The sequence below is a fragment of the Panicum virgatum genome, chromosome 8N (assembly GCF_016808335.1).
Source record: "Panicum virgatum strain AP13 chromosome 8N, P.virgatum_v5, whole genome shotgun sequence".
NCBI lineage: Eukaryota > Viridiplantae > Streptophyta > Magnoliopsida > Poales > Poaceae > Panicum > Panicum virgatum.
The window spans coordinates 39,174,146-39,245,677 of record NC_053152.1 but is presented as its reverse complement, the minus strand read 5'-3'; the positions used below and the strand labels follow the sequence as shown (position 1 = coordinate 39,245,677).

At 46.4% G+C, this 71,532-nt stretch overlaps 3 protein-coding genes, 5 long non-coding RNA genes and 1 pseudogene across 10 annotated transcripts in view; 6 read left to right on the top strand and 3 right to left on the bottom strand.

The window, feature by feature from the left end:
• The window catches only part of LOC120685547 (serine/threonine-protein kinase-like protein At1g28390), a 4,357-nt gene extending 3,702 nt beyond the window's left edge, over positions 1-655 (top strand). The window contains exon 2 of the mRNA XM_039967540.1: positions 1-655. This exon is cut by the window's left edge and continues 1,697 nt beyond it. Coding sequence (XP_039823474.1) covers positions 1-453 — 453 coding nt within the window. The 3' untranslated portion in view covers positions 454-655.
• Positions 656-14,296: 13,641 nt separating this feature from the next.
• On the bottom strand, positions 14,297-14,785 carry LOC120685030 (glycine-rich cell wall structural protein 1.0-like). Its single transcript, XM_039966877.1, has one exon. The coding sequence runs from the start codon at positions 14,783-14,785 to the stop codon at positions 14,297-14,299; it is 489 nt and encodes a 162-aa protein (XP_039822811.1).
• A 9,156-nt stretch (positions 14,786-23,941) lies between these two features.
• LOC120684315 lies at positions 23,942-25,099 on the top strand. Its single transcript, XR_005679237.1, has 2 exons — positions 23,942-24,428; positions 24,583-25,099. It is a non-coding gene; the product is annotated as an uncharacterized LOC120684315 (long non-coding RNA).
• A 5,141-nt stretch (positions 25,100-30,240) lies between these two features.
• LOC120686820 lies at positions 30,241-32,303 on the top strand. The gene is made up of 2 exons (XR_005680390.1): positions 30,241-30,447; positions 31,993-32,303. It is a non-coding gene; the product is annotated as an uncharacterized LOC120686820 (long non-coding RNA).
• A 2,126-nt stretch (positions 32,304-34,429) lies between these two features.
• LOC120685997 lies at positions 34,430-36,110 on the bottom strand. Its single transcript, XR_005679916.1, has 2 exons — positions 35,639-36,110; positions 34,430-34,908 (listed from the first exon to the last, which is right to left on the bottom strand). It is a non-coding gene; the product is annotated as an uncharacterized LOC120685997 (long non-coding RNA).
• A 565-nt stretch (positions 36,111-36,675) lies between these two features.
• Positions 36,676-43,576, top strand: LOC120686045 (annotated as a pseudogene).
• A 4,099-nt stretch (positions 43,577-47,675) lies between these two features.
• Positions 47,676-49,359, top strand: LOC120685925. The gene is made up of 2 exons (XR_005679874.1): positions 47,676-47,936; positions 48,846-49,359. It is a non-coding gene; the product is annotated as an uncharacterized LOC120685925 (long non-coding RNA).
• On the bottom strand, positions 48,195-52,121 carry LOC120685924 (wall-associated receptor kinase 4-like). 3 transcript variants are annotated; one of them, XM_039968061.1, is made up of 3 exons: positions 51,487-52,121; positions 51,207-51,395; positions 48,195-50,587 (listed from the first exon to the last, which is right to left on the bottom strand). In XM_039968061.1, exon 3 carries the CDS (start codon positions 50,521-50,523, stop codon positions 48,589-48,591), a length of 1,935 nt encoding a protein of 644 aa, XP_039823995.1. In that variant the 5' UTR covers positions 50,524-50,587; positions 51,207-51,395; positions 51,487-52,121; the 3' UTR covers positions 48,195-48,588. The 3 variants fall into 3 exon arrangements, with proteins under 3 accessions (XP_039823995.1, XP_039823996.1, XP_039823994.1); XM_039968062.1 differs by lacking the exon at positions 51,207-51,395 and having other exon boundaries at positions 51,487-51,636; positions 51,743-52,121; XM_039968060.1 differs by lacking the exon at positions 51,207-51,395.
• A 13,744-nt stretch (positions 52,122-65,865) lies between these two features.
• Positions 65,866-67,781, top strand: LOC120685926. The gene is made up of 2 exons (XR_005679875.1): positions 65,866-67,402; positions 67,500-67,781. It is a non-coding gene; the product is annotated as an uncharacterized LOC120685926 (long non-coding RNA).
• Positions 67,782-71,532: the final 3,751 nt, after the last annotated feature.

The window sequence follows — 71,532 nt, the reverse complement described above, 5'->3', positions numbered from 1 at the left end:
AGTCGATTTCCCTCAAGTGTGCTAAAAAAGGATCCAATTCATGATCAGTATGTGTTACTCAAATTGAAAACCGATGTGTATCAGTTTGGTGTTTTTCTCTTGACACTCATCAGTAGGAAGAACTTCATATTTTACGCGGATCATGATCACCTCATCTTGCAATTCCTCGCAGCTTACAAGGCAGATAACATAGGAAGGGCATTTTTTGATGATGATATCGTAGTTCATGCTGAAGATGTTACTCTCCTTGAAGAGATCGGGAGACTGTCACTGAAATGTGTTTGTTCGGAAATAGATCAGAGACCAACAATGAAGGAAGTGGCAGAACACCTTCGGGTAATTAGGAGAACTTGGTGCTCAGCACAGGGAGCAACACTAGCACTGGTGTCCGAAACAGCCGATGCTGAAGGCACTAGACCTGACCGGCCACTTGGTTCAGATATCAGAGATTGATCCAAAGTGATCGTGTACATTTTGTGTGTGATCTGTTGTATTGTTATCGGAACATCTTGCCCGCACTGGGACTTGGGTTGCTATTGTGCTGTCAGTCAGATGCAATTATCTGAACTTTCATGCAATCTGCATCTCATACTGTCGATTACATAATGTTATATGAACCTATTCTGCTAATAGATGTAGAATATTTATTTATTTATGTTCTGTGTTGGTAGTGCTGTTTCCCTAAGCATATGAAATGTGCAGAAATATGATGTGATCGAGAAGCAACAGAGGTGATCTTTTTTTCAGATGTAGGCTACTCCATTGTTGCCTTGTTGGTCAGGTCGTGCAGCTCAGCTAGCGAAAAAACGGTAGGTTTATGTGGACTAAGGATACTGGTTTGATGAATGCACTGTAATTTGGTTTCCATGGCTCTCAGGAGAACTTCTGTTACTTTTGTTCGGCTAGCAAATGAATATACATGCAAATACCCATGGAAGCAGGGATGTTTCGAAATTGCTGAGCAATAGTCCTATTTTATTTATAAACGCGAAAATTTTATAGAGGCAACAAACTCCTCACATCACACCTTGGTACTGAATGCATATGAACCATTTCCTTTTTATATACTCGTAGTAAAACAGGATAAAATAGTAGGAAAATAAATCAGTCACATTTAGAACCCAAGAGTTTCGCAACCGTGGCCCGCTGCTGGCCTGGCCCATTATCCTTGCAAGAGACCCATAAACCCAGCGTCTTTTTCTTTTTTATATTTAAAAAAAATCAAAAATATAAGTCCGTTTTGAAAAATTTCGAAAATAGCCCCCGGTCGCCCAGCCCAGGGGCGACAGGGGTCCTGTCGCCCAAGCAACGGCCGACAGGAGCTCAATGTAATTTTTTTTTTGAATTTGCAAAGAGGTCCCTAGTCGGGGGTGGGGGGGCCTGTCGCCCCCCCTCCCCCCCACGGGCAACAGGGGGTCTCCCACCCTATATAAGCCCTGGCCTCCATTCCCTTCTCATTTGAGCCCAAAAATTCAGAAAAAAGAGAGGGGTGAGGAGAAGAAAAGCGGCGAAGCTCTGCCGAATTCCGCACTTGTGATCTACCGGTAACTTCTGTATGAATCCGTTGATATTGTATAATAATTTAATTTAATTAGCGGATTGGCTGAATTAGATTTGGTGCTTTAGAACACTCGTTTAGTATTACAATTTCAGTACTATTACAGACTTGTTTTTAAATTAATTATGAATTAGAATAGAATTATGACAGTACCTTATTAATATTGCAGCATAAGACAATGACTGCCTCCAATTGTGGAGAATATTCATGGACCGAAGAAAAATCTAGTATAATACTTGATATCATGACCCAACTTTTTATCAGTAAGAAGTTGGATCCGTTAGCAGATAGTACGATAGAGATGGTGTTGTCCAAAGTAGTAGAGTTTAAAGATTTCACATTATTTCGAGGTATTACAACGCAAGATGTAAAGGGACACCTGCTAGAACGTCGGAAGATATACATGAGAGTATGTGAACTAGCGAATCATCCTAATATCATTAGATTCTTACAAAGTTCTTGAAAGATATGGATGCGGCCAGAGGTGTATGAGATGCATATTAAGGTAACTCTCATTCAGTTCTAATCACGTCCGTCATTTGGAATCCATATGTTTGAAACAGTAACATTGTTGTTTAATTATATGCTAGGATTACCCCGAGGACACGGAGTTGATTAACAAATCGATACCAAATTTCCGTAAATTAGTATGTATCTTCGGTGGAATTATGCCGCAAACTAGGCAAAAGAGGTGGAGAAGATCTTCGGGTGATAGTACTTGGCCTCCACAAGAACAGATGACCGAAGGTTCGTCAAGTTATGCTGCAGTACCTCAAGCACCAAGTTGTGTTAACTTGGATGACGACATGGATGACTTCATGCCCCCCCAAACCATGGCCTCCAACACATGATGTTCCTTCCCCTGTACATGAACCTAGATCCAGAAAAGAGAGAAAGGAAAAGGGAAGAGGTTCGTCAAGTCATGCTGCAACACCTCAAGCACCAACTTGTGTTAACTGGGATGACGACATGGATGACTTTATGCCCCCCAAACCATGGCCTCCAAGACATGATGTTTCTCCCCCTGTACATGAACGTAGATCCAGAAAAGAGAGAAAGGGAAAGGCAAGAGGTTCGTCGAGCCATACTACACCACCTGCAACATCACCATCTGTCAACTGGGATGACGACCTAGATGATTTTATGCCATGATATATAACATATGATGTTCATCGGTTCAAGATGTATTCACATTTAGTATTGGTAATGTTGTATTATGCTTCTATGTATGTCTCATACCTAACTTGCATTCACTGGACATGTACATAATGTCGAGTTTGAATCGTAGTTAGTCCTAATGGAGCAGCGAAGCATAAACATACCATCTATCGTATGTGATGGAAAATACGAGAGTGATCAGAGGCGAACGTTGAAGTGTACAAATAAGCGGTCCACAGCTATCTCATTACAAATAAACATCAGAGATACAAACATCGGATATATCTAACCACCCCTAGGGCGTCGGACCCTCTTAGCCCTCTGCTGGGCACGGACATGGCCCTCGGAGTAGGTGTGACGATCCGGAGACCTCACCTGTCGCTCAGGACGCAAAAGGGGCTGCGGTGTCTGCTACTGAGAAATCCCAAGTGGTGCTCCTCCTAGCTGTGAATACCCCAAGACATCGGGGTCACCGTGCGCGCCAGGTGAGTCTGGAGTCAAGCTGTCGAGTTCCTCTAAAGTGACGCCCTCGTTATTTGGAACGAACGTACTCGAAACAAACCCTGCATAACATATAAACGTAAACCAACATATGTTGCGTGGTAAATTAGTGAGTGTATTGAGAGAGTGTTTTGTACCAGGTTGAAAGGAGGAAGAAAGTCCGGCACCCGCATCGGGGTAGAATCATACGCATAAAATGCGGATGTTAGCGCACGCTCGTGTCTTTCGTCATGACATGTAGAAACCGAAATACGAAACATAAACTAACCTGTGTAGGCCGGTATCTGTGGCCCCGGTACCATCCCTGGATACGGTCCGCCAACTGGTGGTGCCCCTCTAAACATTCCAGTATGGTCGAACGCAGTAGCTGGATCGTATCCTGTTTGTGATATTAGTAAATATGTAGCAACACTTGATCTAATTTTAAAGAGATATCTACGTTACCTGCAGTTGTGTAGTACAGCGACGTCGGCCCGCGCACGGTCGCCAGACACGGGAACGACGACGAGGCCTGGGACGACCCTTGGCTGTCTTCGTACTGCACACGGCTTCCAAAGTTGTGCAGTACTGAACGCAACTAGTCATGCTGCCTCGACCATGCCTCTGTCTGCTCAAACTGGGTCATTGGGGATCTGGCACGTACCCTCGTCAGGTAAGTCGAGCAGTCTGTCTCCATCATGTTGCAAAGGCGAAACTGCATCCATTCAGTAAAGGAACAGTTAGAAACACATGAATTATCTTATGAATATATATATATATATATATATATATATATATATATATATATATATATATATATATATATGATCAAGAGACTCACCGCGCCAGCTAGTGCCTCCACGTGGTGCCGGGCATAGCCATCCTGAGGCCTCGCCTGGTGTGACTGCGGGTGAGTGTCAACATAAACCAGACGAGCCCGAGTCCGGGGTAAGTACCAGGTGAGATAAGTCCTAAAGGAGCTGTCTGTGTGTGGTCCTGTTGGATGGACCAAGTGCTCGTCTGCATGTTCCCATCTTGGTGAGCCAATCATCAGAGCACGGCAAGCCACTCCTTGACAACCTACAAAAGTGGACCACAAAGAATCATTAGATTCGACACGAATGTATGAGCCAAGTTCATTCATAATTACCTGTGGTCCTAGCGACTGACACGCTCCAACGCGGTGGGCACCAGAAACTCCTGGCGCTGCCCAAACTGTCTCCTAACTCTCCAGGGGCAATATGCCTCAACCGCGATGTTGTAAACCAGGACGGCTGTAGTAAACCACAGGCTCGCATTCGCGGAGCAGTGCAAAGATAGGCCTGCTGGTGCATGGGTAGCCACAGCCTCAGGGCTGTAAGGCTCCCAGACAACGTCCTCGGGCGTCAGCATGTCGAGCTCTGAAACAAACTCAGGATATGCGCGTCTAACCTGCGCATGCGCCCAGGACCTCTGCAGTCCGAATAAGTAAAATTAAAAGTGCGCTAATGCATCATGTAACAATGAATAACAAAATTAGATTTGTTGCGAACGTACCAGACACCAGATCCAGAGAGTTCCCATAGTGGGCCTGTCGTCCTCCTTGTCGCCGTACATGGCCTCATGGTAAGGCTCGTGGCTGACGATGGGCCGACCAACGGCTAGCCTCTCGTACGGCCAAAGTTGTAGCAGTAGTGGGCACCCCGCCAGGATAGCGTTCCCATGTGTCTTCATGCAGCCGTCGCAGAGTCCAGCATAAGTGGCTGCAAGTACCGCCTCACCCCAGCTGTAGTGCGGTACGTCCTAGTCCCCATCCGCAATCTCCTATGCATACGGAAGGAGAATCCTATCCACCGAGTTGCCATGAGTGTTGTTGAACATGATGTAACCAAACAACCAAAGTAGGTACGCCTCCAGCGATATGGTCACACTGTACTCGTCGGCATCTGCAGCCAACAGGGTAGGCTGCATAAACAATGGTTTGAACTGACAATGCAACATGTGAATTGTAACAATTAAACTTAAATATGTAATGAATACATACTGTAAACTGTAGGAACCAGGTCTTCGAAGGACCTGCTGCTCGCGGGTGCAGGTTGATCGGACCTGCTTCTTCCACGCGGTTAACCAGGGAAAAACAGGCCTCCAGGTCATCATTCCACGAGGCTGCCACCACACGCGGACCTACAGCCTCCCCGACAATAGGGAGGCCGAGGAGGTAGGCCACGTCCTGCAGCGTAGGAGTCATCTCCCCACACGGGAGGTGGAACGTGTGTGTCTTCGGCCTCCATCTGTCAACGAGCGCCGTCAGGAGGGATCGGTCGAGCTGAATAGGCCCACCCTCGACAAGACGGCCCAGAGTCAGTAGACCGGACTCACGTAACCTGCAATAAACAAAATTGTCGAAACAAAGAAATACCGACGAATACATAAGTGATAAACAATAATATTTCATTACATACCTGTCAACCCAATCATGGTGTATAAAGATCGCCTCCCCAGGTGGACGAGGACGTAGCACCTCTAGGGCTCGGTGCTCAACTGCTGCAAAGAAAGACCTGTGGCTCGAGTCGATAACTGGATCTAGCAAGGAGTCCATCTCCATACCTGCATTCAAAAATATATGAGAACACATAGGTACATATATATTCCATACAAACTGGACGCACGATATTTATACATTACAAATAGGTTCGATACAAATTCCACGCACGATTACTACATATTACAGATATGTTCGATACAAACTACACGCACGATATTTATACATTACAGATATGTTCCATACAAACTGGACGCACGATTACTACATATTACAGATATGTTCGATACAAACTCCACTCACGGTTAGTATATAGGTACAAACTGCACACTGGTGGATCATGACACCGAGTGACTTCCATGAGCAATTCTCGCCGATGGTCGTTTGAACGTAGGAGGTGCTCCATCTTTGGGATTTCCGGAAGGACCGACGTCAGCAGCATCGTGAAGTGCATTCTGAGGACACTTCTTGTAGTTGTGACCCAATGCTCCACATTGGCTGCAACGCTTTTGTGCCTTTCTTGCTTCGGACTCATCCATACCATTTCGAATACGACGTGTCTGACGGCGGCCTTTGCCTTTCTTAGTGGCTGGATCAGGAATAAACATCTTATCCTCATTATTCTGAATGAAAGGTCCCACTATTCTAATGCCGTATACCTCATGTCCCCAGGTGGATACAGCTGCTTCCTTGCTGAAGTAAGGTGAAACAAATACTCATGGCTGCAACCCAGACTCTACACATGCCGCAATGAGATGCGAGCATGGCAAATGCAATAACTTACACTTCATGCAGGAGCAGAAGCCTTTGCCATCTACTATAATCAAACTCTCATGTACCACCCTATCTCTACGGATACCACGACCAGTTCTATCCTTGTATAGAACCTCAAATCTATGCTCCATTGTACCTGTCGATATGACGCGGTGCAGTTTGGCCTTTTCAATCTTCTGTTGCATATATTGTGTAACTCTTGTGCAAAACTGAATTTGGGGGTTGCTGATGTTTATGCTTGCAGCCATATAACGCTCTCTGAAATACTTCATGCACCCATACATGATGAACTCAACAATTCCCACAAGAGGAAAGGCACGACAAGAACGCATAACCATATTGAAACACTATGCATGGTTCGTTGTCTGAATACCATACCGTATTCCGTTAGTATCATAAAGGAATGACCATTTCTCCTTAGGTGCACCTCGAATCCAGTGTGAAAATGGCTTCTCAATTGAATCCCTAGCCTCTGCAGCCTAACTCGTGCTTTTTCATGATGCCCTTAACTTCACTAGCTCTGCAGTCAACTGATCAAGCATTTGCCATAATGCATTGAATTTTCTCTGTTGATTTTGGGTGCACAACCTCTTAAACATGTTCTTAAGATCCTTGTTCTTGAAGTGGTCATAGAAGTTTGCACCCATATGCCTAATGCACCACCTGTTTTGGACATCGGGCCACAATGGAGGCGTTGTCGCAGTTCCACGTTGCAATTTCAGTATTGATTGTAGCAGACCTGCATGCCTATCACTAATAAGGCACATATCTGGACGTGCAGCAACAACGTGAACCTTCACTCGTTCAAGGAACCAATACCAACTGTTTAAGTTCTCATTCTCAACAAATGCAAATGCGAGCGGAACTATTTGGTTGTTGCAATCTACCCCGATTGCGGTGAGTATCTGACCTTAATACCTTCCAGTCAGAAATGTGCCATCAATGCAGATCACCAGAAGACAACATTGAAATGCCCTAACACAGGCACCTAGGCAAAAGAAGGCTCGTTGTAGAATGCTTTGCCCCCTAGTCATGGCTGGTACAAGGTATGTGTCATAAAAGCTTTCAGGATTTCTAGCAGCAACCTGAGATAACATACGAGGTAGGTTATCATATGTGCCTCGTATGTGCCGAACCGCATCTCGAACACCTTTTGTTTAGCCCGCCATGCCTTCAAATAATTAATGGTGTACTGGTAAGTCTGCTCAATGTGTCGAAAAATCATTTTTGGCTCATAATTTAGGTTATCCATAATCAACCCATATATTTGCTTTGCAACAAAGTCGCATGATATATTGCGATGCGAGGGCTGAACTTCTGACAGCAAACAAGTGTGCTCTGTCACAATGGAACATTTCCAGTTGTAGCGAAAATGGCCTCTCGTGCCATATTTCAATATAATATTTTGGCGATTGATGACACACACAACACTTGGACTAATGTGATTGTTAAGATGACTATTCTCAGGCTTTTAGGTTCAAGTGATGACAAAGAGAAGATAGGCGTAGCTAGGCCCTGAAAGCTCTTCGGTCCAAGGGACAAGAATTGAGGCATTTTGCTATCATCGGTTAAACCGACGTAGGGCAAAATGAACTCACCGGTGCAATCACAGAGAAGGTCTGCGGGCTAGGGTTTAACACCGGATTAACCGACGTTGAAGAAAATGTATACGTCGGTGCATTGGCAGATGAAGACCGAGGAAATTACATACACCGGTTGAACCGACGATGCATCGGTCAATTGCATCGGTTCAGTTGTCCAGAGAGGTGGTTTTTGGAGGAACGTGAAGAAGTTACAATCACCAGTTAAACCGACGTTAATTTTACATACACCGGTTGATTGCATCGGTTAAACCGGCGAAACACTGGTTAATTGCTAACGGCTAGTTTTTCAAGTAGCAGTTTACATACACCGGTTAAACCGATGATGGCTTTTGGAGTACGTCGGTTTAACCGGCGTTACGCAGTTTTCTGGCAGCTTTTCTCCAACGGCTACATTTGCTTGGGCTGCCTATATATACCCCCAAGGCCGGATCATTTGAAGGTGCTGGAGTTCAAGGAAGTATACAAGAGCTAAAGATCATCTCCAACCACCATAGAGCTTCATTGTACATCATATAAGCTTAAGCACACTTGTGAGAGTGCTTAGTGCTTGTAATAGGGATTAGTTCTTGCGAGAGCTCCCTTGAGAGAAGTCTTGCTGCGGCAAGCAATCCTTGTGATTCGTCGTGTGACCCTCCGACTTGGTGTGGAGTGGCAACGACACTTTGTGCGGGGGAAGAGGAGGCCCCCTCCTTGGTGGAGAAGCTCCGTAGTGGATTTCGGCCAGGTGACCGAGAGAGACGGTGGCGGTGCACGAGACTCGGTGTCTTGTGGGCACTTGCCTTTGCTTGCCGGCATCGCCATTGGTGGCGTAGTGCAAGACGGTGATCGGAAGAGCCTCGGTGTCCCGTGGACGTAGGCGTTTATGCCGAACCACGTTACATGACCGTGTCTACTCGGGAGTTTGCATCCCTCTTGCACTTACCTCTTTACTTACCGCATTACGTTTCCGCACTTACTCTACCTTGCATACCTTTACTTTCCTAGTTAGTTTGATTAGGATTAGCTAGGTTGCAAGTCTTTTTAGGGGTAAGTAGAGAGTAGCATAGATAAACCTTAGTCATAACTAGCATGCGTAGGACGTGTTAGGTTTATCTTATGCAAGTAGTTTGAGCCCTAGGTTAAAAAGCGATTAGCGACCCTATTCACCCCCTCCCCCTCTAGGGTCGGACACCCCGGTGATCCTTACACCAGTTCAACTTCTATTTTCCCTTGAATGTATGTACTCGCCATGGACATCCATCATTCACACACTTCACCTCATATTCTTTACTGCCAGACTTTACGACTCTAAATTCTCGTTTCAATGATATTGCCCATAGTCTCACAGCATCTTTTACGGCTTCAATGTTTCGATATGTTGCACCTTGCACTACCTCATTCCCTCTGTACTCCCACTCCTGATTTCGTACGTCTTCTGCGACATGATTGTCAAAACCATGATCATTCCACTCTTTTGGCAATGAGTGCTGCTCGTCATCAGATGAGTCCTCATATTCTTCCATCTCCATTGCGGTTTAGTCTTCTGCCTCCATCTCGTCCACAATGCTATGTATCCTCTCTCTCCCTCATCAGCAAGGCCCTGTGGTCCGATGTTTTGGTTCTCTATCTCTTCTGACTCATCTTGCTCAACATAGTTGGTCTCTCTTCGAATACTCGGAGTTGCTTGATCTGCACCATATTGGATTTCATTTTGTGTCTTCTCCTGGATTTGAACAAGAATGGCCAGAGGCCACCCACGCTCTAGAACTGCTTGTATATACTTCTGCCAGTCATCAGTGCTGTGTATCATCATCAATTCTCATAAATCACTTTTTACCTCCCAATTAACAAGAGACTAGACGGTCATCACATGTGTCTCCGGATCAACACGGAACCCACGCTGCAGCCACTTACATATGAAACCAAAACTCCTCTCCAGAGGTTTATCTATGGCGCTAGATGTGCACTTAAAGGCAGAAAGGTCTATACCATTTGGCCCATACAAAACATTGTAGTCACAAAAAAATATTTGAAACTGCATCTTGCTCGACATATCTATATATCACAGAATACTTATCGAGTTATACTCTTTACTTCACTACCTTATTCAATAATCCATAAAAACTAAGTATGAATTTCAACTACAACATATAAGTATTCATAACTATGTGATGACACTCAAATTCTATACTGCATATGCGAAATTCTATTCTAAATCGTAATTAATTTATAAACACGTCTCTAATAGTACTGCAATTGTAATAATGAACGCGTAGTACTAATTTTCTAAACTAATTTACTACTATGTAACTAAAGTATCATTAAACTCCTATGTAACTAAAGTATCATTAAACTCCTACTTAAATGGTTCTACTATAGCACTAATTAAATTAAATTACTCTACAATACCAATGGAAAAATACATAAGCTAAATGTACTAATCTGGAGATCATAAGTGCGCAATCCGGCAGGGCTTCGCCGCTTCCCTTCTCCTCACCCCTCTCTTTATTTCTGAATTTTTGGTGGAATTTTTTTGCTCAAATGAGGAGAGAATGAGGGTAAAATGCTTATATAGGGGGGGCAAGACCCGGTCGCCCCGAGGGGGCCTGTCGCCCGGGGGGGCGACAGACCCTCCTATCCCCACGCGCCCCCGGCCAGGGAACTCGTTGCAAATTTAAAGAAAAATAAATTACATTTAGGACCTGTCGCCCCCAGGGGGCGACCGGGGTATATTTTCAAAATTTTTCGAAATGAATATATATTTTTGAAATTTTGATTTTTTTAAATATAAAAAAGAAAAAATCGCCATAAACCCAAGCAACTTGCAAACCCGGCCCACGTACTGTTGCTTCCCTTGTCGCACCTCGCCGTCGGCTTCAGGTCGAGCCGTTGAGCTCTCAGCTTCAGAATCCGTAGCAGCTGGTAAGCTTTCTGCGAAGCACACAGCCTGCGCTGCCATCGTCAGTGCCGTAACACTGACTGCTGACAGGAGGAGTCATCGCAATACCTGGGGCCAACACATAAGAATCCTCGGAGACCATAGGAGGAGTTCAGAGTTCTCTACCACCACTTCCGGACTTTCAGGTAGATATGAAGTGGCGCGATCGAGATTTGGGACAGAAACTCAAGAAACCACGCCAAATCCACGTGTATTCTAACTGAGGAGTTCTATGAGAAAGAAGTTAGGGAGGCCATTTTTCAAATGAAGCACAATAAAGCCTCAAGATCTGATGGCTTTTCAGCGGAGTTTTATTAGGTGTTTTGGAGTCTCATAAAAGATGACCTGATTGTCATGTTCAGAGACTTTTACAGCGGCAACCTCTCTCTTTTTAGTCTCAATTTTGGAATTTTAACACTAATCCCAAAATTGAAGGAGGTAAAGATGATTCAGCAATACAGATCGATCTGTATGTTAAATGTTAGTTTTAAAATCTTTACTAAGATTTTGACTAATAGGCTTAACATTGTGATAAATAAACTAAGTCAACAAGACTGCTTTCATGACCGGTAGATACATTATGGAAGGGGTGCAATTAAGTCAACAAGACTGCTTTCATGACCGGTTGATACATTATGGAAGGGGTGGCAATATTGCAGGAGACGATACATGAGTTAAAAAAGAAGAAACAAAGTGAAATAATTCTGAAGCTAGACTTTGAGAAAGCATATGATAAGGTAAACTAGAATTTTCTACAGCAAGCTTTAAGGATGAAGGTTTTTTCACAAAGATGGTGCAAGTGGATCAAAAACATAGTTACTGGGGGAGTGTGGGGGTAAAGATAAATGATTAAGTAGGGCATTATTTTCAAACAAAGAAGGGTTTGAGACAAGGGGACCTCTTGTCCCCTTTGCTTTTCAATATAGTAGGGGATATGCTCTCAACTCTAATATTAAGAGCAGGGGCGAAGCTAAGTTGAGTTACCGTGGTGCACGTGCACCATGGTGAAGTAGAAAAATGCAAGGGGAAGGACACAAATTTATAACAAACTAGATTGAATATTGTATATGTTTCTTTGATATGCACCACCCTTTTTTGGACCCTGCCTTCGCCCCTGATTAAGAGCTACTAAAAAAGAGCAGTTCGGGGGACTAGCACCCCACTTGGTAGATGGAGGTCTCTCCATCCTACAATACTCATACGATACAATTCTGTATATGGAAAATGAATTAGAACAAGCCATAAACTTAAAGCTAGTGCTATGCGCTTTTGAAAATATATCAGGTCACAAAACCAATTTCCACAAGAGTGAATTGTTTTGCTTTGGAGATGCGAAAGAGGTGGCTGAGGAGTTTGTACAAATACTTGGCTGTAGAGAGGGATCTTTTACTTTCACATACCTCGGTATCCAATCCACAAAATTTCTAATAAGGATTGAGCATGGTTGAGGAGAGATTTCAAAAGAAGCGGAGCAGTTGTAAGGGTAAACTTCTTTCAACAGGTGGCAGGCTAGTGCTGATTGACTCAGTCCTATCTAGTGTACCAATGTTTATGATGTCCTTCTCAAGAAATTGGACTACTATAGATATCGCTTCTTTTGGCAATGCGATGAACAAAAAGGAAATATAGACTCATTAGATGGAGCATTTTGAGTACACCAAAGTGTGAATGAGGAATGGGAATTTTGAATTTGGAAGCACAAAACATATGTCTCCTTAGTAAATGGTTATTTAAACTTCTAAACGAAGATGTGACCTGGCAAAAGCTACCCAAGAGAAAATATCTGGGGGACAAAACGTGGACACAAGGTTCAAAGAAGTCGGGGGATTCTCAATTTTGGTCTGGACTAATGGAGATCAAAGACCTTCTATCGAAAAGAAAGTTCAAAATTCAAAGTGGAAATCAAACTAGATTTTAGGAGGATCTTTGGATAGGAGATAGGCCGATGAAGAAAGTTTATCCTTCTCTTTACAATATTACTAGAAGAAGTGAGATAGTAGCAAATGTGCTAAGCACAATTGCTATTAATGTATCTTTTAGAAGAGCATTAACAGGAAATAGATTAGCTGTTTGGCTTGATTTAGTAAGGAAGGTTGCGAATTTTGTGCTAAACAATGAAAATGGTACTTTTGTTTGGTGTTTAAATAAACAGAGTTCTTATACTGTAAAGTCTATGTGCATGAGCTTAATGCGTACTAAAGCAACACCTTCTAAATGGAGATCTTGGAGAATAAAAGTTCCCCTCAAAATCAAAATATTTTTGTGGTTCTTAAAGAAGGGAGTAACGGTAACATATAATCTTATGAAACAAAAGTGGAAGAGCTCCCCAAAGTGCTGCTTTTGTAATTCAAATGAGACAATTCAGCACTTATTCTTTGAATGTCACTTGGTGAAGTTTGTTTGGAGGGTTATGCACATTGCTTTTAACATTCAACCACCAACAAGTATTTCTAATATGCTAGGTCCTTGGCTGAAAAGTTTTCCTTTCAGACTTAGAAACCGTTTGTTGGTTAGTACAACCGCACTTTGTTGGGCAATTTGGTTGAATAGAAATGAGGTGGTTTTCGAAAGGAAGTTACCTAACTCTTATTTGCAGGTCATCTTTAGAGGAACGTACTGGACAAGAAATTGGCAATACTGTCTAAGGAGTAAGAGAAGATTGATCTAAATAGGTGCTGTCAAAAGCCGGAAGCTTGTGTCATAGAGATATTCAGTAAAGCGGGATGGAATTTCAGAAGTAGACTCCAGGCGTAGCAAGGTGCTGGTGGTCTGAAGTCATCTCGTTTACTATTTTAGATATTTGTTTCCTTGGAAAGATCTAAACTTTGTACTGGTTGTTTTGTGTTAAATCCTTTTGTGTGGATGTTAAGTCTGAACTTCATTCCCACCTTCGGTGGAGGTCGCAACGTATGTTGCTGCAGTTTCATGAGTAATTTGGGCTGTAACCATTTGCTTGCGAATGTGTGAGGCCGGATTATTCCCATTTCTAAAAAAAATCCACGTATATTCTTTCACACAGGCCATGTCATCCTCCGAATCCGTCATCGTCCGGCTGCAGGAAGCCGAGGATGAGGCTGCCTGCAGCGGGGACATGTAAAGCTCCCCATCAGGAGCTTTTACAGCACCGACGAGCTGCAGCGGCACACTGTCAGTCCGCAACCGTTGCGGAAGCACGCCGTCCTTACAAATCCAGCGTACATCCCGTTCCTTCTCTACAGAACCACGTGGCGCGGGGCCCACCACTGCGACTTGCTCCTCCGCGGCCGCGGACGCCGCGAGGAGCCTCACCGCTCGCCGTCCGACACGCCGCCGCCGCCGCCGCCGCCACCCGACCGCGCGCCGGCCTCTGCCCCGCCGCGCACCGCTGTCCGCGCCGGCCGCCGAGTCCCGTGCGCTCCACCACCGGGAGCCGCACCGCGCCGCCCGGAGGAGGAAGGCACCTCCGCAGCCGACGCCGCAGTTCCCTGCTCCCGGCCCGCCTCGCCGCGATCGCTCGAGCTCCGCAGCCGCACCGGTGCCGGCCCGCCTCGCTGCGCTCGCTCGAGCTCCGCAGCTGCAACCGACGCACCTCCACCTCCACCTCCCCGCCCGCCTCCGGCCACCTCGGCCTCGCCCGTGCGCGCCCGGCGGCCGTGCGCGCGGAGCTCGAGGCCCGGCCGCTGTGCGCCGCGCCTTCGCCTCGCTCGGCGGAGCCGCGACCCGCCTCGCACGCCCAGGCCACCGTCCGCGGCCGCCGCGTCCTGCTCGCTGCGACGCCGCGCGCGCCCGGCCATGCTCGCCACGCCGCCACGGCCGGCGCGAGCGGAGGGAGCTGGGGCCGCGCCGGAGGCGGCCTCGCGCCGTCCCGCCGGCCGCCGCGCGGCGTCCTCCGCCCTGCGCCGCGCCGCTCCTCGGCTCCGCGCGGGCCGGCCCGCCTCGGCCGCTCGCCCGCGCTGCAACGCGCGCTCCGCCTCGCCGCGCCGTGACAGCTCCGCCGCAGCGGCCGCGGGCGCTTCGCCTCGCCGCCCGCCCAAGCCCATGGCCGCCAGGAGGGAGGGAGGGAGGAGGGGGCGGCTCCGCACGGCGAGGGAGGAGGGATGAGGGGGTGGCGTGTGTCCGCCGCGACGTGCTGCTGCGCGCCGGCCATGTGCGCCGGTTCGCCACCCGGCTGCGGCGGACCTCGAGCGGCAGCAGCTCGCCGCCGCCGCCGCCGCCGCCGCCAGGGAGAGAGGGAGGGGGGTGGGTCGTGGGTGTGGGAGCAGAGCAAGGGAGGGCTCGCAGGGGAGAGAGAAAGAGAGGAGGGGAGAGGTGAGAGAGATGAAGTGTGGGACCCGCTCTTCATTGATTATAAAAAGGAGTGGATTTGAGTATGAAATGGAGGTGTCTACTAACTAGGATACAGATGATGAAATATAAAGTATGACGAGTGCAAGAAAAATTTGAATAGAGGAGATAATTTTGATGACCATACAAAAATATTCCTTATAGGGGAGTATTTTAGAAGACGACCGCTGTAAACACCCTGACCTACAGTGCTTCGTCCGGGATGGGCCGGCGCCTGCTATGCCCCTGGCGCCGTGTCATTCCGCCGAAAAGGCTGCTCTATATATATTGTTTTCTTTTTACAAAAGACGCTTAAAGCATATCTCATTTATGATTTATAATTTACTAGACAAATATGTTCTTGTGTTGTGGATAAAGTTGGTATAAATATCGGATACGTATAGTTACATGTGCGTTAATTTGTAGTCTACATGATCAAGTTGTGGACGGGGGGCTGTTCCGACTCGCATATGGAATATACTAAGATTCACCTGTCAACGACACAATACAAATCAAACTAAAAATTTAGATCAAAATCTTAGGTGCTTTAAAAATATGTATTGATATCTATACTATAGAGATCGAAGATAATTTAAAACGTTTTTCACCCATATTAGATCCGCCGTACCCTTTATGTTGAACCCATCTGTCAGGATCGAGAGAGGTAGGAAGGGGTGCATACTGCAGATCTGTTAAAATTGTATATTAGAAGGATGTTTCTGCAAAAAAATAAACCCTTTAATTTTCTAGCCGATGTTCGGCACCTAGGGGTGGTAAAGGGTCCAACATTTTGAACTAGAAAATCTAAGGATCGGGCCCTAAAAGGGCCGGGCTCTAAACATATGTATTTTTGAACTAAAAATTTTAAGGGCTTTATTGGGCTGTGAAGAGGCCATTAGGGCCATGGCCCATTACCACCCCTATTGGCACCCACCTGCGCGTACCCGCTGGTCCGCCCATCCGGGCACCTCCGCCCGCGGAACCTCGTCCTCCCATCTCCCTCAGCTTGCCACGACTGGGGCACGCGAGGATCCCGCCATCCATGTCCTCGCCGTGCTCGCCATTCGTGACCAGGACCAGACCGGTCGCACTGTGCTCACAAGTTACTCACTGCTGGAGAAAGACACATCAGTGCCGGTCACAAGATGGCTTAGTGCCGGTCCCTGTGACCGGCACTAAATGGCCGGCACTAACGTGACAGTCGTTAGTGCCGGCTACTCTAACAGGCACTAACGTGTGCATGTTAGTGCCGGTCCGACATACCAGCCGGCACTAACGTGCCCGACCCCGCCTGCCCCCTGGCAGCAAGGTTAGTACCGGCTGGTATAACTGGCCGGCACTAAATGTTTTTTCTTCTTTATGTTTCTTTTCTTTTTCGTTTTTATACGTATAGCTATGCATATACATAGTCGTACTCTTTGCATTACACAGTAATATTAGGACAACATATTACAATAATTATATATATATATATATATATATATATATATATATATATATATATATATATATATATATATATATATTTGTCATGTATGGAACACTTAGGAGTTCAAAAGTACTTGAGATATTATAAATTATTAAGCACATCAACTATAGTAATTTATCAGGTTCCCCGTCGTCGGATCTTCTTTGGCGACGCTTGTACGAAGATCGCCATGAAATTCGCCCTTAGAATTTATGACTTCATCGAGCAGGAATCCGCATATAGCTTCTTGAATTGTCCTGATCCGAGCCATTTCAATGAGTTCTTCTTTCATCCACCAACGTTGTCACATTTTTCGATAAAAACATGAGAATAAAAAATAATGAATTAAAATAATGAGCAGATATGATTGTGCTCACGTACATTGAATGCCTCCACTGTCATTTGCCCTTTTTCACTTGCAAAAGAGTTGATCCACTCGCATACGTAGTATCCACATAAGTTGTTTTCTTGTTCCTATCTCCAACACTATGGACAAATGTGGGTTACGATATAGAATTTTTCTGATGTTTATTGCAAATGACATTAGTAGCGAGAGTATATTCATACCGGAAAATCAGTCACCCAACAAAGAGGCTCGATTTGACCTATGGGCAAGCCTATGTGTTTGCGGAGGTAGCGACTCCATGCAGTATTTACCACCTCAATGAGATCTTGGTACTTTGATTTATCTTGCCTTAACGAGTTGTACACCAAGACCTTGTGTTCCTCAATCCGAATACAAAGCAATATCCAATGAAAGCTGTGCATATACATACGCATAACCAATTAATGTTGATTATAATAGTTATTAAATAGTATTATTAATGCGAAGGGATTGAAAAAAAAGAGGCTAACAAAGAACGACTCACTGATGGTTGTATGGCAAGAGAATGAAGGGACACATGCTATTCTTACGCAACCCCCTGTATATAACATCGATTATTTCTTCAGACTTTTGCGCTACCGATTTCTCATGTATAATATCGGGGTCGAAGAACCCGACGTTATGGAAGTTCTTCTTTCGGCAAATTTGAATTTTTGACCTACGGGACACAAGAAAAACGGGGATCATTCAACACACAAGGCTAAAAATAATGAAATGAGAGACAATACTTACATGCACCATACACTCACGAGGGACTTGTGAAGGGCATCTTGATGGTATAAATCGTAAAGTGCTGCAAACTCGATATATACATCATCTGCCCCCCGCCAGAAATGCTCATCTTTAATCCGAGCTGGGAACATCTCTAATTCATTAGCTTTAGGTTGCACGGCATACCATTTGTGTAACTTGGCCATTCTCGTTGGTAGGAATGGTAGCAATTCTGGCCATATCAAAGGTTCACCAAGTACAAACTTTTTCTTGCCGCGTGCATTCTGTAGGGCCTCCCCAAGCAATTGAGCCCTTGTTAGATCAGTTTGCAGTATCATCCCAGCCATGGTCAACGGATCTCTTGATTCATCAGGATATTCTTCACGCGGCACTATCAACGGAGGGATCGATTGTTTGGATTGCTCTCCGAGCTGGGGAACGGTCTTTGCATTAATCCGCCGATTCTTGGGGTTGCTGTAGCACTTTCTGATCTGCCGATCATAATCCGACTCCCTTTCTTTCTCCTTGGTGGGATCTTTAATGAAGTGTTTAATGAAGTGTGACTTTGCAACCGGATCTATTTCTAGCTTCTTGTTCGCAGCCTCCCTTAGTAGCTTGCGCTTCAGCAAAAAGGTTTGAAACGATTCTTCTGCCTCTTCCTCTTCTGGAGCCTTCGCTTTCTTCTTTCTTTGGTGCTTATGAGATGGCTGGACCGAAGGTACCGTGTATGCCTTCTGTCGCTGACTCTGATTGTGTTGTGCGGCTGGTGATGATGCCGGAATTGGCTCACTTTGTGCGGCTGGTGATGGCGGATCCATGCTGGGATCACGTGCAGGCGGTGGAGAAGGTGGGCCAACACTAGGATTCCTGTCAGCTGGCGTTGGTGATCTTTGCCTTGAGCACCGAGCGGAGTCTGTGGCTGCTTGCACCAATCTTATGTCGCGCTTTGGCCACACGATCCATGTGTGTACGGCATGTTGTAGTTCTATTTCTTCAGGACTTATAGGGATCGGGAGGTCCATGTCTTCCCAGCGTTCTTCAGTAATTCGGTCAACAAAGACTCTGGCGAATTGTAACACCCCGGTGTTAATTTTTGCTGCTAATCAAGTGTTTAGTCGCTAATCAGGGATAATCAAGGTCATTAGTGCTAATCAAGTTTAGTAAGTTCTAGTTGAATCAAATTCCGTCAAATTTTGGGCTCGACTCGCCTTGGACCGGTCTCTCGGCATGGAGCAGAGCATGCCGCGTGACACGCCGTGATCGACGCCGTGCCCACGTGCCGGCCATCCTAGGCGTCCGTGCCGCCGCCGTCTCGTCGTGCACAACAATCTTATCCTTGCCCCGGCGTCCAAGTCCATCTTCGCTTCCTCACTTGGCCCTTTCTTCCTCCTCGAGCAGAACTCGACCGAGCTCGCGCCACTCGCTCTCGCCGGCCGAAATCCGCCGCCCCTGCTCGATCCTCTCTCGATTCCTCGCGCCCCGAGCTCCCTCACTACCTCCTCCACCATCCCCGCCCCTCACCCGAGCTCCTCCCCGGCTGAGTAGGTTGCAATCCCTAACCCTATCGCCGGCCGCTATTAGGGCCAAACTGAGCTCCGCCTCCCTCGCGTCGATCCGCTTCTCCGACCACCCTCCGCTCGAATCGACCCCAAGAATGGGTTCGTGGTGAGTCACTCGTGCTCCCCGGCCTTTTTCCCCTTTGTTTTGTGCATCGCCGGTGCCGAAACACGGCCGCCGCCGCCGCCCGCCGCGGGCCCCATCCGCGCGGCCCTGCGCCGTGCTGCTGCGCACCCCGGCCCTGCCCGGCTGCGCTGGGCGTCGCGTCGCCCCACCCCGCGGCCGCCGCCCTCTGCCGTCGCCGGAACGCCGCGCCACGCCGCCGCTCCCCTGCTTCGCCGCTGCCGCCGTCGCCGGCTGCCCTCTAGCCCCTGCGCAAGCCTCTGCGGGCCGCAGCCGCCCCCAGCGCCGCTGCGCGTCGCGGCCGGAGCCGCCGAGCCGCCCCTGGCCGGGCGCCGCCGCCATCCAGGCCGTCCCCGCCGCCCTGCCCTCCGCGCTGCCGGCATGCGCGCGCGGGGTGGGTGGCCTGGGGGCCTTTGAGCCCCTGACCAATGGGGCCCACGGCCCTATTAGGAATAGATTTTCTTTTATTTGTTTATTTCATGCTGAAATTTCATAAATGCATAATAAATCACGCAAAAATGCGAAAAATACAAACTAAATTTTGTTAGGTTTCAAAAATCATTATCTTCAGAAGAAAAATATTTGTGATTGGTAAATGTCACTTTTGCTCCTGCTAAAAATTCAGCTTGTGTTTAACCTAGTTTATTTATTACCGGTTGGTCTAGTGCTCTAAAAAAATTATGAAATTTATTCAGTAAATTATTTTTTATATGTGTAGTTCACTGAAAATTTTTTAGGTGCATAGCTTATGTGCATGTTTGTGGATCTATTGTTGCTCAGTTTATTTTGCTAGGGCAAAAGTAAATGTTTTCTTTTTGCAATAAAAGTTAATAAATTTTTCTTGCATGTGTTGTCAATGCCTTTTCCTGCTAGTAAAATGTTACTACTTTATTCATGCCGGCAAGTTGAGTTCCTGCACGTGTTTCGCTCCTAGCCGCAGTTTTCCTTTTTGCGCTGCCAAATAATCTTTCTTTCGGTGTTATCGTTGCATCATGATCTCTTGTGTCATTTCTTTGCACCATTTTAATTAGTGCATGGCATCTTTCCTTACGTGTAGACGTCGCGAGTGAAGCCGTCTATGAGTTGATCACTGAGCCGATCCAGGAGCCGCAAGCAGGGGAACCGCAAGCCGAAGCAGCCGTCGAGCCAGATCCAGAAGTCGCTAACCCCGCTAACTGGCAAGGCAAGCCCCGGTGCATAACCCTTAATTTCAGTATTCAATATTTGTTATTTTTTTTATTGTGCATTTAGGTTTCTAGGAGTTGATTGGAACCTTAGATGCATGATCCCTAGGTTTCCTCAGTTACTCTACTAGTATACAGGTCGTTAGTACGGCAATGCTTAATTAGGATTCGGTAGAAGACGAGTGATTCCTGTCACTCGCGAGATATAGGTCTTGTTACTTATGAAAAAGTTACTGGAGAACGAATCTTTGAGAAAAAGAAAGGAAAAATGGAGACCGGGCGGAGAAGTATTTGGTTATGGATATGGAAGTTATGGAAAGTGAGCCTCCGCCTGTGTCGATTGAGGACCGTACCGTTGTTGGCACTACAGATCGAGGATTAAACAGTACTAACCACATGCCGAAAGTAGGAGGTAGTCGAAACCGGTAAGCTCAGTACCATATGTGCACCGGTAGCCGGACTTGATACTGTCTTCACCAGTGGAGCTAGTAAACAAACTCATGGCTGACCCTTCGATGGTATCGGTGGGGCTAGCAGTCACGGGTCGCAGGACAGTTCAGTTATTCGGTGTGCATATGTGAAGGGTTGCCACGTAGGGTCCGACGGGGCCTATATGTGACTTGTGTGTTAGGTCCACCTTGCAAGGTTAAATCGAATCGATTCGCCGTGACTCGCGGATATGAGAACCTTGATCTCTCTGTCACATCGTAGTAAAGAAGTGGAATGAGTTTGAACTGAGAATGTTGGCTGTGGTAATCTGAAAAGATAATGTGATCAACCATGCGTGCTATAGATGTTTAGGCAAATCTAGTTGGTACCTGATAAACTTAAATTGAGCTAAAATATTGCAAGTAAGGATCCAGTATTAGTAGCTTTTTAGCAAAACAAACTCCAGAGCCAAAAAGCTTTTCATGTCTAGTTAGTGGGCTAAGTATACCCATGGACGGGTAAGTCTTGCTAAGTATTAGAATACTCAGTCTTGTTGTTGCCATATATTTTAGCAGGATGCTTTCCGGAGGACTCCGAGGAGATCTGCGCCTCGTCGATCGGTCAACCACTTCCTCCGGGTTGGTCGGTCGAGTGGGTCCCGTCTTCTCCGTGAAGTTCGGGCAGGTGAGCCTCACATCAGTGGGCAAGATGTGAAGTTCGTCTTCTGTCGTCGACGTTATCTATTGTTTTGTTTTGAAGCTTGTTTTTAACTCTGAATTGCTTTCTGCTGCGTTTGAACTCTAAGGTTTGACTTGTAAAACTAGCTTGTAAACACTTTTTGTAGTTTAAGTTGGTGCTTCTGTTAAACTCGGGTTGTAAATGACTTTAAACGCTTTTGTTGCCGGTAATCATCTGTGCTCGTCTTTTGGGCGAGAGTTCCTGTGTAATCGATCCTGGTTACAGCAGGCGGTCTGAGTGTACTGGTTGAGTGCAGTAATTCTGGTTTGAGTTTAAGTGTTAATTATTGCACTTGATTGGTATTATTTGGACTGTTCTGTGACACGAATGCTTCAGGAATCGGCTGGCAATGTATTGTCCCGCCTTCTTCTTGGACTTCCGCATAACCCTCAGCACAAACTTTGAGCTTTTTCCCATAAAGAACCAGAAGCTCACATTGAGTCCTAACGGTGATGTCATCAATGGGGTCCCTCGGCCTGTCGGCACCCAAATTAGGGTCCACATTGAAAGAAGGGGGGCTGATCTCCACATTGGCAGCTGGCTGGTCCGAGCGTTGCCCAACTGTTGCCTCAAGTGACATTATCCGGTTTTCTAGGCTACGGATCTTCTCTGTCACTACTGTCTTGCTTCTGCATCGGCTTCGGTAGGTTTCGAGATCTCCGGAAAAGCCATATTTCCATGGAACTACGCCCACGCCTCGGGTCCGTCCAGTGTGTTCTGCATTCCCAAAAGCGTAAGTCAGCTCGTCATTCTCTCTGTTGGGCTGGAAGGTTCCTTCTTCCGTACGCCTCATTGCGTCCTCGAGTCTTTGGGCAGCCTCTCTTAGTACGTCGCTAGTCACAAACATTACAGTGTCGGGGTCTAGTGTGCCTCCATGAGCATAGAAGTAATACCTTGCTCGTTTGGGGCAACTCAAGGTCTGCGGTACGATTCCTTTTACAATTAAATTATTTTCCATCTTTTCCCATTTCGGAACAGCAACCTTATAACCTCCAGGCCCAAGTCTATGGAAGTTTTTCTTTTTGCTAGCATTCATTTTGCCTTGAATCGAGGCTGCGATGCTGTCAGCACTGTGCTTGTAATTCACGAATTCATTCCACCACTCTCGTTGCTTCTTCCAGATTTTATCAAAATCTGGTGTGAGGCCCTTGTTGACAAAGTTTGCCACCAATTTTTTCTTGAACGAGCCGAACTGAGTTGCCATCTTCTTAAATGCTCATCCCTTTACTTTGTCAGCTTTGCCTGGGGGAAAGTTGAAGTGCAACGACACCTCTTTCCATAACAAATCTTTCTCTGAATCTGGCACGATATCTTCAGGTCGATCAGAGACTTTATTTCTCTTCCAAAGCTTGTACTTTATGGGGACAGTTTCCCTAACAAGATATCCCAATTGATTTACAAATGTCGTCTTAATTTGACCAGGGGCTAGTGGCTCGCCGGTTGCTTCGTTGATCTCCGTGATGGTCATACATCCTACCATCTTCCTCTTGGAGCCACATTTCCGTTTAGGCTTCGTCGATCCTGATGCCTGAAAGAATCGCAAATTTATCAAGCGGGTTGCTAGCAACTAGTGGACGTCGCGGCAGGTATGCGTAACCTGCATAACCCGCAAGCAAGGGTTCCGGATCGAAAATTATCATGATATTAGGTAACTTATTGACTGAAACATTCATAAGAATTTTTAGCTGGAGCACGACTGCTTACACAAGGACTGAAATCATCAACAAAGTTAGCAACATAACACAAATAGTTCGCAGCTGGGCCGCATGTGTCACAAACAATATCTTGCTCCTAACATATATATTGAGAACTTTTATACCTCGGCTTCCTCGACATTTTCTTCTTCCTCCCCACTAATATCTTGGTCCTCGTCGCTATGATAATGCAAGTTTAAAAATTGGCTGCCATCATTCTCGTCCTCATCAAACTCTGGAGCTACGTACCGAGTACTATCATGAATGAGGTCGTGCATTAACTTGTCTTGGTTGTCCGTAGGATCCATTTCCACTACCTGAAACAATAAAAAAACAGCAAGCCACATACTTTGTTTGAATCATGGCTGAATTAAGGAGAAATTTGTACCAAGAATTGAGCATAAACAGTACTATAATGCCTTTAAGCAAGTATATTTGTTTAAGTATATTTGATCACAGGAAACACTAGCAGCCATATATAGAGTTACAGCAGCCATAGTATATGATGATTTATTGACCTAAAAATGCTTGTTTGATCTGATTAAAAAAATGCTCAACATGTCTGCTTCATTCTGTTCTGCCTCTTTACAGGGACTGTTGCAAACAGAAGTCCAGCACAGTGTGGTAGAGGTAGATGAAAGTCAATTCAAGACATCAACATCTGGGGTTACAAAGGAAGAGGTTGAGGCAACCAATGCCAGCCATGAACAAGGAACGAGCACCACTACCTCGATCAGCAGGCATGCACTTTGCCTTCTAACTTTGCGTTGCATGCTTACTGTTTATAATTTCCTTCATATGTCGCAAAAGGCGACAGTATATTAGGTAAGTAAATGTTTCCCCATGGTTCTTCCTAGCGCTCATTATTAGAGTTGGATATATATATCAATTACAACCTCTATAAGTATTGGTCTGACCATTGCACTATCATGATACTTGCCTAATGATTGAATATTCTGTTCCTTGTTATGGCCTGCAGGAGAACTTCAAAAGTGCAGCAGAAGAAAGATGACAACCTATTCTGGCTTGTCCTTAGGGCATTTGTTGTTGCTATATCAAAAATCTGGGCAAAGTGAACAATGCAGAGAAGGCAGATGTGGAACTAAAGATCAAGATGCATCCTTCCTATTGGAAAACAAGAGCTGCTCCATGGATTTCCATTTCTACCATGCGAATATATATATATATATATATATATATATATATATATATATATACATATACTTATTTTCGATGCAGTTAGGCTATTTAGTAGAGACATATATTTGGTCTAGTTTGTAGTCGCTTCCCACTGTAGGTGTAATGTTTTGTGGTCTTGGTCAGCTTTGTGAAACATATACTACAACTAAAATGGATGGCATGCGCTTCTTTCTTGGGTAAAAGGTGCAAGACCTCAGTTATATTATCTGAAATATGCAGAGCTATTCTCGCCAACTGAACTGAAGTTGGCTTGTTTCTATTCTGGTGAAATTTAGCTCGGATTTACCTCTGATCAATCTTGGTGCAGCATTTTATAACATCTCAGTCATATCCTTCTGCCAACAGTTATATTTTGAGTCATGGGGTTATGACGATACAAATTGAATATCGTTACACTTTTGGAGACAGAATCATTTTGGCAATAACTTGGGCATTAGTTGCGCTTTTTCCCCTGCCTAAAGTTATATTAAGAAAAGATGAAAAGTAATGTAACGCCTACTCGGTTAAACATAGAGCAAACTGTTACAAGCTTCAGATCATTTGGTTGGTAGCATAACACTAGGTTTAGATAATCTAGAGGCTGAATGATGCACATCGTTGATCAACATGGAAAAACAAAAGCCATTATATTGTGCGTCAACTCTAAATGCTATGCTATTTGCACTGTACTTGAAAGTTGAAACTGAAGTGAGCAGATACACATTGCTTCCTGAAACATCCCTTCAACTAGGAGCACATCTAAGACATCAACGTTGTGACCTCACCAATTGGGTATTTCTGAGTCTAAAAAAACAAAAAGCCTAAACCTTTTTGTTTCAGCTTGAAAGAGAGATTTCTGAGTCTTCTAAAAGGTTATTTTTCATGCAGATGATTGAAGTATTACTTTTGGTATCTAATTTTTTCTCTTTATCTTTGGTGCTTGGAGTTGTAACCAACAAAGAAGTTGCCGCTGCTATGGAAAACATCTTAGTGCTGGGCATTCAACTAAAAGGTTATATTGTTCTTACCTTCGGTGATACACGGGCCTGGACGACGAGGCGCAGGGGCAGCCGGGCAGCCGGGCTGCGCGGAACGGGCCGCGCGCGTGGACGACGAGGTGCGCGGCGGCGGGGGCAGCCGGGCTGCGCGAAACGGGCCGCGCGCGTGCGAGGACGAGGAGGCGCGGCGGCAGAGGCAGGGACGGCGTGGTCGGGGGGCGGTGGGGGCAGCCGGGCAGCCGCGATGGCGCGGGATGACCTCGACGGGCGGCTGCACGGACCGGACGGCGAGGACGCCGAGGTGCGCGGCGGCGCGGGCCGGGCGAGGACGACGAGGCGTGGGGGCGGCCGGCCTGGGGACGACCTCGAGGGACGGCAGGCTGGGGACGACCTCGAGGGGCGGCCACGGTCGAGCGCCGGCCGGGGACCCACGCGCGGCCGGGGAAGAAGGCGGCGGCGCACGCGGGCGGGTTGGGCGACGTCAGGGCGGCGGGGCGACATCGATCTGAATTTGGCGAAGGGGCCGGGGTAATTTGTTTGGGGGGATGGCTCGGTTAGTGCCGGCTGGTATTACCAGCCGGCACTAACGTGCCCCCGTGACGTCAGATGGACACGTTAGTGCCGGCTGGTAATCCTAACCGGCACTAACGTTAATATAGGGAGCCACCTTGGATGAATTCTGAAGAATCGTGAAGTTTGCTTGGCTGAATTCACTACAAGGGATGTTCACATTACATTTCTTTTCTAGTGTGCCTTTTCCCTTTAGTCGCCCCTCATGGTGTGACACGGGGAGCCCAATCGGATCGAGATCAGGAAGATAGTCAACGCAAAACTCAATGACCTCCTCTGTTCCATAGCCCTTAGCAATGCATCCTTCTGGGCGAGAACGTTTGCGCACGTACTTCTTCAATACGGCCATGAACCTCTCGAAAGGGAACATATTGTGTAGAAAAACAGGACCTAGGATAGTTATTTCTGTCACAATATGAACTAGAAGGTGTGTCATAATATTGAAGAAGGAAGGTGGGAAGACCATCTCGAAGCTGACAAGACATTCGACAATGTCTTTCTGCAGCTTTATTAGATTATTTGGATTAATTGCTTTTTGCGAAATTTCATTCATGAACGTACAAAGTTTTACAACTGTCAATCTCACATTTTCCGGTAGAACACCCCTCAGTATAACCGGAAGTAATTGTGTCATCAAAACATGGCAGTCATGTGACTTCAAGTTTTGGATTTTCTTCTCTTTCACATTTATTATGCCCTGTATATTTGAGGAGTAACCAGACGGGACCTTGATACTATTCAAGCAATCGAACATACTTTCCTTCTCCTCTTTGCTCAGATTATAGCTGGCAGGTTTTAAATAGTGGCATCCTTTGTCTCTCTTCTCGGTTGCAAGCCTTGTCGTCCAGCTAGCTGTTGCATGTCGCGCCTTGCTTCCAATGTGTCTTTTGACTTACCATACACTCCCAGGAAGCCTAGTAGTTTCACACAAAGATTCTTCGACAGATGCATCACATCAATTGCGTTGCGAACCTGTAAGACTTGCCAATAAGGTAGGTTCCACAATATAGACTTCTTCTTCCACATTGGAACATGTCCCTGGTCATCCTTGGGAACAGGTTGGCTACCGGGACCCTTTCCAAATACTACCTTCACATCCTTGATCATCGAGAACACACGCTTTCCATTACGGAATAGAGGCTTAGGACGAGTTTCGGGCTCTCCTTTGAAATGCTTCCCTTCGGTTCTTAGGGGGTGATCGGTAGGAAGAAATCGACGATGGCCTATGTATACGCACTTCTTACAATGTTTCAAATAAATGCTATCGGTCTCATCATAACAGTGGGTGCAGGCCATGTATCCCTTGTTCGACTGTCCCGAAAGTTTTCCAAGTGCAGGCCAATCATTGATGCATACAAAAAGCAAAGCTCGGAGGTTGAAGGACTCCTGTTTATACTCATCCCACACACGTACACCTTCTTCTTTCCAGAGTAGTAAGAGATCATCCATCAAGGGTTGCAGGAACACATCAATGTCGTTGCCAGGTTCTTTTGGCCCTTCTATAAGCACCGGCATCTTGATGAACTTATGCTTCAAGCACAACCAAGGAGGAAGGTTGAACATACATAGAGTCACGGGCCATGTACTATGAGCGCTGCCAAACTCACCGTACGGATTCATTCCATCCGCACTTAGAGCAAATATTACATTCCTTGGGTCGTTGTCAAATTGAGGATACTCTCGGTTAAGATTTCTCCACTGGGACCCATCTGCTGGGTGTCTGATCATGTGATCCTCCTTACGGTCTTCTTTGTGCCACCGCATCAACTTAGTGTTATCCTTGTTTTTGAAAAAGCGCTTCAGACGTGGTATTATAGGGAAGTACCACACCAACTTTGCGGGAACTCTCTTCTTTACCAGCTGCCCATCAACATCACCTGGATCATCTCGCCTGATCTTATACCACAATGCGCTGCAAACAGGACAAGCTTACAAGTTCACGTATTCGCCGCGATACAGGATGCAGTCGTTAGGACATGCGTGAATCTTCTGCACGTCCAATCCAAGAGGGCAAACCATCTTTTTAGCTTCGTATGTTGTTGACGGCAGTTCATTACCCTCAGGAAGCATGTTCTTTACAATCTTTAATAGCTCACCAAATCCCTTATCGGTGACACCATTAGTTGCCTTCCATTTCAGCATCTCCAGCGTGGTACCCAACTTCTTTTGCTCCGGTTTGCAACTAGGGAACAACGGCCTTTTGTGATCCTCCAACATCTTCTCGAACTTTAATGCCTCCTTCACTGTCTCACTGTCTTTCTGTGCATCAAGTAACGCCTGACCTAGCTCGTCAGGTGGCTCCTCTTGTGCAACATTTGCTTCACCCTCGTCCATTGGTTCATCTTGAAAGCCACCTGCTTCATGAACCCATGCCCAATCTGGAAGGTTGTTATCATCATCGGCATTTTCTTCATTATCTTCCATCATAACTCCAACTTCGCCATGCTTGGTCCAAAGGGTATAGTTACTCATGAATCCATTCAAGGCCAGGTGATTCCATAGAGTATCTCTTTTCCGGAATTCCTTTTTATTTTCGCAAATACTGCATGGACAACACATTAAACACTTTGGCGACCTATTTGCCATTGCCGCCTTGAGAAAAGAATCTAAACCCTGAATCCACGCCGAGGTGCTCCGGCTGCCGTGCATCCATTGCCGGTCCATCTGTAATTAATTACCGTATAAAAACAAAAATCAATTCTACATATATCAAAACAAGTTACTATGAAGTAATTCGAAAAAAATTGTAAATGTGTCATAGGCCACCTATCTAGTAAACCTAAAGTAAATAGCAAAATAAATTAACACAATAACATATACACATGTCACCATGAAATAATTCGAAAAAATCATTCTAAATGTGTGATAGTCAAACTATATAGTAAACTTTCTCTAAAAAACAACAAATAATTCTACCTTACTCAAATTAATGAACAAATTGATAAATCATGTTCATTTTCCCTCATCCTTAAAATTTTGCATAATAACATATAAACATGTCCCCGTGAAATAATTAAAAAATAATAATCTAAATGTGTCATACTCAAACTATCTAGTAATCCTTCTCTAAAACACAACAAATCAATTCTATTTTGTTCAAATTAATGAACAAATTGAAAAATTATGCTCATTGTTCCTCAACCTTAAAATCACTATTTTCTTTACCTAGAAAGCATGAAACAAAAGAATAAACACCGTGAAAGAAGAGTGGAAGAAGCTGCTAACCTTTGGTGCACTTGGATGGGTGAAATCATCACAAATTTTGGAGAAAATGGGCAGCACCTCTCCTCTAACACGCCATGGCAGAGAGGAGAAGCTCGACCAAATGGATGGGTCGGGCTGGGGAAGAAGGGAGGAGGCAGTATATACGGGGCAACTTAGTGCCGGCCAGTAATTTCAGCTAGTACAAACTGTAGACTGTTAGTGCCGGCTGGAACCTTAAGCCGGCACTAACCTGCACCGTGCCAAGTTAGTGCCGGCTGGTAGTTCCAGCCGGCACTAAATTGGCTGCTGACCATTAGGGGCTTGTCTGCTGACCGTTGGGGGTGACACTTTAGTGCCGGCTGGAGAATCTAGCCGGCACAAACGTGACCGTCGTGTACTGTACAAGCACGTTAGTGCCGGCTCCTATGTGACCGGCACTAAACGGCTGGTACCGATAAGCGTTTCTCCAACAGTGACTGTAGCATGCATGGGTACTGTAGCTATAGATCTCATCCATCCATCTGTGAATAGACGGTTAGGAACATACCAAAAGTCACCACTACATTTATTCACTAAGGCCTAGTTTGGAAGCACAATTCCCCGCCGGGATCCCGGCAATTTCCCCGCGCCCGCAGCCCCGCAGGATTCTCCCACGCGGAGTCCACAAGGTGCATTTGGAAGCCTGTTGCTTGGGGTTTTCCGGCCCGGGTTAGCCCAATTCCCCCGGGGAATAGTTCCTGGCCTGTGGACATCGGGGAGCCCTCCCCGTCTCTCACGACTCGCGGAGTCGAGCGGGAGAGCGCCGCCGCTGGCTGCCGATCTCCTCCGGCGACCTCGTGACGGCAGCGCCTCCTTCACCGGAGTCTCTACGGCAACCACATCCTTCGCATCAGGTAGTTCCCCCTCCCCTTCCCCTCACCACGCATCTCCCTGTGCCCCCGCTAGGGTTTCTTTCACCCGATAGGGTGAGTCGGCGCCGCTTGCAATAGCACGAAGCACCACACGCTGATCGGCCCCCGTGTACTCGGAGATGACGCCGGAGAGGGCGACCCGGCCGTACGTGTTCATGTTGGCCAGTGCCGCCTCCAGCATCTCGCCGCTGACATTCTCGAAGTAGATGTCGATGCCGTCGGAGAAGTACCTGCCAAGATGTCCCGTCGGGCTGAGCTCATCGTTCAGGTTCAGGTGGAGAGCGAGCATGATGAGCAGCAGTGGCACTGACCTCTTGAGAGCTGACTTCAGGTCGGGCTCCTCTTTGTAGTTGAACGCATCGTCGAATCCCAGCTTGTCTTTGAGCAGGTCAACCTGGGAAATTGAATCAGAGTTTCATCAGTACCCTGGAGCATGGTATTGATTTAGTACCCTGGAGCATGGTATTGATTCAGATCATGATTTTTATAGGGCCACTTCTCTCTTTAGCAAACTTTACTAGCTTTTTGCAGGCTGTGTAGTTAAAAACTTTATCAAGTAATTAATTAAAATATATACAAACAAGTGATCAGTCAAGGTTTATATATATAAATATAGATATTATAGGTCCTCGCAAAAAATATAGATATTATAGGAGAAGGCTCAGGTTGGTGGAGACCAGGTCTCTCCTGGTTTCAGATTGTGTAATATATAGATATTATAGGAGAAGGCAGCAATGCATCATCTTGGGAAAGAAATACAATCCAAAATAAGCTCCATGGAATGTGTTTCTGCTAGGCTAGTTAATCACTGTCGATTGTGAAGTTCAATTACAGCCTAAATATCTATAAAAACCATGGTTCAACTCTCTCCCTTTTTATTTTGCACACATTGCTGCATCGGTTAGTTTTGAACATGTTCATGACCGGCGACAGTGATGTTCAGAGAAAAAAAATCTAGGCACCGTTGAACTTGCTGGTATTGCTTTAAGTCTTCTCTTTCATAGGATCCTGAGTTATTGATCTTGGATAGTCATTGGCAAATTCAGTTATGTTTGTGCTATTTTTTATGTTGTCTCTGTGTTAGCAAGGTAAGAGTATGACAAGCAGCCATGCCTTTTGCTCTAAGAGATTAAGGATTTTTAGTTTGTTAAGTTGCTTTTGGAACATGGGAGCGAGGGGTACTATTCTATATTGGCCCATACAGTATATAAGGAGTAAGGCAGCTTTAATTTTGATGAGCTTGAGGTCCATGCATGTTACTTGGTTGTTGACTTGTTGAGCAGATAAACTGACCACATGAGCTGTAGCATGTTGATTGGCTTAGGAAGGAAAAGACGACCATGTTGAGGTTTAGCTTTTCTGCTGTCCCTGTTCTTTGGAGCAGATTGTACCTGTTCTTGTCTTCATTGTTTAGAAAAGTAATATTGAAATGCATGCTGGTGGTTTGAAGCATTGTGTCATTACTTCTTTCAGCGGTGCTTTGGTAATTATTTAACTAATGTGAACTTTCTTTGTGTTACTTTGTAGAGCACTTGCTGCAAATAGTGCATAGAAGGTAGAAGTTATTTCGTGACAGGAGTGGCACAAATGCAGATTGGCGAAAGTAGATTATGGTGTTGCTGGTGACTTTGGGATCACAGATATTGGTGCTAGAGTTCTTCCTAGTGTCTTTTTTTTTTGTTCCAGATTGAAAATGGGCAAATAAATTTCTGGTCTCATTTTATTTTATATTATCTATCTGGATATTTGCATGGACATGACCATATGTAAGCCATTCATTTCAGTTGGCAGTATATCTTGCTATTGTGAAGGCCACATGATCATATTGTTGCTCTGTTTATCCCCTGATTTTTTTTAATTTTCTGAATCTTTCTTATGTTCCTACACATGAAATTGTTTAGAAAATGGTGAGCTGCAAGCAAATGGTTTTTGTTCTGGAATTATATAGCAAAAAATGTGCTAATTAAGAGCAAATATATATTATATTATATAGCAAATGGTGTTTGAATGATGCAAAACAATGGGGGAGATGGCACGTCCGAACGAGAGGTGGGGAGCGGCACCCAGGAAGCACACTGCCAAACAGTGACAGGGGAGGTGGGGAGCAGCACCTAGGGAACCACAGGGAATTAAAAATCCACAAAAATCCCCCTCGGGGGTTAAATTCCCTGGATTAATAGCCCTTTACTTCCAAACTAAGCCTAACTTGCCTTCAGCAAGTCAAGTCGGTGAATCCACGGCGCCTTCCATTGTGATGCGTTTAAAAAAAGAAAAGGTAATGGGTATGGATTAATCTATACCTCTATTAATTGCAAAGTTTTAAATAGTCGGCTATAACTTCCGCTATAGATGACTATAACTGTTATAAGGACAGTCGCTATGGCATTTAGTCCACTATAAAGCCGGTCATAACCCGCTAAACGCCTTAATGGCACCCCTGCCACTAAACATCTTAGCCAGCGATTTAAAATATTGATTAATTAATATTTTTATTTGATGTAAATCACATTGTTGATCGATGTGAAATTACATTATAAGTTATGAAAAAAATATAGAACTAGTGTATATAAGAGCATCTTCAGCAGGAAGAGCAAATAGGCTACCAAACTAAAAAATCAAACTCCAGGGAAGCAAATGGACTGATATTTTGGTAGGGCTTCCAAATTTCTCCCCCCACCTCCCAATTTGATGGCCTCTATTTAGGCTGAAACTGTGGGTCCCACTTTTTTTTTCTTCCCTTCGTTCCGATCCAATCGGGCGCCCGATCTCGACCCGCCGCCGGCGGCTGCGCTCGCGCCCGCCGCCCTGCCCGCCTCCGCCACCCATCGCGCCGTCGCCGGCTGCGCTCGCGCCCGCCGCCACCTGCCGGCTTCCCTCTGCTCCTCGCTGCCAGACCTCTGGACGACGCGTTCACCAGCGGCGACAGCCTCTTCTTGGGCAAAGAGCTGGAGGCCGGCGACGCCAGGGCGAGCCCGATCCGCGCCAGGGCGACGCACGCGGCACGCCGCCCCGCACACCGCCGCCGCCCCCGCCCCGTACGCCGCTGCCGCCGCACGCCGCTGCCGCCGCACGCTGCGCGCCCCCACTCGTCGGTCTCTTCCCCGCCGCGCGCGTGTGCTGCTCTTCTTGCGCCGAGCGCTGCTTGCTTGACGCCGCGCCGGTTGTCGATGAGCATGGGCCCCTCCTCCACCTCCCTCCACCTCCGCTGAATACTCCGGTTTATCTAGATTTGACTTGTCTCGGCTTATTTCCTCTCACAAAATACTATTCATTCTACCAGCTCAATGCTATTCATGCGGTCGCTCTAGCTCTCTCCTCCGGTTCTCCCCCACAGCTTGGCGTAGACAGGCAGACAGCAGAGGCCGAGGCTCTGCCGGCCGGCCGAGCTGCCACCGGCCCCGGGTCCCGCCCTAGCGGCCGCGCGGCCCTGCTGGCCGAGGTGCCGCCACCGTCCGTCCGAGCAGCTGCGCCGGGCTGGACGTTTGTGTTTTTTTCAGACCTCCATCAAGAGCTCGTTCAAGAAGTCTGGAGAAGTAGTGATGAAGTAGTGCAAGAAGTCTGGAGAATGGTTACTTCGTACTGCTTAGTGTGGTCAATACTGGAGAATGTTGTTGTTGATCTCTTGTTGGTCTGAGCTCCTAAAAGTTCAGGATTCATAATTCTAACTTATTTTGTTTTCTGAATATTGGATCTCTTGGTCTGAGGTTGATGGTACCAATATTTTCTGAATATTTTATTTTCTGAGAATTCTGGAGAATGTTGTTGTTGTTGATCTCTTGTTGGTCTGAGAATATTTTAGTGTGGTCTGAGAATGTTATTTTATTTTATTGCCTCCTCCTTGGAGGTTAATCTCAAAGTTTTTTAGAGCTTGTGGTTACCTGACGCCCTTGGAGGCTTGGACACTCTAAGTAACATTCAGATATTCACATAATCACATATCATTCAGACATGTACACACACAATCTGTTCAAAGGTAAAGGCCAATATGATTTAAGCTGAGACCTACCACACATGCTGATCCTATATCAACTGACAATGGAGCAGGGTAACAACTACAATCACACTGCCAATGTACAAGATCTACTGCCTACATTGGTATCTGATGGAACAATTCTCAGAATGCCAGAAATGATCTCATGCTCTCTAGATGATTCTGATGTATGCGTGCAAACATCATTGCTCTAATCAGATAGATAGAAGAGCTTAGCTGACTGAAGCAACACTAAAAATAATTGAAGGTACAAGAGATGGGTATTTTACATTCAAGACAAAGAACACATGTGTTTCCCTCATTGTTTTACAGTAAAAGCTACATCTAATATTCCATCTGAGGCTTGCTCTTCAGCTTCTGTTCTCTGCCAATCTCCTGAATCAACCTTGCCCAAGATGCCAGCTTTTTCTTCACTTGTTCCCAAGCACAATGGTGATGTGTTGACTGACAGCCTGCAGAATCAACAAGAATACTTCAGTTAAATTTACACATGGAACCAAAGCATATGAGAAGGATTGCTATCTCTGAAAATTCAGTGAATAGTAAGTTAACAAAGCTGAACCTGAAATTCAGTGAATAATAAGTTAACACTTCTGGATATCCTGAATGCGTCAACTCTGGATTAAACTAAATATTCTTTACATCAGAAACTATGAGACAAAACATAAAATGTCTGATTTAGGACCACGAGCTTACAGGCACCACACATTTTTATAGATTGACTTCATAAAGGTATAAAACATTATGGAACAGAAGTTGGAATGAGCAAGGAGTAACAAAAATAAAAGAACCATTTTATTCCTTCTAGGAAGATCTGAACTCAATCAGGGGTACCCTGATATCCTATAGTAAACTGTCAACTAAAAATGATTGTTAAGAAGGAAAAAAAATCAACACAGTCTAAGTTAACACTTCTGTACAACTAATAAGCTGTCTGAGATAATTCTTTATGCAAGACAAAATTCTTTATGCCATAATATTTGTTCCTTCTACCAATCCCAGATAAAATTCTTTATGCCATCTGAACAAGAACATATATAAAACAATTGTTTCTTATTAAAATACTCAAAAGGCTGACCAAAGCATGCAAGAGCTAACAAGTAATTGATTTAACAATGCATATAAGCAAGTCGACAAGCAACAGTTCAGCTCAACATTTAAGAAACAAGCTAAGCTGCTCACCTTGCTGGAAATTTTCTCGAGCACCTTGTGTGCATGGTGGTAATGCTGCCACTACGGGTGCGCGGCGAGGAGCATGAGGCACCACGTCGCGGTGACCGCGCTCGTCTCGTGCCCCGCGAAGTAGATGTTCTTGCAGTTGTCCACCACGAAGTCGTCGGCGCGCCGGGAGGAAGCAGGGCGCACAGGCACCCCACTCACCTTCACCCCCTCTCTCCAGTTGTCGCTCCAGTCCTCCCCCGCGACGCGCCCGGACAGCGACTCGTGCTGCCGCGAAAGCGACGCCGCTGCCGCCTGCTCTGCTGTCTGCGGTCTGCGTGCCGCGGCCCCGCCTGCTCCACCTCCGCGCGCTCTCCTCTGCGCTCCCGCTCCACCGCGGATTTGACACCGCGCGTCGAGAGGAAGCGGCCCAGGGTCAGCGGCGCTAGTAGGCGGCCTGGCGGCGGCCGGCGGTCGGAGCGGGGGCGGCGCCGGCGCGCGCGGTCGGGAGCACGGGCGCGGAGGGGCGAGCGGTCGGGGTTCTTTGATGTTTCTATGACAGGGTGGACCCACATGTCATGATGAATAATAGGGAGTGAGTTGATCGGTGCTGGAGTTGGGAAAAAAATATTAGGGTGACTAAATGTTAGAGTGGGTGATTAAAATGGGATTTAGTCACCCAAATTTAGTCATCCTACCGGAGATGCTCTAACCAAGTAAATAGGAAACGGCATATTAGTTATTTGACCTGTTTTATCCATTTATGAGAAATAAGAGAAACTGTTTTCTCAAACAATTTTCAACGGCTCAACTCTACGAAAGAAGCCACGGCTGGAGCCGAATCCCTACCAAATTCGCTCTGAATTGGTTCCTCGGAGCCCATGCGTGCATCTATCTCCATTAGTGGCTGCCCATAATGCGGTGGGCCAATTATTCCAGTTGGCCGGAAAAACGACTGTTCGTCTGTTTCCGATCCGGCCGCGTGCCAACGACCAGCAATGGCGGAGTGTTCAAAGTCAACAGGTCAACTCTTGCATCAGCTATTAGCAACGGACTGGTCGTCTCACTGGAGGGGTGGAGAGAGATGGAAGAAGAGAGCCGGCCATTAGCTAGAACACGAGAAAAACAGGGCTAGCTGGCGGTGGAGTTGGCCGGAGGGTCATTCAGTTCGGACGCCGAAGCTCCGTCGGCCGGCCGGCCGGCGGTTCTTCAGTTCGATCGGAGGCCAACGAACCCCGTTGGCTTTGGCAATACGGTATGTCTGTCACGCCATTACGTGGTTCTCTCAGTCACACGCATCTTGCTCGGATGAAAACGTTAGAATTTCTTGTCAAAACGTATTTTATCTTGCATGAAAACGTTCGTAGTTGTGGTTAGGGGTGAAACGCAACTCGAACCCAGAGCTAGCAGGTTCTCCCAGAAGCACATACTCCTCCGGGAGGTCGGTTAGGATGTGGGAATAAAGTGGTATCCTAAATATAAGATTAATACTTCAAGTTGCTGAGTTGAGCAAGAGATGCTTGAATCAAAAGAATTCCTTTTTTGAAGTTCAATTTTTATTCACTGGCTTCCAGTACCCTTTCCCCCTCCATTCTCCTTGATTTGAGAAACTGCTCCTCGCTACCATCAAAGACGAAGCCAGAACAAGTGGAAACTCTGCCAAATGGATAAACGGAACCTAACTCACCAGCACAAGTTCATTACATCCATTTATCAACATAACTGTTTAAAATCAGTTTCATATGAAAACATAGATAAAACACGAGATTTAACATAAAGAAGACAAACATGAGTTTTGTTCATACCAAACCAGCTGGTTCGGCTCGACTCAACTCACCTCGTTGCATTCTTTTAACGCCCTGAGCAAGAAATTTAGCTCATCAATTATAACGAGCTAGCTTGAATACGATCGCTAGCCGCTCGTGAGCTAAACGAGCTGAGGAAACACAACGGGCCAGCAGCCCACGAATCGAGCGGCAGTGGCGAATCTAGCGAACATGTAGAGAGGTTTCATGTCCATTCTTTTCTTCTCCATCCTCTTCTCTTCTTCTTCCTCCTCTCTTCCTCTTCATTGTTTTATCCCAAAAATAGAGGGAGGGGGAAGGGGGCTTAGGGGGATATCCATGAATCTTGGGAGGTACACTACTACACAATCATACATTTGTCCCGGTTTCTAACAGGCTTTAGTCCCGATTTTTCAACCAGGACTGCCTGGCCGAGACAAATGTGCCAAACTTTTAGTCCCGATGGGTATGGAACCGGGATCAATGTAATTTTCGTAATAAAAAAAATCTCAGCTTCCGCCCACCCCCTCCCACGTAGGTTCTTGTCGAGTAGTTCTTGAGCTTCAACTCCACCACCGCCATAGAGATGCAATCAAATCAAGAGCAATATACAATCAAAGGATTCACATCACATGAATTCAATTTGTTTCATTATACAACAATTGAGTCAACACACATCAATTGATTCAACACACATGAATTCGATTTGATTCACAGTACATCTAATTCACGACAGACTCACAAACGAATTATTCACAAACACAAATCATTCACAAACACAAACTCATCTAATCTGTACTTCTCCCTGAAAAATTGATCCGCTGTGGCCGGGCCTGTCCTCGCGCCCACCGAAACCAAGCCGAGCTGCTGCCGCCGCCGACTGGCCAAGACACGCTGCCCTCACCCACGATTGTCCACTGCTGCTGCTGTTGTGACCTCCGCGCCCCGCGCCAGGCTCGCGGCGGCGGGGTTGGCTGGCTGGGCCACTACGGCCTGCGCCTGGCGGCGCGCCCGGCGGAGGGCGGCAGCGGCTGGCCAGGCCACGGCGGGCTGCGTCCCGGGCGGAGGGCGGCGGTGGCTCGCCAGGCCACGGCGGCCTGCGTGCCGGGCGGAGGGCGGTGCCACCTGGCCAGCTACGACAGCCTGCGCGCCAGGCGGAGGGCTGTGGCGCCTGGCCAGGCCACGGCGGCCTGCGCCTAGCTGCGCGCGGCGGCTGTTGTGGCTCGTCGGGCCGCCCCCGGGTGCACCTGCTCTGGCCTTGGAGGGGAGGGATGGGAGGCCTCAAGGGAGGGAGGAAGCTTGAGGATGGAGTGATGGGAGGCCTCAAGGTGAGGGAGACGAAGAGAGGTAGAGTAAGAGATAAGGTAGGAGAGAGGGGAGTGAGTTAAATAAAATCAGATGGATCGAGAGTTAAATAAAATCAGATGGATCGAAACTCGTGCGCTGGATCGATTTTGTCCTGGTTGGAGATTTTGACCGGGACAGAATAGTACTCTAAGTCCCAGTTGGAGCCGGGGCTAAATGTTTTAATCCCGTTTGATGGCTCCAACCGAGACTACAAGGTATTATTTTGTCTCGGTGGGAGTCTCTAACCGGGACAACAGATCTCTTTCTGCTCTTCATTGGCTTCTACATTTCAGACCCGGGACTAAAGTTTTTATTGGTCTCGGGTCCAACTGTGACCGGGTTAAATTCTGTAGTAGGGGCGCTTCATCCCCCCTAGCCCCACTTAGATGCGCCCCTGCCGAGTGGTAACCCTTAATTAGTTACTTGAGTCCACCGCTCCCGTTTGATGAAACCTCTTTTCAAAGCCGAAGAAGGCTGTGTGGCAGAGGCGGCAACCTCATGCCTAGCTCAGACTTGGGGCTACAGTGCTCATCCCCTTCACTTCAAGACTACTGAATTGGTGCGCGAGCAGGTGCATCAGCTCTCTCTGCCTCAGCATCACCCAGTACCTCTAGATAGTGCAATCCAATTTCTCCCCTCTTTTATTCTCCAGTTTCTCCGTTTCTCCCATTGGTTCTGTGAGTTTTTTATTTGAAGTAGCATGTGCATCAGCTCAGGGGAATTGATGAGATCGGATCTGAGAGCTCCTTTGGCATGGCTCCACCGGGGGCAGCACCAGCTCTATGCTACGCTACCTAGCACTGTAGCATCATCATTCCACACTATTTCGCACTGTAGCAGGGAGCCGGAATATAAATTGAGAACCAAAATAAACTAGGAAAGAGGTGAAGCCGGCGTAGCCACTTTTCGAGCTCTGCCTCGCTTCAATGCCCTTCCTCCTGCTTTACTCGCCCGTCTGCTACAAAATCATTTTAATTTGTATGCATCCAGCATCGATGCATGTAGAGCTGGCCCGTTATCCAACCCTACAGCATTTGTGGTTGCCTTGTGTTCTTATTAGCAGGTGAGCAATCTTCATTTGTTCGACGTCTTCCAATTCTATAACGTCTTATGAAGAAAAACATCAGCCACTGGCCAGCAGCCAACCAGCAGTATTTATCACAGCCAGCCGAACAGAGCGAATCGCCAACAATTAGTAACGTGATCAACCAACAACTAATGTTTTTTTATCAAACATATCTGTACTTAGAGGTAAGGAAAACGTACACATACAGGTACGCTGTACAGGAATGTACGGAGGAAAGCTGCCCTACCCTACGAACAGAAAGGGCCACTAGAAAAACGAAAATTACAGCAAGGTCCCTGGACCCTTTCCAGGTGGAAGAATGAATCTCCGACGCCGGCGCCGACCAAGCCAGCGTCGTCCGCTGCTGCTGAACTTGAGGCCAAAGGGAGCTCCATCGCATGAAGGCTTTGACGAACCGCAGAAGACACTCACCACCAAGGACGAGCCGAAGCCAACACTGAGCATCCATCGGTCGGGACTCGGGACCACACCCCAAGCACCCTCGGCCCTGGATCCAAGCTTGCCGCCGACGACAACCGCCGCCTACGGGAATCTCGAGATCAATATCCATCCTGCTTACAACTGCAGTACCCACATCCTCCACCTCATCCTGGAAACACAAGATTGACTCTAGCTGCTGGCCTGCCGCTGCCGAGGACAACGCGCTGCCGCCGACCGACACCGACTCCTGTACAAACCTCCGACATAGGCCGACCAACCTCCATGGACTCGCCGCCGGCGCCGGAGTAGAGCACCAAAGGGACGAAGAAATGTCTGAGAGAACTTATTCCACCATGCTGCCACCACCTCACCAACACTATTGGGAACTATAATTCTAGATACCCTAGGCCTACCCTACACCGCCGGGTGGAGGGCCGCCGTTCCCGCACACATTCAAGAGCCCAGAGGCCACCAGAGGTGGTGCGGAACGGCGACCTCGCCGGCGGGAGCATGATTCGCCTCTCTCAATTGTTGGGGATTTTAGGATGCCTACTAATACGGCTGCAAAGAACGCAGCGGCAGTATAGTATGCGCGCAGGCCTGGGATTTTAGGATTTGAGAATTTGGTCACCGGGTCATTGGCTATTGGGCTCTGATTGTTTTGTGCTGAAATTTAGTGGTCATAGGCCACATCCCATATTACACTAAGTTCTTTATTTTATTGGGCTTTTTTGGCTGATCTAGCCCAACAGCTCAAAGCGTCTGCCTCCGTTTCTGAACTCTTCTACGTCAAACACAACATAGAAGATAGAACTAAACATATGTCAAATCGACATGGAGGTGCAATGCAAAAGCTAAAAAAAACTATGAATAGGGGTGTAAAAATGTACAGAAAATTAAGTTCAACGCTGCTTGAATAAGTTTCAAATACCAGTCTTGTTAACATTAATACTATTTACCCGTTGTTTATATTTTGGCAGCGAGAGGGTGCTAAACATTGTGGAATCTGTACTGCCAGCATGCGACGGAACTAGCAGAAAATAAGATTATGGCTGGAGCAGACATCAATCGTAAAATCAAGATTTTCACAGAAGATGGGATCAAAAGAATGACTAGGAACTATAGCACCGCTATCGGGAAAGGTGGTTTTGGAGAAGTTTATAGAGGACTCTTAGATGACAGCCATGATTTAGTTGCAGTGAAGAGATATATCCGTGGTGATTTGAGAAAAGAGTTTATGGAAGAAGTGCGTATCCATAGTCAGATCAACCATAAGAACGCAGTGAAGCTCATAGGCTACTGTATTGGGGAAAGGACTCTAACTATGGTGTCTGAGTATATTTCCAAAGGAGACCTCGAGGACATACTTCACAATGTTGGATATTCCATCACTTTGGACACAATATTGGGTATTGCTATCGGGTGTGCAGAAGCATTGAGCTACATGCATTCATTGCATTTATCTAGCGACAATCTTGTTTGTCATGGCGATATTAAGCCTGCCAACATACTTTTAGATGCAAATCTTACAGCAAAAGTATCAGATTTTGGGCTTTCAAGGCTTCTTTCAGGTGGCATCACTCAATACACAAGATATGTAAAAGGAAGTTTGGATTATATGGATCGTATATACATTACAAGTGGGCGTCTTACCCCGAAGAGTGATGTCTATAGTTTTGGAATAGTACTCCTTGAAATGATAACAAGGAGAAGGGTAAAACAGGGGAACGTTAGCCTTACCGAAATTTTCAGAAAACCCTGTACCAAATGGAGTGTGTTGAGGGAGCTAGTTGATCCAGAGATAGCAAATGAAAGCAATATGAAGGTTCTTACAGAAATAGGGAAACTGGCAACGGAGTGCCTGACATTGGACATTGACAAACGTCCTAAAATTAATGATGTGGCACTACAACTTCGGACCCTTTGGAACGTTCTGAGAAGAGGGCAAGATATAGGCTGGTTTAAGAAGACTTTTTTAGCCATTTCAAGAGGAATTCTCGCAATTCTGCGATGCTAGAAAAATTCAGCAATGTTAGAATCTTCACGATGGAGGAGCTCAGGCAAGTGACACAGAACTGGTCATCTAGATTTCACATTTATCCAAAGATTGTTTACAAAGGTACACTTGAGGACAATACAGCTGTGGCGGTGTACTTGCCAGACTTTGCAAAGTCAGGAAAGGAGGCTGTCATCAACACATGGATGCTCCAGTCTCAAATTGTCCATAAGAATATCATCAACCTCTTGGGTTGTTGTCTAGAAGATGATACTCCATTGTTTGTCTATGATAGTCCTGCAAAATGCAGTCTCTCTGATATCCTGAATGGCGAGGAAGATTTCCCACTAGATCTGCGTGTGAAGATTGCGGTTGAGACTGCAGAAGCATTAGAATACCTCCATTCGTCAGCAGTGGGTATCACCGCACATGATTCTGTTGAACCACGAAATTTACTCGTGGATGACAACTTCATGCCAAAGCTCACAAGATTTTCATGGGTTTGGAGGCTTGCCAATCAAACGGGGCTTCCTCTCAACGACGGAAGAATTGATAATGATGCATTGGTCTTGTCAAAAGCCCAAAGAGATGTGTATGAATTTGGCATTCTTCTCTTGGAACTCATTGGTAGGAAGAAGAGGGACGGCGAGGATAATCTTGACATTATCGTCCAGTTCACCAAAGCCTATGAGATAGAAAACACTGGGAAGGCGATGTTTCATAAGGGAATTACAGGTGAAGGGGATACCACTGTCCTTGAAGAGATCGGAAGGTTGGCACTGAAGTGTATCGTTTCAAAAGCAGAGGAGAGACCAACAATACCGGAAGTGGCTCAACACCTTCGGATGCTCAGGAGACGTTGGAAGGTCATCATGGCCCAGGGAGCTACATGGATATCGGTATTTCACCCAAAGGCATCCTTCACATTTACCCAAACCACCCTAGCCAGAGGTGGAAGAAAGCCTTGACATGCTTAGCGCATCTTGGAGCAAGGTCAGGCAAAGGGGGAAGCTACAGAAGTAGATTGAGCAAAGTCAGGACAATGGAACCGAGGACATTGACATGTAGAACATCAATGAGTGCGTCTTCAAGAAGGTAATATGAGGACCGGTTTGGTCAGCTGGACGGAGCTATCTTTGAATGAATTCTGCTTACAATTCTCATGTGCTTTGTAATGTGATATGGACTGGTGTACTATATGTTCCCTGTTTATTTGTGATGATGAAACTTCTATAGATATTTGTGATATGGACTGGTGTACTATATGTTCCCTGCTTACAATTTTCATGTGCTTTGTAATTAATATATGCTGCAGATCATTGCCGTTCTTCTGTCCAACCTATGCATGCATGCAGAAGCATCAAGATAATTGTAATTAATATGTGTATACGTCTGCATTCCCTCATCTATATGTAATATGTATGTGTCTATTGACTCGTGTAGTAGAAGTGTATAACACAAAATAATTGTTTCCATTCCTTTTATCCACTGTAATCATTATGCATGAATTGTAATCGAGTAATTTATATAATTTTTGTGAATTTGGTTTGAAAATTGTTGAATCAATTGTTCAAAAATTTAAATGGAATGTACAAAATCACCAAAACAATATAACAATGGATTAATTTATTAAAGTGATTTAGTTTTGTAGATGATGGCCTTCATGAATGGTTCGGGGTACAATGCGAGCAACTTGGAGATTCTCTTTGTGTTCCTCTTAGAAGTTTCTAAACGCCTATATCTGTATCTGTCTGGTTTGTTCTAACATGCATCGTTTGATAGTTTGATGCGAACATCCCATTAGCAATCTGATGTTTCACTGGACACTTCTGAGTTCTGACACTCATGTTGAAAATTCACTTGACCAATTTCACACGATAAATTTAGTAACCAACTGGCTACTTATCGTGTACATTCTTAAAAAAGTGTGATTCTTCCACATCAATTCGATCCCCACACCACATAAGCTTCCTCTGTTCACAGTCATGGTCAGCTCTTGCATTTCCTTATAGTTTGCTTATAGTTACTATATCACATGCATGATGTAGTATTACAGTTTCCTTAATAGTTACTACATTTCCTTAATAGTTTCTAGAGACGTTTTGTGAAGGACCTCGATTTGAGATGAGAAGACAGAGCGAGAGTGATGGTCACAGTTTTGGACAGAACAACTAGTTGATAGAACAGGGTAGGACAGGGGAACATTGGCCTGGATGAAACTTCCATTAAAGCCTGTGCAAATGGGAGACGGTTGATGGAACTCTATTGTGTAGAAGATAAGAGCAATAGGAAGATTGTTGAATGGTCTGTAGCTTTCTGCTTCTTGGTGCAGTTCGCTGTTGCTGTAATCTTCCTACACACCTACTGGCCTGTTGCTAGCTAGAGTACTCACGGCCTGTTGCCGATCTGGATGCAAACATTTACCAATTTAATCTTCTGAATTTACAGCAGCATACTAAGAGCGGCATTGCAGCCATTGTTTCCGAGAATAGGTGGTGAGAGTGATTTCGTGATTTGCATTCAACGAGACAAATAATCAGATACAAGGCAGAACACACCATTTTTTTTGGAGGCTGAGAAACCCTGGTTTGCTTTTCCTCTGATTTCATTGAACTAATGACAAATACCTTTATTTCAATTGCCACAGTGCTATATTTTTTCTCAGTTTCAACAGTCTAATGCAAGCTACTAACTGATGCACGTTTATCACTGGCTACGAGAGCTGATGTTGCTAACTCTTCTTTTTTTTTAACGAATTAGGCAGGAGAATTGCCGATTGTATTAAAAAGAAGATGAAAGCTCAGATTGAGCAATACAACAAAAAGGAAAACACAACAACCCAACACCAAACATCTCAACAAACATAACACACCACTCAAAACACACCCCAAACATGAAGCTAAAAATCTAGACAATATGCACCACTTAGTCTTCGCAAACTCCACAACTCAAATATCATCATTGGCCGCCGCTTGACTGTTACACCCTTTGCCAGCTCCATCAAGTTCATGTACTATCACATCTTGTAGGTCACCGACACCTTCCCCAACCATGCCGATTAAGGCATTGTTCATCGCCTCGACCTCGTTATCATTGAGGTTGAAATTCCAATTCAGAGCAGCATCCACATCTGCTGGTAGGGGACCATTGAACATGTCAACAAACTCATGCAGTGCAACCTCAATTGGGGCCTCCTCATCATTTAAAATACCAAGCTTACGACAAAGGTTACGCTGCGCTCGCTGCATTTGAGTCATCGGACATGCAGTGGAGAGACGCACCTTGCGTCGTACCGATGACATGTCGAAAGTGTGTCGACGACATCGACGAGGAGCTGGTGTTGGTGCTGGATCACTGTGTGGTGTCAGTTCCACCTAAGCATTGAGTCGGAGTCACGAAGAGGGCGGCTACGCCACCTGCAACTTGGCTGTCCAAAGCATCTTGGGTAGTTCCGTCGTCCGCATCGGAATGCTGGATCGCGGCTTCCCAAGGTAAGCTGGCGGGGTGCCCTTGTTGCTAACTCTTCTAATCCCACGTCCCTTGCAGTGCGTCTGCTAAGTACTCCCTCTGTCCCAAAACAAGTGTAGTTTCAGGATTCAAAATTTGTCCCAAAATAAGTGTAGTTCTCGCTTTCCAATACAACTCTATCTCTATCTCTCTCCTCCTCTACCCTCCTCGTTTTATGTGCACTCTCTACTTTTTTACCCCTCCTTAAAATATGTGCCCAACTCCTAAAACTACACTTATTTTGGGACGGAGGGCAATTCCAAAGAAAGAGAATTACCAAACTGACAAATAGTAAAGGGCATATACACAAACTTGAAAATTGCAAATTTACCTCTTGTCATCTTATCACAGTTGAAGAAGAAGTATGTGTGCATCCTAGATCGCCAAAGCTGGCCTACAAGACACATAACAGTGGAAGGGCGTTTTTGGATAAAAACATCACAGTTGAAGAAGATATAATTGTTCTCGAAGAGCTTGGGAGATTGGCTCTGGAGTGTACAGAATTTGGAGGATATGGAAAGTCTGACAGATTGGCTCTGAAGGCTATGGAATTGCATCGAGGAAATGAAAAACCAGTAATGTGTGAAGTGGTACAGAACCTCAAGATGATTATGACGTCTTGGAAGAAGCGCAAGGCCAAGGGAGCAGCACAAGTAACTGGACGTGATCAAAACAGCTGTCCACGTCATAGGCGCTGAAGACACAAAACCTGATGCACAACATGGTTCATAGGTTGAAGACTCAGCCTAAGAGCAACTTGAACAGACTAGGTAAAAATCCTAGCTAAATGAAGAGGTAAAAGATTAGGTAAAAAAAATACAAAGCTTCAAAAAAGGCGGAAAACCAACAACCTCTCCAAATCTTGACTCTAATCACATCCACATCAAATCCAACCCCACATGTCAGTGACCCTCCACATCGCCACAGAGGAGGACCAGCAACGGCCCTCGCTGGAGGAGGGGCAGCGGTAGTGGCGGGCCTTGTCGTCGGAGGGGCGGCGGCAGCGGTGGCTGGGCCTCGCCGGAGGAGGACCGGAGGAGGGGAAACAAAACCACCATCAAAGGTGGGACTCAGATCCCAACCCAACTTCTCAACGAGTTGATAGGCAAACCTCCGCACTGGCACCCCTGGCAAACCTCCGCACTGGCACCCCTAACCCTACGCCACTGGGAGGAATAGACCACGTAGAAGGACCGGAGCTCGCGCCTCCGAAGACGCCAACGCCAAAATCCACCTAGAGGAACCTATCCTCCTTCAATCATCACCGGAGATGACACCGTCGCCGCCACCGTCGCCAGAGAAGTGAAGAGGAACATTTAGCCCTAACTGGCAATATAAAAGTCGCCGGTGGGACCCACTGAGCTTCCCGTGGAGTGAAACTACCATGGAAGCAATTATTAGCACTAACCTCCATGAGTCACGGTCGTAGACACCGTCGTGTATGCCACCGCCGTTGCAAGCACCACCAGCGCTAACGACGACGCCATCACGGAGAAGCAAAAGAACCGGTGCGCATCTCGCCGCTGCCACCGGGAAGACTGATCCGCCGTCGATTCATCCGATTCCCCCTCCTCCTCCAACACCGGCGAGGGCGCCAGAGGCGAGGAGCGGTCGAATCGGCGGAGGAGACGAGAAATTGCCCTTGAGTCGCCGCTGGAACTGTAGCAAGGGGAAAGAAGACTCCACCGTCGTCGTGTAACAGTACACGTCGACCTCACTATATGGACGTTCTTGTAATTTTTGGGTTGTAACCACTAAAATCTTTGTGTGAAATATAAGCCCGGTTTTTTTTAAAAAATAAATCTCAAAAATCGATAAATACTAGGAAAATACTAAATCAGTCACATTTAGAACCCAAGAATTTCGCAGTGTGGCCTTAAATCTGAGAATGTTAGCCTGGCCAGCGGCCCATCATCTAAACCCGGGCAACCCAAACCCAACCTCGCAAGCTCGGCCGACAGATTATCGCTTTCCTCGTCCCTCTGGGGCCGCCTCCATCTCGCCGAAATCTTCAGCCCGCCGAGCACCTCTGTCCAGTGGCAGACATGGCTGGGCCGCCAGCTCTCTTCCGCTCGTCCTCATGGCCGCCGCTTTCCACTCGCTCACCCTCGCCGCCGCGGCGACGCCCTCGTCGACTGTGTCTGCGTCCTCCGTCCGTCGGCTGCGCCCCGTTCGCATCTGGTACGGGGATCTCGAAACAAACTACCTGTGTTCCTTTTAATTTGATACTTTTAGGTTCAGAGTATTTCCAAAACGCGTATGTTCTATTTGACGAGTGCTGCAATCTTTATTTAGCTACCCTGTTCTATTCAGAGCACGAACCTCCAAGCATACTAGATCTGGACGGCAGAAAATTTGACTGAGAAAGCAGAACAAAAATTAGCTGCCTATTGTTTAGTAAATTCAGAAAAAGTAGGTCTAAACTAGCATTACAATGCGTTACTGAAACCAATTTTTGATTAAATAATCTGCGTATAAATTGATGAGTCAAAGATTACACAAACTCAAAGCCTCAAATAGATCAAAAAAAATTTCTACCAGAGAAGTTGACGGATGCATGGATCAATTATTAGGGAACCTAACCAAATGCTTAGCTTCTGAAGAATAGAACTGATCTGCAACGTCCTGCAGGACACAGCTAGGAATAGCGGCTACACAAATCCAGAAAGAAAAAATTAGACAGTTTGAGAGTTTGTGTGCTGAGTTCAGAGAGGGATCCGGCATGAACACCATCTCTTGAAACATGTTGCTGGCCTCCTTCCATTGGGGTCAAGCATAGTACAGCCATAGTACCGGGTTCCAAAGGGAGCAACTTGCATTGTGAAGCTAGTAGCTACCCCCCTTGGCTCACCTTGTTCCAAGATGCTCTAAGCATCTCGAGGCGTTCTGCCACCTCTTTCATTGTTGGTCTCTCATCAGATTCCAGTTTGGTGCACTCAGTTGCTAGCCTCCCGATCCCTTCAAACAGGATGATATCTTCTGCAGCCTTGATATCCTTATCAAACATCGCTACTCCTCTGTTGTCTGAATGATAAGCTACGTTGTATTTGGTCACAAGGTCCATAACTCTACAATCTTTATCGTATACAGATATCTTCCTGGTGATGAGCTCCAAAAGAATAATCCCGAAGCTGTACACATCACTTTTTACCGTAAGAAGCCCAGTCTGCACAAAGTTTGGGTCGCTGTAATGTCTGTAAACTACAATAGTGCCTGAATCGTAGTCCTTGGTAAGCCTCCTTGAGAGTGAAAAGCCGGAGACCTTGGGCATGAAGTCATCATCTAGAAGGATATTCGAAGGGCTGACACTACCATGTCTGATGCAACCAGAATCAGACGAGTGCATGTATGCTAATGCTTTTGCCGTTCTGATCGCAATCTGCAATCGCAGTTCGAGGGGAAAACATTTGGTACCATTCAGGAGGTCTGCGAGAGTACCATTGGCAGCATACTCATATATAAAAATTGGAACATCAAACTCCAGGCAAAAGCCCAAAAGTTTGATGATACTGTTGTGGGTGAGTTGAGCATGGATCAGCGCATCGTTAACCAAATGTTGTCTATGCTCCTCATATAACTGAAGAGATTTCTTCACTGCCACCAACGTGTTGTCCTCAAGAGTACCTTTGTACACCTCAGCTAACCAACCTTCACCGACTAGATTTGAGAAGTTCTTCGTGATTTCATATAGTTCCGCCACTGTAAAAAATCTCTTGCTGCCAAGCTTTGTCAGTATCTCAGGATCGACGACATCCGTCTCGAAGATACCCAAACTCATCTTTCTGCGGTGCTCAACTGAGCTGGTACAGTTGAAGCTGCTTGAGCCAACGTTTTGTGTCCTCAAAAGGATTTCCCTTTTTTCTTGTCCTCCCTGCAGAGCTTTCCACATAATCAAAAGGCGTTTAGCAACATCACTAATTCTAGGACGTTTATGAATGTCCAGTGTCAGGCATTCAGTAGCCAGCTTGCCTATTTCCTCAAGGATCGTCATATTGGCCTTACAGGCTATTTCTGCATCAAAAAGCTTCCTCACCGATTCGCTTTTACCGCAGGCATTACTGAAAGATGGTATGAGGCTAGAGTTTCCCTGTCTTATCCTTTTCCCAGCAATTATTTCCAAGAGAACAGCTCCAAAACTATAAACATCACTCTTTGGAGTAAGACGTCCTTCCCGAAGATGTATAGGATCCATGTAATCTATACTTCCTTTTACATTGCTAGTGTACCGAGAGATGCCTCCTAAAAGAAGCCTTGCCAGTCCAAAATCTGAAACTTTTGCTGTAAGATTTTCATCTAAAAGTATGTTGGCAGGTTTAATATCACCATGGTATACAAGGCTGTCACTTGATAGATGCATCGAATGCATGTAGCTCAATGCTTCTGCACACCCTATAGCAATACCCAATCTTATCTCCAGAGGAATGGAAATACTACTGTTGTGGAGTATGTCATCGAGGTTTCCTTTGGAGATATACTCTGTTACCAGCGTTAGAGTACTTTCTCCAATACAGTACCCTATGAGCTTCACCACGTTTTTGTGGCTCATTTGTCTATCAATGCCTACTTCTTCCATAAACTCTTCTCTCAACTCTTTGCGGATATATCTCTTAACTGCAACGAGTTCGTAGTCATCACCAAGGATCCCTTTGTAGACTTCTCCAAAGCCACCTTTCCCAATAAGAGTGCTGTAGTTGCTAGTGATTGTTTTAATCTCATCTTCTGTGAAAGTCTTAATATTGTGATTGCTGTCTACTGTCCACCCTTCCATGTCATGATCTGGTGTGAGCGCTCAAGGTCAATGCATATCTTCTGGAAGTCCCATTTTATTATGCCTACAATATAGAAGTTACAATAATGTGTAAGAACTGGCACTTCTACATAGAAACCGCTACATGTATCTAAGGCAGCATATAGAATTGATTTAGTATAATCTTTTGCATTTAGTAGACACCAACTTTGTTTGTAATGTTTGGATCTTCTCAATCTACTCAAATTTTAACTTGACATTAACAGGTGAAAAGACGTAAAATTAGAAAATTCAATTACATTTCACATTTAGGATACATAATTGATTCTTTGAAGGGATGCTCAGCCTTTTTTTTGGGAAACAGGGATGCTGAGCCTAATATCTGTTCTTTAAGGTTGTAAGATCCAAGGGTTTGATCGTTAGCCATAGAATCAAATATTTCTATATAATGTTTACTAGCTAGATACAAAGGAAAGGAATAGCCCATAGGACCCTGGTCTATTCTCTAATTGGCTGGTTTCATGGTTCTTGGGAAGCACTTGGAGGTATCAGAGAAATTTCTCTAGGGAGGTACTACTCACTCTGTTTCCATTTAGGGATAAGCTAATTAGATTATTGACTAATTAATTAGTTTATCCTAAATGTCATTTATTTAAAACTGACGGAAAAACCAAAATCTAATACTTAAATACTGAAGTTATTACCTCTTGGATTATAATTTGATTGTACCTCTTGCTACATCCCAAGGACTGTAAAAGGCTTTTCCAAATACAATCACACAGTCTTCACAGTGGCCACTTAACTAGAGAAAACCTATGTCGGATGGAAAATCAAACGGCTTCACAGTGGTTTTCACAACTCGAGAGCCATAAAGTTCAGGTGGGCTGATCTCCCTGCGGTTTAATTCTTCCTGATCAAGAAATGGAACGACAAAAAGAACCCCCTCAAGAGCGAAAGAGCAAGGGGGGAAAGAGCGGTGCATACCAGCCACCTCAGCGGCAGGAGCTTGCCATCGATGTCGGTGATGACCTCCAAGACCTATCTCTGGCCAACCGATTGCAAAGAGCTCTTCTCCTCCCCAAAGCTTGGCTCGAACCTTACAGGTCCTGAACTCCTGATGACTCTTCCTAAATCCTGAAGAACAAAGGCTATAATGATGCAATAAGAAAAATACTTCTGTATATATAAGGTTTTTCAGTTTTTTTAGGGGTGAAATATATAAGGTTATAATGGAACGAACCAATATAGGCAAAACGCGTTCCAGGAAAACACTGCATGCAAAAGCGCGTGATGCAAGCAAGAGTTGGTAGATATTAGTTGATTTAGCTGACTTGCATATTGCTGAGCTTGTCCTCTGGTCTCGAAAAGATACTTTCTGAGCTGTATGATGGAGAGCTGATGGCCAAGAGACCGGCCGGTAAACAGCGATGCATGTAAACCAGCATAAGCAGTCCACCTGTCAAAAATCAAGACGCGCCTACAAGACAAATAACAGTGGAAGGGCGTTTTTTTTTTGATAAAGACATCACAGCTGAACTACTGAAGAAGATATCATTGTTGTCGAAGAGCTTGTGAGATTGGCTCCGGAGTGTACAAAATTTGGAGGATATGGAAAGTCTGACAGATTGGCTCTGAAGGCTATGGAATTGCATTCAGGGAATGAAAAAACCAGTAATGTGTGAAGTGGTACAGAACCTCCAGATGATTATGACGTCTTGGAAGAAGCGCAAGGCCAAGGGAGCAGCACAAGTAACTGGACGTGATCATAACAGCTGTCCACGTCATAGGCGCTGAAGACTCGAAACTGTGACTTCCCAAATTTTTAAAATGTTAAGCAAGAAATCTTAACACGCCATTAAACATGTAATATCAAGTAAAATCAAAATAAATGCAGTTCTAATGCAAGTTTGTGTATGTATATGTGTATTTATACATGTGTATATGTAAAATTCTTGAAACTTCCAAATCAAGTTAGATAAGCCCCTAAAAATTTATAGGCACATCCACCATGACAATAGTAATTAATAAATAGGGGTTTTGGCATTTTAGCCCCTGTTTCGTAGTGAAATGGTGATTTTGCCCCTATTTTTTGAACTTTGCGAATTTACCCCTACTTTTTAAAAACGAAGATAGAGTTTGCCCCTATTCCGTGAAAGGTAGTTAACGGTGTTAAAATTGCTTTGAGAAGACCAATTTGCCCTTGCGGATTTATCTCTACTATTATCTGAATTTGGTGATTTTACCCTGTTTTAAATAGAACAACATTTTCACATGTCCGAAATGAACTTTCTCTAGCAAATTCAAATCGAATTTTTGTTCAATTTATTCAACACGGGCATGTTTGCACCGAGACACTTTCAATTTGTTCATCCACTACTAGAAAAATGCCTTAAGGCACCGGTTGCAGGTGCCCTTTGGTACCGGTTTTTTGAACCGGTACCCCGAAAGTGGTACCAAAGGCTCGAGCCTTTGGTACCAGGTAAATTAACCGGTACCTAAGGCCTCCAAAATTCACGAAAAATATTCTCTTTGGCTAGGATTTGAACTCGCGATCTCTAGCCTTGCGCGTTGCTCCTTTATCATCTCAGCTACACAGTTCTTCTGATTGAGAAGGAGATGCTTTCCTTTTGAAGTAACCCATGGATGAGCCTAAGATACCGGTTGGTAACACCAAACGGTACCTAAGGCTCCTAAGGTACCGGTTGGTAACACCAACCGATACCTAAGACTCGTCTAAAGGTACCGGTTGGTGGTACCACCCGGTACTAATATAAAAGTTACCACCTGGTACCTATGGAGAGCCTTAGTGTAACACCCGGTTTATAAAAGAACATAAACCGAGCAATCATATACGTGCCAGGATCAAGTCACACGTATATACAACAGAATGAACAGTATATCATAGCATATATCACGTAAAAAGATATAATAAAGCGAATACGAATGTTATTTATTACAATAATGACAAAAATGTCTGATACAGCGGAAGCGAAGTATAAAATACGAATAAAGCTCTCCGAAGCTGAAGCAGGGCGCCACAGGGACGTCGACTGGGAGACGAACACCTAGAAGTCCTCGTAGTCCTGGTAGCGCTGGACGAACTCCCTCGTGTCGGCAGGGACTGAGCAGCAGTAGCGTAGCCGAGAGGAAAAAGTAGAGAAGAGGCAAGGGTGAGTACACAACTTGTACTCAACAAGTATAACACAAACTATGAGGCTCTAGGCTGGCTGACTCAACTGCATTAGCTTTTAAGTGTTGGCAAAATTTTATTAAAACTATTTACTATGAGTTGATGAATTACCATTGACCCAGTTACATAGTAATTAATCAGAATTAATCATACTACTACTGAGAACCATACCAAAACCAAGCCACCAAGGTAAACCCCGAGAAGCACCTCCCTCGTCGGAAGGAGATAACTTCACTAATCAAAAGGAGGATCTGGGCCGCTCATAACCGTGAGCACGGCTAGTATACCAGTTTTACACTCTGCAGAGGTTGCACATCTTTACCCACAAGTCGTGAGCTACGCCAGTTGTTCATCACACTTCCTTAGGTGAGATGGCCAGCGACTCACTACGAGGCCTTTAAAAAGAATCTCGTTGGTAAGGCGTAACCGCGAGAGTTAGGTCGGCGACGATGGGGCCCACCTCCGGGGGTACAAGCACAGGAGCGCAATCCAAGCACAGACCAAGCCGGAGGAGCAGGGACCATTGAAGCTTACTACTCTTGCCCCGCAGGTAAGTTACTCCAAACCAAAAAGATCTAATTATTACGCCAAGTCTATCCCATTCTAGCCTTGTGGTAGCGCTGTTGTCCCAGGTTGTCGCTCTATGAACCGGTCCTTATGGAGAGTGGCCAACCAGGTAGTAAGCACCGTGCTGGCCCCCTAAACCATGTTTCTAACAAAAGCCAATTTTAACGAGACGTGAGCCACTCAAGCCACACAGAGTGTCACTCTCAGAATTAAATTCAAGTAAACCATTAATCAATTTAATTATAAAGGACCAAAATGCGTTATAGCGCAGCAACCTAGCACAACTAACCAAAATGCAACCCAAGGGTATATTTAAAGGATATAAACTGGCTAGGAAATCCTTAAAGGCATACAGTATTAAAATGCAGTATGAAATTGTATTTAAAGATGATAGGTTGTTCATGTTATACTTGCCTTCCTCGTACTGCTCCTGCTGCTGCTCAAACTGATCCGAAGACGGCTGCTCCGGGTACTGGTACTGGGGCTCCTCAGATGGATCAACGTCTACTCACGAACACATGGCCAAAACAATGCACGAAAATAAGCATACAAACAAACATTAACAAAAACTAAGAAACAGTACATCAATACATAAAAACAGCACCTTAAACTAGTCTAAAACTATTCTACGCGTTACAACGATCGCGTGGATATAAAGAACGCTAAAAACGGAGCTAAAACGCATTTTCTAGGCTAAAAACAAGTCCTAGGGGCTTATTTGTAAGAAAACTGAAGTTTCAGGGGCTTTTCTGCTAAAACCGAGGGCTAAAACGTAATTAAACATTAATTCAGGGGTCTAACATGTAAAAGAAAGAGTGCTGGACGGCGGGTTTGATTTCTGGAAAACTCAGGGGGGTCCGTGCAAAAATTTGGGCCAAACTGTAAATATTTTTACACTAACTAGGACTGCGGGTTGAAACAGAGAAAGGGCAGGGGCTCTTTAACAAAACTTCCAGGCCGAACCGGTACACACGTACCACGGCCGTCAGATCTGGATCGGAGGGCCGGGATTTTGTGAGCGCTGGATCTAATCTTGGGCGCAGGTTCTCGATCGGACGGCTCAGGGTCATCATGGCTACAGCGGCGGCGGGGATCGCCGGCGACAAATCCCGTGGCGGAGCTCGTCGGGGACTCGCCGGAGCTAGCTAATCCGGCACTCCGGGGGTCATTTCGACCCGGGTCTGGGTCAGGAAGGTTCGTTGCGCGATGCGTGAACCACCTAGGGCATCATCTGGGCTTGGCGGGGCTCGAGGCGGTGTGCTCGCCGGCGATGGCGGCTCTGGGCGGCGCGCCTCGCCGGTGCAGGGCGGTTCGGGGTCTCCCGGTGCTACAACTACCCAAAACCTAGCGCCAAAAGAAGCGGGGTGTTGTGCAGGTTCTCACTGTGGGTTTGAAGTGGCCGGTGGTGCAGCGTAAAGATGCCGGCGATGAGGTCGAGCGGCGGCGCAGAACCGAAACTCGGCGGCGTGGTCGATGCAGACCGTCTCCGAGCCTGCTGAACCGTAGAGGAAGTCCGGGAATGGCCTGTGGAGGTGTGTAGGGGGTTAGGGAGGTCGGGAAACCACTGGCGGCGAGAAATCGAGTGGGCGGAGCTTCTCACCGGCGGCGAGGTCGTGGGCGAAATTCGGCACGTGTGGGGCCGAGATCGAGGAGTGCTAGCCTTGGGAAAACTCGGGACGTCGGGGCGGTGCTTCTGCGCGGCCTGGCCGGAGCTCCGGTGCGTCGGGACGGCGTGTCAGCAGCGGCGCAGAGGAGCGGCGCGGCGGGGCGAGGCGAGGGCGGTGGCGCTAGGGTTAGGGGTGGCGGCTGCGGATGGGAGGAGGAGGGGAGGCTCGGGCCCCTATTTGTAGGGCGGCGGGATGGCCTGGGCGTGCGTGCCCAGGAAGGGAGGCCCGCCGAGAATCTCGGCGTGCCGGGCGCGGCGGTTTCGCGAGGAAGGGGACGAGCCTGACCGCTGGGCCCGGGCCGTCAGGGGCGTGAAGGCGACGCGAGGCGGGCTGAGCGGCTGGCTTGCGGGCCCGGCTGGTCAGCGAGCGACACGCGCGCGGCGCAGGCGACTCGGGCTGAGCGGGAGGGATGCGCGCGAGCGGGCGGAAGCATGGGCCGTGCGGGAGAGGTGGGAGCGGGCGCTGGGCTGGCCATGGGCCGCGCCGGGCCGGCTTGGGAAAGAGGTTTGGGCTGGGTCTTGGGTTTTGTTTTGGGTTTTTCCTTTCTATTTCTTTTCCTTTTCTATTTCTATTTCTATTCTATTTCTCACTCAAGCTCAACTATTTGAATTCAAAAGAACTTTTGAATTCAACCCCCTGTGAAATCAAACAATTTAAAACAATGCATCAGCATGAATGCATTAACAAAGTTAAACCTAAGAAAATTTTTAATTACTTGTGAAACAAAAGCTAGATTAAATGCAAGTCTAACACAATAAACCTTAGAAATTTAAATAAAGCCAATTAAATTTATTAATAAATATTGAAATTTAAATTAGGGTGTTACAGACCCTACCCCCTTAAAGAAATCTCGTCCCCGAGATTTAGCTGGGCTGGCTAGCAAAGAGATCTGGATATGTCTTCTTCAACTCATCTTCTCGCTCCCAAGTAGCCTCAGCTTCACTGTGATGACTCCACTGAACTCTGCACATCTTGATGCGCTTGTTCCGAGTAACCCTCTCTGATGTCTCCAGAATCTCCACCGGATGCTCAGTATAAGTCAGATCTTCCTGGACGTCTACTCCATCCAGTGGTGCCTGCTCCTCGGGTACTCGCAAACACCTCTTCAGCTGAGATATATGGAAGACATCATGAACTCCCGAGAGGCTGAGAGGTAACTCCAGGCGATAAGCAACTTCGCCTTTCCGCTCTAGCACCTTGAATGGCCCCACATAATGAGGTGCTAACTTCCCTTTGACATTGAATCTGCGGATTCCTCGCATCGGAGACACCTTCAGATACACATAATCACCGACACTGAAAGTCAGGTCTCTCCGTTTGCCATCAGCATAGCTCTTCTGTCTGCTCTGTGCAATCCTCAGATTTTCTCGCACAGCCTGAACCATCTGCTCTGCATCATCTATGATCTCAGGGCCAAAGAGCTGCTTCTCACCAATCTGATCCCAATAAAGAGGAGTCCTGCATTTTCTGCCATACAATGCCTCGAAGGGTGACTTCTTCAGACTGGCCTGATAGCTGTTGTTATATGAAAACTCAGCATAAGACAGGCACTTATCCCAACTAGTGTCGTACTGAATGGCACAAGCTCTCAGCATATCTTCCAAAACTTGGTTGGTTCTCTCTGTCTGCCCATCTGTCTGAGGGTGATAAGCCGTACTGAAACGCAGCTTCGTATCCAACGAATCATGGAGCTGCTCCCAGAAACGAGAAGTGAACTGAGACCCTCTGTCGGATATAATCTTCTTGGGCACACCATGCAAGCAGACAATCCGAGAGATGTACAACTCTGCAAGTCTAGCACCGGAGTAAGTAGTGTTCACTGGTATGAAGTGAGCAACCTTCGTCAATCGATCCACTACTACCCAAATGGAGTTGTACCCTTTCTGAGTACGAGGCAATCCAACAATGAAGTCCATAGTGATTTCCTCCCATTTCCACTCTGGAATCTTCAAAGGCTGTAACAGACCTGCTGGCCTCTGATGCTCAGCCTTGACACGCTGACAGGTGTCACAAATAGCCACGTACTCTGCCACTGAACGCTTCATCCCATACCACCAGAAACGTTCCTTCAGATCATAGTACATCTTCGTGCTGCCCGGATGAATAGAGTATGCTGTATCATGGGCCTCACTCAGAATCAACTTCCGGAGATCATGCACATCAGGCACGCAGATCCGGTTCTTGTACCACAAAGTACCCTGATCATCCTCTCTGAAATGAGGAGCCTTGCCCTTCTTGAGCAACTCACGGATCTCCTGCAGCTTCTCATCGTCTTTCTGATGCTGCCTGATCTCTGACTCTAGAGTCGGTACTGCCTCAAACGCTGCACTGGAGGTATGATGCAAGAAACCCAGACTCAACTGCTCGAACTCCTCGCATAACTCTGGAGGCATCTGGAAAGCCACGGCCATGTTGACATAACTTCTTCTGCTCAGAGCATCTGCTACAACATTGGCCTTGCCCGGATGATAGTGAATCTCCAGATCATAATCCTTGACCAATTCTAGCCATCTCCTCTGCCGCATGTTCAGCTCATTCTGCGTGAAAATATACTTGAGGCTCTTGTGATCAGTGTAGATATCACACCGCTGCCCATACAAGTAATGCCTCCAAATCTTCAGAGCATGCACAACTGCGGCTAACTCAAGATCATGAGTAGGATAATTCAGCTCATGCCGACGTAACTGCCGTGAAGCATAAGCTATCACTCTGCCCTCCTGCATCAGAACACACCCAAGACCATCCTTCGAAGCATCACAATATACCGTGAACCTCTTCGTCTGTCTGGCAGAGTCAGGACTGGCGCCGTAGTCAACCTTTTCTTCAGCTCATCAAAGGCCATCTGACGCTCATCAGTCCATACAAAAGCCACATTCTTCTCTAGCAAAGAAGTCAAAGGCTTCGCGATCTTGGAGAAATTCTCAATGAACCTCCGATAATATCCTGCTAAGCCCAAGAAAGATCTGACTTCCTTCACTGTCTGCGGTGTCTCCCACTCGAGCACATCCTTCACCATGCTCGGATCAACAGCAATGCCTCCCTGAGAGATAACATGACCGAGGAATGGAACCTCGTCAATCCAGAACTCGCACTTGCTGAACTTGGCATACAACTGATGCTCTCTCAGTCTCTGCAATACGAGTCTCAGATGCTCCTCATGCTCTTCTTCTGTCTTGGAGAAGATCAGAATATCATCAATAAAGATCACCACAAAGACATCCAGATAATCCATGAAGACCATGTTCATCAGATGCATGAAGAAAGCCGGGGCATTAGTCAAGCCGAAGGACATGACTGTATACTCATATAGCCCGTACTTGCAGGTGAATGCCGTCTTCGGAATATCCCCAGGATGGATCCTCAGCTGAAAATATCCCGAACGAAGATCAATCTTCGAGAATATACGAGCACCTCGAAGCAGATCGAAGAGATCCTCAATACGGGGCAGTGGATGCTTGTTCTTGATAGTAACTGCATTCAGCTCACGATAATCCACACACATCCTCTTCGAGCCATCCTTCTTATCTACCAGCAACAACGGAAAAGCCCAAGGAGAGAAGCTGCGACGGATATAGCCCTTGGCTAGCAACTCATCAATAGTCTTCTTGACTTCTTCATGCTCTATAGGCGCCATACGGTAGGGCCGCTTTGCAATAGGAGCTGTGCCAGGCAAGAGATCAATACAAAACTCAATGGCGCGTTCAGGCGGCATACCTGGCAGATCATCCGGAAAGACATCCGGGAATTCAGACACCACGCGAATACCGTCCGTGGGTCTAGCCTCCATCTGATGAAGAAATCCAGAAGGCTCTACTGCACTGATAACAACCTCTTGGCCACTGGAAGCTGATAACAAGACTGTCCTCTGAGCACAATCTATCCGGACTCCCCACTTGGCCAGAGTCTCCATTCCCAGAATGACATCAATGCCCTTGGTGTCTAGCACCATCAGATCAGTACAGAACTCTACTCCCCTCAAAGAAACACTGACTCTCGGGCAGTAAGTGTGAGACCTCAACTGTCCTCCCGGTGAAGATACTAACAGGCACCTCTTTAATGTGCTAGTATGAATACCATGATGCTCGACAAAAGACTGGGTAATGAAGGAATGCGTAGCACCAGTATCAAAAAGCACTGTAGCTGGATATGAATTAACCATGAACGTACCAATAACCACGTTGGGAGCCTCGGCCGCTGACTCGGCCATCACGTGGTTCACCCTGCCCTGTGCTGGCGCCCTGGGCTGAGCTGGGCGCCCCTGCTGTCCCGCCTGCGCCTTCCGGGGGCAAGCGTTGGCGTAGTGCCCCGGCTGGCCGCAGTGAAAGCAGGTGCGAGGAGGTCCCTGAGCCTGCTGTCCGGTAGGAGCTGCCGGACGTGGAGCCTGCGGTGCCGGTGGAGCTGGTAGAGCAGTACGAGCCGGAGGTGCCGGTAACCTCTGGCCCTGACCTGCCTGCTGCTGTCGAGGCGGGTACTGCTGCGGTGGCCTCTGCTGGTACTGCTGAGGAGGCCGGTACTGAGGCTGGTACTGCTGGGGCTGCTGGAGTCGAGGACGAGTGTTGCTGCCGGAAGCAACGGGGACAACCTTCCTCTTCTTGTCCTCCATCTCCAGGTGCTTGCGCTCGGTGTTGAGCGCGCTGTCAACCAGATGGTTGAAGTCGTCGAAGCGGAGGTTGAGCAGCGCGTACTGGAGGTAGTCCTCAAGACCCTCCATGAAGTGCTCCTGCTTCTTGCGGTCATCCGCAACCTCAGCAGGGGCGTAGCGTGCCAGCTGAAGAAAGCGATCACGATACTCCGTGACCGACATAGTCCCCTGCTTCAGTGCAAGGAACTCCTTCTGCTTCATCTTCATAACACCCGCGGGGACGTTGTGGCTGCGGAAACGCTCCCTGAACTGGAGCCAGGTGAGAGCCTCGCGGTCGTGAACTGGGTGGGACTCCCACCAGTCCAAAGCTGCCCCTCGCAGCTGTCCTGCTGCGTACAAGACGCGCTCACGATCATCGCACTGGGCGATGTCCAGCTGACGCTCCACTGCACGGAGCCAGTCGTCAGCCTGAAGAGGGTCGGACGTGTGAGAAAACGTCGGCGGGTGACCCCTCAGGAACTCTGCACGCCTGTCGCGAGGCTGCGGCGGTGGAGGAGGCGGAGGCTGAGTGTGAGCGTGCTGAAGAGCCTGAACCGTGTTGTTCAGGGTAGCCATCATCTGCATCTGGAGCTGGAAGTACTGCTCCGGAGTCAAAGGCGGCGGCATCGGGATCCCGGTACCCTAGTTGTTCTGACCCTGCTGCTGGCCAAAACCTGAACCGGTGCTCCTGGTGTTCACCATCTGATTTGAACAAAAGATTTCACGAGTAAGGATATTGCAGGAATAAACTCAGATGGATATGATAACTCTTTGCGGAAAAAGACTCAGCCATGATAAAGTAGACAGGATAGAGTTGACTGTTTTACCCCCAACGATCTAACTCATTTTATTAATTAGTTAACTTTAACATCAGAGTGATTTTCTTTAAACAAATTTAAACTACTAAGCTATGCAATCAGTCAAAAATCCAAATCAAACATGTAGCATAATAACAAGCAGACAATTTTCACAACTTAGCCGAGTTTAGCAAAAAGACTCGACTAACACCACGCGTCGCAGAGCGGGCTATCGTATTATTATAAAAGGGTCACCTAGCTAATACTCATGGTGGTCAGATGACTGATTCAGGCCAAATCTACGAGAACTAGGCGTCAGAGAGAGAAATCAAGGCAAGAAGGATAAAAGTCATAGAAGTCAAGGGGTATAATAGTAAAATAGTTTCAGCAGTCAAGGATTGGTGAGAAGAAGTCCTAAAACTCGACCAGTTCTATCTAGGCTTCGTCCTACAGTCGATACGGCTCTGATACCACTCTGTAACACCCGGTTTATAAAAGAACATAAACCGAGCAATCATATACGTGCCAGGATCAAGTCACACGTATATACAACAGAATGAATAGTATATCATAGCACATATCACGTAAAAAGATATAATAAAGCGAATACGAATGTTATTTATTACAATAATGACAAAAATGTCTGATACAGCGGAAGCGAAGTACAAAATACGAATAAAGCTCTCCGAAGCTGAAGCAGGGCGCCACAGGGACGTCGACTGGGAGACGAACACCTAGAAGTCCTCGTAGTCCTGGTAGCGCTGGACGAACTCCCTCGTGTCGGCAGGGACTGAGCAGCAGTAGCGTAGCCGAGAGGAAAAAGTAGAGAAGAGGCAAGGGTGAGTACACAACTTGTACTCAACAAGTATAACACAAACTATGAGGCTCTAGGCTGGCTGACTCAACTGCATTAGCTTTTAAGTGTTGGCAAAATTTTATTAAAACTATTTACTATGAGTTGATGAATTACCATTGACCCAGTTACATAGTAATTAATCAGAATTAATCATACTACTACTGAGAACCATACCAAAACCAAGCCACCAAGGTAAACCCCGAGAAGCACCTCCCTCGTCGGAAGGAGATAACTTCACTAATCAAAAGGAGGATCTGGGCCGCTCATAACCGTGAGCACGACTAGTATACCAGTTTTACACTCTACAGAGGTTGCACATCTTTACCCACAAGTCGTGAGCTACGCCAGTTGTTCATCACACTTCCTTAGGTGAGATGGCCAGCGACTCACTACGAGGCCTTTAAAAAGAATCTCGTTGGTAAGGCGTAACCGCGAGAGTTAGGTCGGCGACGATGGGGCCCACCTCCGGGGGTACAAGCACAGGAGCGCAATCCAAGCACAGACCAAGCCGGAGGAGCAGGGACCATTGAAGCTTACTACTCTTGCCCCGCAGGTAAGTTACTCCAAACCAAAAAGATCTAATTATTACGCCAAGTCTATCCCATTCTAGCCTTGTGGTAGCGCTGTTGTCCCAGGTTGTCGCTCTATGAACCGGTCCTTATGGAGAGTGGCCAACCAGGTAGTAAGCACCGTGCTGGCCCCCTAAACCATGTTTCTAACAAAAGCCAATTTTAACGAGACGTGAGCCACTCAAGCCACACAGAGTGTCACTCTCAGAATTAAATTCAAGTAAACCATTAATCAATTTAATTATAAAGGACCAAAATGCGTTATAGCGCAGCAACCTAGCACAACTAACCAAAATGCAACCCAAGGGTATATTTAAAGGATATAAACTGGCTAGGAAATCCTTAAAGGCATACAGTATTAAAATGTAGTATGAAATTGTATTTAAAGATGATAGGTTGTTCATGTTATACTTGCCTTCCTCGTACTGCTCCTGCTGCTGCTCAAACTGATCCGAAGACGGCTGCTCCGGGTACTGGTACTGGGGCTCCTCAGATGGATCAACGTCTACTCACGAACACATGGCCAAAACAATGCACGAAAATAAGCATACAAACAAACATTAACAAAAACTAAGAAACAGTACATCAATACATAAAAACAGCACCTTAAACTAGTCTAAAACTATTCTACGCGTTACAACGATCGCGTGGATATAAAGAACGCTAAAAACGGAGCTAAAACGCATTTTCTAGGCTAAAAACAAGTCCTAGGGGCTTATTTGTAAGAAAACTGAAGTTTCAGGGGCTTTTCTGCTAAAACCGAGGGCTAAAACGTAATTAAACATTAATTCAGGGGTCTAACGTGTAAAAGAAAGAGTGCTGGACGGCGGGTTTGATTTCTGGAAAACTCAGGGGGGTCCGTGCAAAAATTTGGGCCAAACTGTAAATATTTTTACACTAACTAGGACTGCGGGTTGAAACAGAGAAAGGGCAGGGGCTCTTTAACAAAACTTCCAGGCCGAACCGGTACACACGTACCACGGCCGTCAGATCTGGATCGGAGGGCCGGGATTTTGTGAGCGCTGGATCTAATCTTGGGCGCAGGTTCTCGATCGGACGGCTCAGGGTCATCATGGCTACAGCGGCGGCGGGGATCGCCGGCGACAAATCCCGTGGCGGAGCTCGTCGGGGACTCGCCGGAGCTAGCTAATCCGGCACTCCGGGGGTCATTTCGACCCGGGTCTGGGTCAGGAAGGTTCGTTGCGCGATGCGTGAACCACCTAGGGCATCATCTGGGCTTGGCGGGGCTCGAGGCGGTGTGCTCGCCGGCGATGGCGGCTCTGGGCGGCGCGCCTCGCCGGTGCAGGGCGGTTCGGGGTCTCCCGGTGCTACAACTACCCAAAACCTAGCGCCAAAAGAAGCGGGGTGTTGTGCAGGTTCTCACTGTGGGTTTGAAGTGGCCGGTGGTGCAGCGTAAAGATGCCGGCGATGAGGTCGAGCGGCGGCGCAGAACCGAAACTCGGCGGCGTGGTCGATGCAGACCGTCTCCGAGCCTGCTGAACCGTAGAGGAAGTCCGGGAATGGCCTGTGGAGGTGTGTAGGGGGTTAGGGAGGTCGGGAAACCACTGGCGGCGAGAAATCGAGTGGGCGGAGCTTCTCACCGGCGGCGAGGTCGTGGGCGAAATTCGGCACGTGTGGGGCCGAGATCGAGGAGTGCTAGCCTTGGGAAAACTCGGGACGTCGGGGCGGTGCTTCTGCGCGGCCTGGCCGGAGCTCCGGTGCGTCGGGACGGCGTGTCAGCAGCGGCGCAGAGGAGCGGCGCGGCGGGGCGAGGCGAGGGCGGTGGCGCTAGGGTTAGGGGTGGCGGCTGCGGATGGGAGGAGGAGGGGAGGCTCGGGCCCCTATTTGTAGGGCGGCGGGATGGCCTGGGCGTGCGTGCCCAGGAAGGGAGGCCCGCCGAGAATCTCGGCGTGCCGGGCGCGGCGGTTTCGCGAGGAAGGGGACGAGCCTGACCGCTGGGCCCGGGCCGTCAGGGGCGTGAAGGCGACGCGAGGCGGGCTGAGCGGCTGGCTTGCGGGCCCGGCTGGTCAGCGAGCGACACGCGCGCGGCGTAGGCGACTCGGGCTGAGCGGGAGGGATGCGCGCGAGCGGGCGGAAGCATGGGCCGTGCGGGAGAGGTGGGAGCGGGCGCTGGGCTGGCCATGGGCCGCGCTGGGCCGGCTTGGGAAAGAGGTTTGGGCTGGGTCTTGGGTTTTGTTTTGGGTTTTTCCTTTCTATTTCTTTTCCTTTTCTATTTCTATTTCTATTCTATTTCTCACTCAAACTCAACTATTTGAATTCAAAAGAACTTTTGAATTCAAACCCCTATGAAATCAAACAATTTAAAACAATGCATCAGCATGAATGCATTAACAAAGTTAAACCTAAGAAAATTTTTAATTACTTGTGAAACAAAAGCTAGATTAAATGCAAGTCTAACACAATAAACCTTAGAAATTTAAATAAAGCCAATTAAATTTATTAATAAATGTTGAAATTTAAATTAGGGTGTTACACTTAGGTACCGGTTGATAATACCAACCGGTACCTAAGGCTCATTCAAAGATTTCATCCACCCAAAAGTACCGGTATGGAGATGAACCGGTACCTAGCATAGGTACCGGTTCATCTCCATACCGGTACTTTTGGGGTGGACCTAAGGCTTATTTTCTAGTAGTAATCATCCAAAACAAGTTTTTGGTCATTGAGCAACTACGAATGCCATGCTTTTTCTTTGATCAGTTACCTAGCTATCACGGTAACATCTTACAGCCCGTTCGGATGAGCTAAAAGCACTGGTTGGCTGGAATCGCTGGCTGGGCTGGCTGGAATTGCTTCCTGGCTGGCTGAAATTGCCACAAGTTTCCTCAGACCTTCAGCCGAGCCGAACGGCTGGTGCTAGGCCACAACCAGCCCAGCCAAACCTACCAGCCACATCCCAGCCATCTGAACAGGCCCCTATTGATTACAGTGTCAAACAAAACTAGTTTACAAAATCAACTCCAGAACCCCTGCGCTAGGAACCTTGAAGAATCTAATGAGGCCTTTGACCACGTGATTAGAAGATGGTTACTGTAGCATCATTGTAGCCAATCATCGATTATTAATTAACGCCATTAGATTCATTGCGAAAAATTATACCCATCTCTAAAAAGATTTTGCAAATAGACTTCATTTAGCACTCCATGCATGCGAGATTCTTTTTTCGGCTTGTGTGCGCTAGGAACCCCTAGCGCGAACCAAACAAGGCCACTACCTATTGCCTACCACCCTGCTGCCTCAGCTCAACTCTGCTGCTGCCGCTCCGCCTGCTGCTGCCGCCCTGCCGCGAGCTTGCTTCCTCGCCCACACGCGCGCGCGACGGCCTGGTGCGGCGCTTGCGCCCGCAAGGCTGGGCTGTGCGCGCCTGCCGTCTTGTGCCGGCCTTATCGCACGCCGGCCTGCCTCCGCTCTTGATCGCGTTCGCCTAGATCCGGCGCCTCCGTCTCCTAGGGTTAGGAAGAGGATCGCTAAATCTGTGGAATGGGAAGAGAGAGATATAAAGTTTGGGTTAAGGGTATGAACGTTTTTTCCAGTGCTCTCAATTTTTCTCTGATTTATTTTAATTATTTTACTGGACATACGCATAACGGTGTGAAAAAGAGGGGCAAACGGAGTCTTCGTTTCAATAAAGTAGGGGTAAAGTCGCATAAATCAAAAAATGAGGATGAAATCATCATTAGGGATTGGGCAAGAGCGCCAAATTCCCAATAAATATCTAATAGGACTCTAGGGGTAAAGATGAATTTTTTCACATGAAATGATAACATCTTTAAATAGATTTTTTTTTTTGAAATTTCAAAATATGAGGATGAAATCATCATTAGGGATTGGGCAAGAGCACCAAATTCCCAATAAATATCTAATAGGACTCTAGGGGTAAAGATGAATTTTTTCACATGAAATGATAACATCTTTAAATAGATTTTTTTTTTGAAATTTCAAAATAGTTTCCAAACCTTTGCTCGAATAAACTTGAGCCTGAAACAAAAAGTTTAGATCTTGAAAAGCTGAACAATTTTGGTATTCAAAAGTTTTTATTTTGACCTCAGGAAATAGGAGAATTTTTTTTGTTTTTACACCCAGGCCCCTAAGCTCCTTTTAATTCTTGCACCTAGCCCCTCCTCCCTACTGCAGCAGCAGTAATGGCCGCTGGCCACCTGGCCATCGCCAAAGCCCTTGCTCGACAAACCGCGGCGTAGTGGGCCCCTTGCGCCCCCGGTTCTGCCGAACCCAACCCCCCTAGCGCTGCACGGCCTCGCCACGCGCCCCCTCCTGTCCGAGCGCCACGAACGCCGGCAAGGCGAGCTCCCGCCGCGCCACTGCTCCTCAGCCCCGGCCAGCCACCCTTAGCCCCTAAGCCACCTCGCCCTTCGCTGCAGTCCCTCCGTCCCTCGTGCCTATAAAAGGCCAACCTGAGCCCCTGCCATCGCAGTATCGCACACGCCAGGTCTGCTCCCGCCAGCCTCCATTGCCGCTACCTGCAGTTCTTCCACGCCGAGCTCCTCCCTCCACCCTACCCCGGCGCAATTTTTTCTTGAAATGTTTGTGCTTGTAGCTGGCGATGGAGTTTATCTGTGCGAGGGAAACCATATTAGCTCTGATGATGCTGGAGGTGGGGCACCTCAAGAGTTCTTTACATTCTTCGTTTTCTCAAATTATTCTCTTCAATTTTGCATCCCTTTTATCTAACAAGGCTGCATGTACCGCAGGGGCTGGAGCTCTGAGCTCCTTGCAGCGGGTCACTGTGGACGGACATGGACCTCCAGGGCCTGTTGCTTCGAAAGGGGATTAGTTGATTTGTCTCTGCCGTTTGTAGTTTGTACAGTGTGAATATCATTATGACAGATTTGATAGGATCCTTAGTTCCTTACAACTCTTTGTGCCTTTACTGTTTTCATGTATGAAAATAAATGAATTTCAATAGAAAATGCTCTTCCTGTTGATGATCATGTAAGACGGCCAACTCTTCGTAAAATGAAGCATTTCTCAAAGGAGGAATAATACTCTACCTATACCATCCAGTCCTCCAGATTACAGATTTCTCTAGCTGCAGTAAACTGAAAGTTGCCTTTTCTTCAGAAATGGAACAATGTTCGATGGCTGTTGAGATTTTTAATAGATAAAATGAAATATGCACAACATTTGGTGACCGGAACATATAGTAGATAAACAAATGAGATACCAATAGGAACATAAAGTCAAAAGAATTCGACCAGCAATGCAAGGGAAGACAGGAGTTATCAGAAAAGAATATGAAATGAGCACAAGTCACAAACATGACTGCACGATCACTTGACTCAATCTGCAAGACAAACTGTTCAACACAATAGTTTGTTCTAATTAACGGCAATGTTCATATACTTTTACAATACCGTTGTCTGTTATAATATACATCGAAAAACATTTGAAGCATCATATTTCAGTGTTTGTCCACATGTTTAATATCTGAAAGGATGCATTGACTTTTTATTTTCACTTAACTGTGCCTACCATGAGCAGCCAAATCTACTGCCACCTTGGCAGCCCTAGTAAGAGCGTCAGGCACCATCATGGCTCCACAGCAGTAGCTGCTGGTGACAATGCTGTTCACGACCTTAGCTGTCGTTCTTCCTGTGGTAGTAGCAACAGTCTTCGTCATCTCAGATGCGCGGTATGTCTGGTCCACTGATCGCATTACCCCAACACTAGCATTGATTGCACCAACACCAGCATTGACCCTGTCAGTTAAACCAATTCTGTTGCGCAGCTCTGTGGCCTTGGCTGCAGCTGATGCTGTTAAGGAGACCATGTGCAAGTTGCTGAAAGGTAGATTGGTCGCACAGCAGAGGAGGCTTACTCTGATTTGGGATAAATTATGGTGCACATCAGGTAATCTGCAAAATCAAGGAAAATGAAATTACGCCTAAACCATGTATATAACTGAAAGCTAAAGATTTTAGATTAATTGTGCAGTTGAACATTAGAACACTAAAACCTGTGGCAAATGTGGCTTATCATGAGGTGCACAAATCTGCATAAAAAAGAACATAAGCATGAAGTTCAGTAAACGTAGATTATGAAAACAGACTTTGACAGTAAGGTTTCATAAAACTAATCAAACGCTACGACTACGATGGGCCCATCGATGAATACGGTATGCAGCCATGGCTATTTTAGTTGCAGAAGTGTTACAGTTTCAGAAGAGCAAAATAATTTGTAGAAAATGTAGCAGTAGGATGCTCTGAATGTGCTTCTCTGATTGTTTTTCAAGGCGTGTACCTGTCCAACTACAAACTCCTGTTCAATAGTTGGTGCTATAATAAGAACATGCCCCAAGCTTGGGAGCATTGGGGCGCTTAGGTGCTCACAACATCTGTAAGATACAACTACAATTCCCCACCTAGATAATTGCAGCTTGTGATTAGGTGCCTATCACTTTGATTAATTTGTTATCCTAGAACGTTGCACGTTATGTGCAATCATCCAATAATCTACAGCTTGGAGATTTAACGCTACAAATTGAGCAAGGATTTGGAGCCACCATGGGCATCCACTAAATTTGGTGCAACCAAACAAGAATAACAATCTATTAAGGTTAACCCCATTAGGAAAAGGCAGTTTAGACGAGATAGAATGATAAGACAAAAACTTCACTACTGAAATGTGCAAAGTAAATAACCTATGAAAGCGGCAGTGAAATAACAACTGGTTCTCTAGGTTCTTTCAGATAAATAACCTTCATTGTTTTCTTACCGATGCTATCCTTACAGAAAATCTGGTAGGTACATCCTATGTTGCACCGATTCGAACACGCGTATCAATCGGACATGACACGTGTCGGACACGGGGATTCGCCATTTTGCTAAAAATGCTGACACAGTGACACGGCAACATATATTTTGTTAAGGATATATAATCACCGCGCAACAAATTGTTCAGTTAGCAAACATAACCTATAGAAAAGAAAATAGGAAAGCGGAAATTAAGAACGGAATGGATCGGCCTAGCAGACATAGGCTAGCCCAATTATCTAGCGCTTTTTTCTTTTTTATATTTTTAAAAAATAAAAATTTCAAAAATATATGTCCATTTTGAAATATTTCAAAAATACCCCCCGGTCGCCCCCCATAGGGCGACAGCCCTTAAGTGTAATTTTTTTTCTTCAAATTCGCAATGAGGTCCCTAGAAAAAAGGGCATGTCGCCCCCCCAACGGGCGACAGGGGCCTGTCGCCTGTTGGGGGGGGGGACAGGGTCCCCTCAGCCCTGGCCGCCATATGCCGCCATTCTCTTTGTCATTTGAGCCAAAAAATTCAGGGAAAAAGAGAGGGGTGAGGAGAAGAAAAATGGCGAAGCTCTGCCGAATTGCGTACTTGTGATCTACCGGTAACTTCCGTATGTATCCATTGATATTGTATAACAATTTAATTTAATTAGCGGATTAGCTGAATTAGATTTGGTGCTTTAGAACACTCGTTTAGTATTACAATTTCAGTACTATTACATACTTGTTTTTAAATTAATTATGAATTAGAATAGAATTATGAAAGTACCTTATTGATATTGCAGCATAAGGCAATGACTGGCTACAATTGTGGAGGATTTTCATGGACCGAAGAAAAATCTAATATAATACTTGATATCATGACCCATCTTGTTATCAGTAAGAAGTTGGATCCGTTAGCGGATGGTACGATAGAGATGGTGTTGTCCAAAGTAGTAGAGTTTAAAGATTTCACATTATTTTGAGATATTACGACGCAAGATGTAAAGGGACACCTGCTAGAACATCGGAAGATATACATGAGAGTATGTGAACTAGCGAATCATCCTAATATCATTGGATTCTTACAAAGTGCTTGTAAGATATGGATGCGGCCAGAGGTGTATGAGATGCACATTAAGGTAACTCTCATTCAGTTGTAATCCCGTCCGTCATTTCGAATCCATATTTATGAAACAGTAACATTGTTTTTTAATTATATGCTAGGATTACTCCGAGGACACGGAGTTGATTAACGAAACGATACCAAATTTCCGTAAATTGGTATGTATCTTCGGTGGTGGACTTATGCCGCAATCTAGACGAAGGAGGCGGATAAGATCTTCGGGTGATAGTACTTGGCCTGCACAAGAACAGATGCCCGGAGGTTCGTCGAGTCATGCTTCAGCACCTCAACCACCAACTTGTGTTAACTGGGACGACGACATGGATGACTTCATGCCCCCCAAACCATGGCCTCCAACACATGATGTTCCTCCCCCTGTACATGAACCTAGAATCAGAAAGGAGACAAAGGGAAAGGCAAGAGGTTCGTCAAGTCATGTTGCACCACCTGCAGCACAAACTTGTGTTAACTGGGATGACGACATGGATGACTTCATGCCCCCCAAACCATGGCCTCCAACACATGATGTTCCTCCCCCTGTACATGAACCTAGAATCAGAAAGGAGACAAAGGGAAAGGCAAGAGGTTCGTCAAGTCATGTTGCACCACCTGCAACACAAACTTGTGTTAACTGGGATGACGACATGGATGACTTCATGCCCCCAAACCATGGCCTCCAACACATGATGTTCCTCCCCCTGTACATGAACGTAGATCCAGAAAAGAGAGAAAGGGAAAGCCAAGAGGTTCGTCGAGCCATAGTACACCACCTGCAACACCACCATCTTTCAACTGGGATGACGACCTAGATGATTTCATGCCATGATCTATAACATATGATGTTCATCGGTTTAAGATGTATTCGCATTTAGTATT

Excerpts from the sequence above, each read along its gene's own strand:
- LOC120685030 (XM_039966877.1), bottom strand. The coding sequence starts at position 14,785 with ATGGCCGGGCGCGCGCGGCGTCGCAGCGAGCAGGACGCGGCGGCCGCG.
- LOC120685924 (XM_039968061.1), bottom strand. The coding sequence starts at position 50,523 with ATGGAAGGGTGGACAGTAGACAGCAATCACAATATTAAGACTTTCACA.